Below are 70,972 nucleotides of genomic sequence, written 5' to 3'. Positions count from 1 at the left end.
CACCTTTTCAGATCCAGTTACAGGTGGTGGTCGGTATGTGCCAGGTTCTCCAAGTATGGCCACTGCTGTGACTGGAATTGATCCATTTACAGGGAATAGTGCCTACCAGTCAGCTGGATCTAAAACAGTGAATATTTATTTCCCTAAAAAAGAGGCTATCACTTTTGACCAAGCAAATCCTACACAAATATTAGGAAAACTGAAGGAACTTAATGGAACTGCACCTGAAGAGAAGTTAACTGAGGATGACTTGGTGCTTCTTGAAAAGATACTTTATCTAATATGTGACAGTTCTTCAGAAAAACCCACAGCCCAGCTGCCGCAGACCAGCTGCAGTCGATGCAGGGTAGGAAGGGGAGAGGTCTTGGGCCGGCGAGTGAGAAAAGAACCTTCGCAAACAATGTGCCGGTTCCCTCTGAGAAGCCTCAGGGTCTGATTTATTTTTATATCTTTAAGCAATAGCTAAGAGACATTGGGCGGAACATGTTTACAATTTAGGTTGTCTTAGCAACATCTAGTGAGGTAAGGTTATTTTTACTAAACAATATATTTTTCTAAGCTGATTCATATCATTGAACATCATGAATACATTTCTTAAAAATCACAATTGTCCCCTTATTTCCCCATACCTAGGTAGAACAAAATGTAACTTAATCAAAATCTCCAGAGGGTAACTTAATTAGAATCTCCATAGCAGCGGGGGTACAAGCAAGATTTAATTAATTAAATGTCAAACTTGTGGTCCCCAGCTAGCCCTTGAGAAACTGCACAACAGTTAATATAGTTTGCTATTAACTCTCTACTTTCCTATACCTCTATTTATCTTACGTAAGTGTCATTTGGGCTCATAGTTCATGAGCAGGAGATATTTCCAGCACTGTGAGAAATACTGAATAACTTGTCTCCATAATGCATTTACCTGTCCCATCTTTCTCTCTATTTCTTATTTCCCACTATTTCCTACATCTAAAGTCGGTCCTATCAACCTCTTCATAAGACCCCTTTAGTAATAAGAAGGTCAGCAATAAGAGGGGGGAGTTATAGTAGTGGGAAAACAGAGGGAGTTTCAGGAAAGGTTTGATGTGGCAATAGAACTAAGAGAAACTGGAATTTGGGACTTTTGAGCCAGATCACATTTCAATACATCATTGCCAATTTGCCTCATGGTGAGTTTGTTGTTAGTCACAAACACGATGACTCCTGTGACCAGAGTAACAATTTTAAACATTATGGCATGAAAAAAATAAAACATGAGGGTACGATGTGTTCCACCCTTCTTTTCCCCAAGCTGGAACTTTGTCAAGCAGCCTTGGAGGTCGGTTGGGCTTCGCCACCCAGCAACTGCAGATATTGTGGAAAGCTATTAACTGGCCTGAAGACATTGTGTTTCCTGCACTTGACATTCTTCGATTGTCAATTAAGCATCCCAGTGTGAATGAGAATTTCTGCAATGAAAAGGAAGGGGCTCACTTCAGCAGTCATCTTATCAGTCTTCTAAATCCTAAAGGAAAGCCAGCAAACCAGCTGCTTGCTCTCAGGACTTTTGCAATTGCTTTGTTGGCCAGGCAGGACAAAAGCTCATGATGTCCCAGAGGGAATCATTAATTTCCCATGCAGTAGAACTGAAATCAGGGAACAATAAGAACATTCATATTGGTCTGGCTACACTGACCTTGAACTATTCCATTTGTTTTCATAAAGACCATAACATTGAAGGAAAAGCTCAATGCTTGTCAGTAATTAGCACTATCTTGGAAGTTGTACAAGACCTGGAAGCCACTTTTAGACTTCTTGTGGCTCTTGGGAAACTGATCAGTGATGATTCAAATGATGTACAGTTAGCCAAATCTTTAGGTGTCGATTCACAAACAAAAAAGTATGCCTCAGTATCAGAACCAGCTAAAGTAAGTGAGTGCTGTAGATTTATCCTAAATTTGCTGTAGCAATGGGGAGAGAGACTGAGATTAGTTTAGTGGTCTTTTTTTCTTATATTTTACATGACTGGTTACAGGTAATAAAGGGAAAAGGAATACTGCGGATTACATACAATTTCAGAACTTGTAAAGTGGTGGGGAGGAGGGAAAACGGAGAAATAAAATTTTTGCACTGATGAACTGTGCGATTTTCCTGTATATGGGTAGGTTTTCAAGGGCTTGGAAACAAATTAAGAACTATAGTCAACAACACAACTCCAAGGGCATTTTCCACCTTCCTGTAGCCACTCAAGAGAGCATAGTGCTGTCTTTCTATAACCTGCTTTTACTGCTTCTGTGCACCAAATTCTAATTGTTGGTGACTTTTATTTAACTTTTATGCTTTCATTGTTGAATTTTTTAACAGCCTGGACATATTTCCAGGTCTTATTTTTAGGATTTACTTTAAATTTTTAAAAATTAATTTTGTTGCAAATTATTTATATATTGAAAAGATATAGAATACTTTGGTTTAAGTCATCTGTAAATAGAAAATATATTTGTTTGATGACATTTTTGGATGAAAAAACAAATTAGTAAGCTGTGTTACATCACACATCAATTCAGACAACCCCTCAAATTAATCACAGGTTAAATCTAGTTTGTTTTCTCCTTGGCTATTGGAGATAATTTCATTTTTCACTTTAGTTTTGATATTTAGTCATTTATTTTTGGTCATTTTAATTATTTCAAAGGGAATCTGGGCCATGTTCAGTTTTATTAGGAAACTGTGAAAGCAAGCATACATCAAACTATATTTAAACATCTAGAGCCTCTCATGTAAAATTAGTATTTTTGAGCCCCCAGTACTGTCCCAGCAGTATACTGTACAATTTGACATTTAATTTTCAAACTGCTTTAAATGAGAGGTGGTATTATCTCTGTTTTGAAAAGTAAAAACACTACAATGAATTGATAAGAGTAAAAAAGAAAAATGACACCAAGAATGTGTGTTCACCGCTGAAAGGTTATATAGCTTGCCTTGCTACAGCTTCCTAGAGAGGAGGTCGCAGTTAAGAAGAAACCATCTATTAATACACAATTTCTTTGCATCCAAGATAACCTCATTTCTTAAACATTGTAAGTATTTCTCCCTCTTGTTTGAGGGGGGAGTGGAAAGTTGGGATTGAACCCAGGGAGTATTGAGCCATATACTCAGCTCTTTTGAGACAGCCTTGCTAAGTTGCCCAGGCTGACCCGAACTGGTAATCCTCCAGCTTCAGTCTCTTGAGTAGCTGAGGTTATAGGCATCCACAGCCATGCCTGGGAAATATTTTTAAAGTGGGAGAAATCTTTTCACAAAGATGATATTGCCTAAAATATTGGGCAATATTCTCAACATTAATGGTATGAAGAAATACATGGGGGTTCCTGCTTAATGCTAAATTACAGTTTAAAAAAGGACAATTGTGCCGGGGATTTAGCTCAGTGGTTTTGCCACTTGCTGCGCAAGTGCAAGGACCCGAGTTCGATTCCCGGTACCAAAAAAAAAAAAAAAAAAAAAAAAGGACAATTGTTTTTCCTAGTAGGGGAAATCAGAAATCATTCTGTTTGTCTATATTGACCCAAGGGAAAGCTTGTGGGATATCAGAAGAGAATGAGTAAAATGTAAATACAGTGGACGTGTACCTTGCTAAATATTAAATTGTAATTTCTGTTGTGTACCTGGACTCTTAAATATTCTGTTTGCTGGTTCACTTAGATATGTATGTTTTACTTTTTGCTGAAATGAGATTAAGATTGTTACATCAACATCGAATGGCCAAACTAAGAATTTAACCCAGGTCATTCTGGTTCAGTTACAATACACTGCTTTCCGGTTAATATGTGCATTCTAGCTTGCAACTGAAAGTACAATTTACCTGCAATATTTCAGAAAACTAGATACCTTTGAAAAATGTTTAGGCATAGTGTTGTTTAAAGAATATTAGTTCACTCTTCAAAATGTAAAGGGTGGCCAATTGTAAACATTTTTTGCTTTTTATCACTGTTTAAATTTTTATACCAACTTTTATCCTTTCGTGTTTGTACAGTTTAGCAAAACTGAAGTCTACTACTTGAAGTCTGATTGTTAAATAGGGGTTGGATATTTCAAAGATTTTTTAATTTATATTTTTCTACGATTCTCTGAATATATTTTTTTCTGAATGTAAAAGAAATAAACATTCTTTGAATGAAGCATACACACATGTACACCCCCCCACACCAAATAAAAATTGACTATAATCTCAAAAAAACCCAAACCTTCTACACAGCAAAAGAATTCACCAACAGAGTGAAGAGACAACCCACAATGTGGGAAAACAATTTTCCAGCTGTTCCTCAGACAAAGGATTAATATATAGAATATATAAAGAACTAAAAAAAAATCAGACCCCCCAAATTTAAAGTCCAGTCCAAAAATGGGCATCTGAAATGAATGGACACTTCTCAGATGAAGAAGTAGAAACAGCCAATAGATAGGTGAAAAAATGTTCAACATCACTGGTCATTTGAGAGACGAAAATTAAAACAACACTAAAATTCCATCTCACTCCAGAAAGAATGTCTATTTTCAAGAAGTCAGAAAATAACATGCTGATGGGGCTGTGGGAAAAAAGGAACCCTTCTCCACTGTTGGTGGGAGTGTAGACTGTTCTAACCACTGTGAAAATCAGTGTGGAAGTTCCTCAAGAAAGTAAAACTAGAGGTTCCATTTGACCCAGCTATTCCCCTTGTTTGTATCTTTCCAAAAGTATTAAAAGCATCATACTCCAGCAATGTTTATAGTGGCACAGTTTGTAATAGCTAAATCTTGGAAGTAACCCAAATGCCCATCAACTGATGAGTGGATAAAGAAGATGTGGGTTTTTTTTTTAATACAATGGAGTACTACTCCGCCATAAAGAAGGGTAAGCTTGAAACATTTCTAGTTAAATGGATGCACCTTGATACCATACTCTTAAGTGAAATAAATTGGACACACATGTTTAAATACTGAATTATTTCTCTGGTGTGAGAAACCGAAAGTGGAAATATGGCCTGAAATATATAACAGATATTGGGAAATGGGAAGAAAATATACAAATGAGAAGGGGAACAAGGGAGGGGCAGGGGGAAAGGAAAAAAGGGATAAGGAATAAAAATAACAGAAAGAAAAATGGAAACAATCCCTTTGTAAATAAAGAGGGGACGAGGGGTGGCAGGGAATGGGGGAATGGGGAAAAAGGAAGATACATCATGCACAGGTATAAATTCCCTATGATGAATATTATCATTATGTACATCTAAAATGTACCAATAAATGTTTTGCTTAAAAAAAAGTCAATGACGGCATCCAGAATAGTCTGGCCAACATCTTTACCTGGAAACATGAAGACTCAGGGCACAGTTACACTAGGTGAGTTAGCGACAGCCTCTCCTGGACCAGTCTTCAGGCCCCATTGTATTGGGGACCTGGCTGTTGGGAGGCCCAAATAACCTTGTTATGCTTCTAACCCAAACCAACAACAGAGGGCAAGGTGGGGACAGGAGAGATAGGAATGATTACCCAACATCACCTTTGTATCACCAGGTCAGCTGAATAGAGATAAACTGAATCACCTCACATAAGGGGTAGCCCAAGGGTTGAGCATGAGCCACAGGTCCCAAAGTGATGTGGAGGATCAGCATCAAATAACCAGTTGGGTCAACTGCAGAGATCGTGCTGCACTGGGCATCCTGCAAGAGGACAGGCCTCCTACTGAGACACCCAGAAAGCATTTATAAAAAGTGACCATGGCTAAGAAAGAAATCAGCACTTTTCTCATAACTGAAACTGAAGAGACTTCTCTAACTACCAAGTGATAAGCCAGAAATTAAAATAAAAATATAAATAAGACCAAAACCAAACCACAGGGAACTTTTGAAACCCCCATTCAATTCCATTTGAGAACAAAAGGAAGTCAAAATCATGAAGTTCAACACCTACTGAAAACAAAACAAAACACAAAACTATGTATCAAAAGTGATGAGATATACCAAAGACCACACTGAAAGAAAAATGTAAGCTTAAACACTTAAATTTCTGAAAAAGAAAAACAAAGATAAATGGAATCAAGCACTCAGCTCAGGAAGATATAAAATGAGGACCAAAATAAATCTAGGAAAAGGACAAGATGAAGCCAAGCAGAAAGAAATGAATCAGAAAAGAAAACAAAGATAGAATTGATAAATTGAACAGCTGATTCATTATGGAGAAGAAAAAAATTCATAGTAGGATAGACAAGCCACTAGCTAGGTTAATCAAGAAAAACACACAGGGAAAGCACAATTAAAGATGAGAATGAAAAACTAAGTATGATAAGAGGACATTTTAATATGTATTTTTAATTACATACATAACGCATGGATACATATACGTTAGGAACAAAAGTCAAATACAAAGAAAAACTAGAGTATAATGTTAAGTCTTCTGCATTAGTTACTGGGGCTGACATAACATGATACTGTACACTAGTGCCTTAAGCAAGAGAAATCTACTGTTTAAATAAATTTTATTTTCTTTTATCCCATTCCCCCTCTCAAGCCCCCTCCCCTCCCTATGTACAAAAGCTTTGTTTCCATTTCTTTCCTTCTAGAGAAATCTATTTTCTGAGACTAATGTAGATTAGAAGTCCCAGTTCACAGTCTGGACAGGTTTGGTTTCTTCTGAAGACTCTCTCCTTAACATGTAGATAGTTATCCTCTTTTTGTCTCCTCACATGGTCGCCCCTTTCTTCAAAAGCACCCTGATGTCTCTGTGTCCAGATTTCCTCTTCTTATAAGGACATTAGTTAGATTGGATTAGGTAGGGGAAAGGTTCTGTCCATAACACCTTCTCTTGCCTGTGTCCTTGTTTTCCTGCAAATCCTACCCTCTCCCCAGAGGTCACATGACTCACCAGGCCTAGGGTGACATGAGAGGCCAGGGTGAGAGAAACACCAAGGCTGGTTAGGTCCATCTTAATTAAGGTCTACACATTGTTTGCAAATGCAGCTAACAAACACGTGAGTGAAAATGTCCTATCCTCCTATTTGGGCAAACATGTTTTCCTCATGACCTCAAAAGGCAGATTTAGATTTAGATTTCCTGGACTCTCCAGAGTTCCTTTCTGGAATGTGCCGTGAGGCTCACTACCCTTCCCATGCCTGGCTTCGTGCACAGGTGGAGGGAGATTCCAGCCCATAGGTCCGAGGTCCTCCACACCCTTCTCCTGCAGCTGCCCTTGGCCACTGACTGGGCCTGCCAGTCGTCTCAACAGTGGTGTACTTTGCCCTCCAGGGACACTCTTGGACTGAGGCCCTCACAGGCCCTGGAAGGAATTCGGAGTCCCTGGACCATGAAGCTGGGAGGAGAGATCAGGCTGTAGAGGGCCATGTCCCCTTGTCACATCTGTAGGGTGAGGTGCACTGGGGAGAAGCTGGGGCACAAGGTCCACAGCAGGCATCCTCCAAGCTCAAGACTAAGAAATGCTATCGCTGTCCAGTAGATATTAATGGGGATCTTTGCAGACTTTTTTTTGCATCTAATTCATATATAAAATGAGAATCTAGTTCCAACAGAAAAGAAAGGATTTGCTATTTTTCTGGAACTTGCTATTTTTTACATTGTCTTGTAGATTGTTTTTAGCATGTACAGATCTCCTTTGTTCTCTCTAATTGTTGCAATTGTATAGCATAAAGACAAAAGGAAGAAAAAGAAGTATAAAAGCCTATTTAACACAATTCAATGTTAAGTTCCTTGAAAAGTAGGGTGTTTAACCAAAATAAGTTTGAAAAATACAAATTTAACAAAGTTAACTCAAGAAGAAATGGAAAACTGAAACAGATTAATAACTCTGAATTAGCTAGAAACTGTTGGAGTTAGCTGAGGGATTCATCCAAGAGGACTTCATAGATTCTTTCAATACTGTAAAGTATTTCCCAAGTTCATTAAACTTTTCAAGAGCATAAAGAAACAAGGGAGGACTGGGCAATGTAGCTCAGTGATAGAGTGCTTGCCTAAGATTGCAAAAAGCCCTGGGTTCAATTCCCAACACAGTTAAAAAAGTGAAACAGTCCAGTTATTTATTTATTTGAAAGCACTAGCATCAAAGCCTCATGAGGCAGCAAAAGAAATTCACAGATTAATTTTACATATGGATTTTTAAAGCAAAGCTTCTCTATAAAAGATTAGCAAATAGAATCCAGTAATATACATAGTTTTAAAATAGCCAATTCTAGTATCATTGCAGGAAGTCAAATAAAAAATCAGTCATATTTCTATGAACTAGCAATTAGAAACTAATATTAATAACACAACACCACTTATAATAGCCCCCAAATTGCAAGACTTAGGTATAAATCTAACAAAACATATATAGGATCTATTTGCTGAAAACTGTGAAGTGCTATGAAACCACAGACCTAAATAAATAGAGAAATAGATTGTAGTCACAGATCACATGATTCAACATAACAAGGATGGCAGTTCTCCCCTAAATTTATTCATAGAGTCAACATGATTCCTGTCAAAATTGCACCCAAATTTTTGTAAATACAGACAAGCTGATAAAGGCAAAGGAGCTAGAGTAGTTAAAACAATTCTGAAAATGAACCATAACCCCTAATTTTCAGAGGTAGTATAATAGTTACAGTAATTAAGACAGTGGCATTGGCATGGGGAGAGACACATAGATTAAAAGAAGAGAACAGAGTCCAGAAATAGAGCCACATGAAATGATCAATTGATTCTTGACAAAGATACAAAAGAGAAAGGCTATCCTTTCAACAAATAGTATTGGCACAATTGGACACATCTAGGCCAAAAAATAAAACTTGACCACAGAATAAATAACAGATTTAAGCATAAAATACAAAACTATAAAAATGTTTAGAGGAAAACATAGGCAAAAAATCTTTAAGGCTGAGAGCTTCGTGAAGATTGTTTGGACATTATAACAAAATCATAAGCTTTTTAAAAGATAAGCAATTGATAAATTAGATGTCATCAAAATTAAAAACTTTTGACCTGTGAAAGACTGTTAAGAGAATGAAAAGACAAGTCACAAACTGGAAGAAAATATTTGCAAATCAACGTAACTGGCAGACTTGTATTCGTATGTGTGTGTGTCCTCTAAATTTGATGTTAAAATAATAAACAATCTAGTTAGAAGATGTGTTAAAGTCTCAATCAGCTACTTCACCAAAGAAGATATTAGGATGGCAAATGAGCATGCAAAGTACGTTCAGCATCATTAGCTGTTAGGGAAATGCAAATTAAAGCCATAATGAGACACCATTACACACCTATTAGAATGGTTAAAATTAAAAATACTGGTAATTCCAAGTGCTAATGAGTATAACTCTTTGTACAGCCCTGACTCGTAGAGTCATAGCAATGTTTCACATACCCAATAAACAATAAATAAAATCAACCAGGATATATGGAAGAAACCCAACAGGGCATTTGAGTGGTAGCAAATAAAGCTGTGTTACAAATTAGCAAGCTAACCCCACTGAAAGGTGTGGAATAAAAGAACTCACTTAAATAACTGTAGAAAACAGCATTGTGACTGGATGGTAGAAGGCTACAGACAAAAAGAATTGCACACCAATATCATGCACTGCTTACTAAATCTGCATATACTTGAATTGAACAATGAAATAAATACATCATGGATAATGAGAGGCAGGTTTCTCTTTGACAGGAAAAAAGTTAGAAATAAGAGCTAGAATGAGCCCTGTATGGTGTTGGATTGGAATAAAAAAACATTGGTACAAACCCAAGGTGTATGTATGTATGTACATATATATATATATATATATATAGAGAGAGAGAGAGAGAGAGAGAGAGAGAGAGAGAGAGAGAGAGAGAGAGGGAGAGAGAGAGAGAGAGAATGACAGAGAAACAGGAGACATGGCAAGAGATACATAGACATAAATAGGGACGTGTGTATGCTTACTAATCTATCCATGTGATTTCTTAGCTCTGGCTTGTCAGATGCCCCAGAGGGGATGACACCCCATAAACAATGGGCATACCTAGACATGTAGTGCCCAGATCTTGCTTTCTAAATACCATTTTTCAATAAAAAGAATTTCAGTTCCTCAGTGAAATGGTTGATTCCAAGGCTTGGCTAGGGTAACTAGAGAAAGCCTGGCTTGTATTATGGTGCTGGGCAGTAAGGAAGTGCTCAGAAAGTGGTGGGACCCAGGGCCAAAGGAGAACAGCAGCATCCTGAAGACATTCGTCATGACTAGGGCTGAAACTATTTGAGTAACAAAGATTAGATTATGATTGTCTTCTATTTTCTCCCATAGCCATTATTGTCTCTTCACCTGCCATCTAATTAAATTCTGTTTACATTTGCTGTCTGTCTCTCCTCCCACCACCGTACAAGCGTTACAAGGGTGGGGAGTTTTGTTCACTGATCTTTCCCAGTATATAAGGCTGCATCAGCACCCACAAAGTACCTGGGATATAGTGCACACTCAGTAACAATTTGTGGAATCAGAGAATTTTCTCCTCTCCCCAGCCACACATAGATTGGGGAAACTGAATGTTCTAATGGAAACAGAATGTTCTAATGTCCAGACCATTGAGCACTAAGCCACCATGCGATTCTCTGCCTCAGTGTATCTGAGCCTTGCACAGGCGGGCAGGGCTAGCCTGGGAGGTGCAAGCAGTCTGCAACATTCCCCAAGATCAGTGCATAGCATTCTGGGAGCCATTGCCCAGGCAGTACTTCTGATGGTTTCCCAAGCTCTCAACAGGATACTGTTGAGCAGCTGTTTATTTTGGAAACGCTGCAAGAAGCTGACTCTTGCAGGGCTATCTGAAAGCCCTCTGGCACCTTTACCTCAGCTGAAACCTCTCACTATAGTGTGATTACTTAATGGGAAAGACAGAGGGAGGCTAGAGAGGGACAGTGGATCTGTGTTCTAGGGCTGTTTTACAAAGTAGCTTAAAACAACACAACAGTGGTGTACTGTCTCAGAGTTCTGGGGGCCAGAAGTCAGGAACCAAGGTGTCCATGGGTCACACTCCCTGAGGCCCTGGATACAATCCCTCCTTCCCTCTACCTGGGGGCCTCGGGTATCTCTTGGCTTGCACCTATATCCTGTTCTTGTCTCCATCGTGATGTCACATCGCCACCCCTCAGTGAATCTGTGTCTGTGTACAAATGTCTCCTTATATAAGGACACCAGTCATGTTGGATTAAGGGCTGTCTTTATGGCTTCACTATATCCTTAATACCTCTATTGTGACCCTATTTCCAAATCTAGTCACATTCTGAAGACTTCAGCATATCTTTTTGGGAGGGCAGTATCAAGCCTATCAGAGTAACTAACTACCAATTATAGAATGTGGCAGTTCAAATAGACTTTTCCTCCCATCGGAACCACCCCATTGTATCCTTGCTCTCTGCATGACCTGCCCAGCCTCTCCCAAAAGGAGACGTTGTCAGAGAAATTCACCAAAATGTTAACTATGATACAGGTGACCTCCGCCTGCCAGGCCTTGCATCCTTTGATTGCCCTCCAAAGTGTAGGCCCTTCAAGTCCTCTCATTTCCTGTGACCCTCTTGTTCACCCTCCTGACATAAGACTTCATGGCTCTTCTACTTCCCAGTGCTCCTAGGCAGTGTTATTGGAAAGAGTGAACAGAGGGTGCTATGTCCTTGGTTGGGGGGGCTCTGTGATTTGAACAGGAGTGAAATAAGATGAAATGCAGGGGCAACAGAGCATGTGTGGCACAAGCAGAGGCAAGGATATGAGGTAATTAACAGCTAGCTATAAAATAGAGGAGCTATGTGATAAGGCCCTTGGGTAGCCTATTATTGGGGGAAAGATTGGAGCATTTGGTTAAGTGACAAGAGACTCCAAATCACCAGATGCATATTAAGTGCCCGACTCAGTCCTGCAATGAGCCGTGGGTGATACAAAGACATAATATCTGTTTCCTGTCCTCAAGGCAATTATAATCTACTGAAGAAGGTTAGACATAAAATGCAGGAGAAGTTAGATAACAAAATATTTAAATAGCAATTCACAATACCACATGATTGGTTGCCAAATGAACTATAGAGCTAATAACAAGTGTCAGTGGGATTCTGAACAAGGACCGATTACTTGGTTATTTATGGTGTAGATAGGAACCTATTTTCTTGCTGAGGGAAAATAAGAGTAAACTTAATAGGACAAAGGAGGAGGAGTCTGGCAGGGAAGTAGAGGAGAAACCTGATGTGTTTGTAATAATACTAGCTCCCATTTATTGAGCATTTACTATAGATCCAGCAATTTATATACTTTAATATGCTTGCTTCTAAGTCTTTTGGAGTCTCGTAGTTTGCTATTGGTAGCTTCTATATCAATTAAACTAACACTTACCTCTCAGAAAAAAATTATCCCCATATCTCAGTAATTAAATATGACAAAAAATGTATTTCTTCTCTTATAAAGTTCAAATGATAACTGGGAATGGGTGGAGCTCTGTTCCCCACAAATTCACAGACCCAGACTGCTGGAGGCTTTGCTATCTTCAATACAGTCATCCCAAGTCGCCTTGGGTATTGACATCCATCTGACAGACAGGGGACAAGAAGGAAACAGGAGGATCAGAGTGAAAGAGAGAGGATGGAAGAGAAGAGAGAAGATCCTGTGCTGCTGGCTTTGAAGACAGAGGAGGTGGCCACAAGCCAATGAATACAGGCTACCTCTGGAAGCTGGAAAAAGCACAGGAACAATTCTCTACCCCCTAGAGCTTCCAGAACCAGATGATAATAAATTTGCATCTTGGGAGGCTGAGGCAAGAGATTGAGACCATCCTAGGCAACTTAGTGAGACCCTGTCTCAAAAAATAGGTTATGGAGCTCAGTGCAAAGCCCCTGGGTTCAATCTCCAGTGCCATGCATGCATGCATACATACACATACACATACAAATTCATGTTTTAAGTTACAAGTTTGTGGTTGTATGTTACAGCAGCAGTAGGAAATTAACATGTCAACTTTTTATTAATATTTACTGGGGTAAAAAAATTCAAATAACACAATGGTACCACAAAGAAAGTAAAAATTTCTTTACCAACCCATTGGTTCCATTCTCCAGTAGCAATCTTGGCTTCCAGTATCTTGAGTAAGCTAGAAGTTTCTTGTACATATTTAAGCATTCATATATGTGTCTGTACAATACTATTCCTGCTGTTCTAGAGTTTACTGTTTCTGCCTAACAGTAGCTTGACATCTTTCCATGTCTGTACACACAAATGCGCTTCACTCTTTTCTGTGGATGCACAGTTTTCCTTTCATACCTATGAAGGCCCACCCAAGTTGACTTTAGTGTATTAAAGTATGTCAATAGTTTTGTTGTGTCTTGTTATTATTTTGGTATCATGAGCAATGCCATAATGAGTAACATATACAAGGTTTATATCTTGATATATTTGGATGAATAACTCTAAAAATTTTGTTTGCTGAGAGCCTAAGTCATCACAGCAACTATAAGGAGTCTCAAATACAGGTGTATTTTTCCTCAAATGCTTTTTTGTTGGTTTTTTTGGTACCGGGGATCAAACTGGGGATCTTGCGTTTGTGAGGCAGGCGGCAGAACCACTGAGCTAGGTCCCTGGCCCTCAAATGCTTTTAAGACATATGACATAAATGTAGAAGAGTATACAGACAGGCAGATGTTCCCAAAGTGAGCTCATTCTGTAAGTAGCACACGGATTCAAGGCAGAACATTGCTGCAATCCCAGGAGCCCTGTGCATCCTTTCCCATTACTATTCTGCTCAACCCCAAGCCTGACTGCTCTCCTGATTTTGGCTTTCACAAATACGTTTTGTGTGTTTTTGAATTTTGTACCTGTTCCGGTTTATATTGAGAATGTCCCCCATGTACCTCATGTGCTCTTAGGGATTTTGGAAGCAGACTGGGCCATGTGAGTGCTTTAGCTGACTTGCTTTTAAGAGCTGCAGCCTCATGGGGAGGAGGATCACTGGGGGCAGGACTTGGAAACGTTTACCTCTCTGCACTCCTGGCCACCAGCTGTCCTCCACCAGATCCTCCCACCATGCCTTCCCACCTTGCAGCTGGCCAATGAAGAACTAAAAATGTGAGGCAAAATAAACCTTTCCTCCTTTAAGTTGTGGATGTTGAGTATTGTGTCGCAGTGACAAGAAAGTGACTAAGACAGTACCAATGGGATCACACAGCAGTGACCCTTCCATGCCAAGCTCCTCTCACCCAGCCTTCTGTCTATGAGAGTCATTGCACAGTGTAGTTCATCAATGCTTACTGCTGTTTAATATCCCATTGGGTAGATATTACCAAGGTGATGGTGCTTGGGTTATTTCCAGTGTGGGGCTTGTGAAAAGTGCTTTATGAACATACCAGCATGTGTTCTTTGTTAAAGTATGTAGTTGTTTCTTTTGTGTTCTCTACTAGGAGTGAAATTGCTAGGTCATGGGCACATGCCTGTTCAGCGTTAGCAGATACTTCCAGATAGCCTTCCCATGGCTGCGCCAGTTTACCCAGTGCTTTGCTGTAGACTAAATGTTTGCCCCAACACCACCACCCTCACCATATTCACATGTTGAAACCTTGACATCCAGTGTGATGGCATTTGGAGATGGGGCCTTTAACAGCTAATTAGATCATGAGGGTGGAGTCCTTGTGATGGGATTAGTGGCCTTAGAAGAACTGACACAAGACAACTGGGTTCCACCTCTCTGCTCTCTGCCATGTGAGGATACTACAGTAAGTTGGCCATCTGTAGACCAGGAAATAGGCCCTCACCAGACTCTGGGTCTTCCTGGACTTGGATCTTGGACTCCCCAGCCTCTTGAACTGAGAGAAATACACCTGGTCTATGGTAATTTGTTAGAGGACCCCAAAGCCACTGAAGCCGCAGTACCACTAGCAGTGGGCAACTTTGCCTTTACTATTTTCTTTCTGTCTTCTTTTTCTTTTTGGCTGTACTAAGGATTGAACTCAGACCTTTGCAGTAGCTATATTCCCTGCCCCTTTTATTTTTAAATTTTGAGATAGGGCCTCACTAAGTTGCTAAGGTGCCCAGGCTGGGCTTGAATTTATGATCCTCCTGCCTCAGCCTCCCGGAGTGCTGGGATTACAGATATGTGCCACCATGCCCTCTTACTCCATATTCTTGCCAACACTTTCATTTTGTCTGAGCTTTTTATTCCAGCCATTGTACACTGACTCATAAAAGGACACTGAGCAGGGATGGGTCTCAGATAATGACTCTACTGAGCTGCAGGTCCTAGAAAGCTAGCTGGCGGTGTTGGGATTGGACTGGAAGAAAGCTGGGCTTCACTGGGTCTGGGGGATTCAGGTGATGGCTCTGGACCTACCCCGCTCCCCAGGATGAGGTGGTAGCAGGGGAGAGTATTCTTTTGGAACAGCCCAGCTGTCCCTGGGATTTCTGCTGCTGTGTCAAAGCTAATGGCCCCATGAGATCACTTGAGGCGGGAGGAAAACCTTCTCCAAGGAAAAGCAGAGAACTGAGGCTTGGATTCTTTAGTGGCCCCAGGTGGGAAATAATTTTTTTCTGGCCCATAAAGCAGCCATCTGTTCTGCTGTGTTTTACTCCCAGCATTCCTCTGTGGGTGGGGAGGACCGGCCCAGGTGGATGTGCTGCAGGGAATTTATGGTCCAGGCTTCAGGAGAATCCTCGGGATGCCTTTACCTTTCCCCCAGCACACCAGCCAGTGCAGCCCCCAAATCCATTAGCCTGAGGGATGTCAAGTCTGCATCCTGGGCACAGGTTGACACCTCAGAACCTCTTTTCTCAGGCTGGACTGGAAATGTATTGAAACCAGGGACCGCCTTCAAAGCCCTGGAGGCAGACACCCCTTGGGAGGGTGGCAGAGAAAGAGAAGAGGGCCCAGGTCCAGGCCCAGGCAGCAGAGGCGGCCTTCACACCCCTGCATCAGGAGCAGAGAGAAGTCGGGAGAAGCCAGGAGCACGGAAGGGCTCTGGGGACCAGCTCTGGTGTTATTTTTATTGTGTGAGGAATCTGAGTTGTGGATATTTCTCTGAAGGGGAATTTTATTTTTAAAAAATTCTTTTATTGGTACATTGTAGGTATACAACACATTTACATTTCTCATTGGGAATTGTACCTTTACATGATGCATCTTGGTTCTTATTTTTTCCCCATTCGTAGCCCTCCCTTCACCCACTCCACCCTTCCCTATTTACAAAGACTTTGTTTCCATTTTTTCCATTTCTCATCATTTTTCCTTCCTCTTCTTTCCTTTCCCTGCCCCTCCCACTACCCCTACCCCTTGGGACCTTTTCTTCCTATTTTGCATTATCGATTATTCATTCTAATCATTGGTCCATTTAGGTATACAATATAATGACATTCATCATTGGAAATTTACACCTTTACATAGTCTCTCTTGGTTCTTATTTTTCACACTGTCTGCAGGAGAATTTTAATTCTCCAGTCACAGCATCCTGATAGTTCACATTAACTACTGAGGAGCGTCACTGCCCAGGAACACAGCAGACAAGTGAGAGAGCTCTGTTCCCATTCAGGCAGGAAGCACTCAGGCAGAAACCCAGACTTCCCCCTGCAGCTGGGATAAAGAGTGTTTCGAAGGGTGCTTGGAGTTGATTCTGTTGATTCCTGAATTGAAAGTAACCCCAACTGTCTCATATGCTGCTATGGGGTGGAAAAATTTTTCCAAATTTTTTTTTTTTTTTGATACCGGGGATCTAACTTGGGTCCTTGCACTTGCAGGGCAGGCAGTTGAACCACTGAGCTAAATCCCCAGCCCTTTTCCAAATTTTATTTTTTTCCATTAAGTTTATTGGTACATTTTAGGTATAAAATACAGTTACATTCATCATTGGGATCTTGTACCTTTACATGACGTATCTTGGTTCTTATTTTTTCTCTTCCCCTGCCCTCCCTTCACCCCTTCCACCCTTCCCTATTTGCAAAGACTTTGTTTCCATTTTTTTTCCTTTTCTCATATTTTTTCTTTTCCTTTCTTTCCTTTCCCCTACCCCTCCCACTTCCCCTACTCCTTTACGCCTTTTCTTCCTATTACATAATATCAATTATACATTGTTTTAATTACAATATCAAAATTTAGAGGATATTACCACAGATTTTACAGAATTTAAAAGGATATAGAAAGCATATTACAAAAATATTTTTTGAAATAAATTTGACAATTTCTAAGAAGTACCTTGGAAGACAAATTAATGAAACTGACTCTGGAGGACATATAAAATTTGAATAGCACCTATTTTTTTTTTTTTTTTTTTTGGGTACCGGGGATTGAACTCGGGACCTTCCGCTTGCAAGGCAGGCGGCGAAACTGAGCTAAATCCCCGGCTCTGAACAGCACCTATTAAAGAAAGTACATTCTTAGCTTGAAAACCTACCTATATGACAGCAACAGACTGATATACATTTTAACTAATGAATTATATCAAACATTTAAAGCAGAAGAAAGGAATACTTCTCCCCTCATTTTAGGAAATCAACATTGTGCTAATACTAAAACTGGATAAAGATAATAGAAGAAAAAAGTATGAAGATAGATAGAAATTTGTTTAACAAAACAAACTATTAGAAGTCAGATCTGGCAGTATGTAGAAAGTGGTTTTATTAATAGGGATGGCAGTGTTGGTTCAGCATTGGAAGATCCACCCCCATAAGTCATCATTTTAACAGAGGAAAGGAAAAAGCCATATGATCCTGTCATTAGTTGCAGAAAAAGTATTGGATTAAATTCTATAGGTGTTCATGGTAAAAGCTATCAGGAGACTAGAAATAGAACAGAATCTTCTCAACAGATAAGACATGTACTCCATACTTCCAGCAAAAATGCCTTATAGGAACGAAAGAGATACAATGTTTTCTCCCTAAGGTGGGGAACAAGGGCAGATATCCCTACTCTTCATCTGTCCATTAAACTTTGAAACATAGGCCCAAACCAAAATAGTCTGGCAATAAAAAGAAACAGAGAGCATAGGATTGCCCAGCAGAAGCAAAATCTTTATAGGTAGATGAAATGATCATCTACAGAGAAAATACTAATAAATCTCTAGGAGCCCCTAGAACTTGTATCTGAATTTAGCAGGATTAGAAAACACAAGATATATATAAAAATTCAGGTCTATGTATACTTGCTATAAATGGAGAATTCGATATTGAAATTTGAAAATTATGTAGGAGTACAAAGGACCTAGGAAAGTAAAAAGAAAAAAAAACAGTGTTGGAAGACATTTATTACCTAATTTTAAGACTTCCTCTAAAGCTACAGTAATCAAGGCAGTGTTGGTGTAAGGAAAGACATATAGATCATTGGAATAAAACAGAGACTCTAGAAATAGAACCACACATACATGGTCCACTGAGTTGTGAAAGATTATTTAACATTAACATTTTTTTTTGGTACCGGGGATCGAACTCTGTAACATTAACATTTTATAGAACATAAAATCAACTTAAGAGCAGAGGAAAAGATAGTGTTTTCAGCAAATGGCACTAGAACACCTGTTATCTGTTTGTAAAAAATTAACATCAACTCTTTATTTCTATACATAAAAATAACTTGAAAGGAACTATGAACCTAAATACAGAAGACTAAAACTATAAAACTTTAAGAAGAAATTATAAGGGAAAATGTTCATGAATTTAGGGTAGGCAAGAATTTCCTAGGATATAAAAAACATGATGTACAAAAGAAAAAAATTGATAAATGAGATTCCATCAAAATTTAGAACTTTAAAAGACATCATTAAGAAAACGAAAAGTAGTCCTTAAACAGACCATATTTATAATGCATATAACCTATGACCAGAATATATAAAGAACTCTTACAGCTCATTAACAGACAACCCAATTAAAAAGTAGACATAAGAAGATGATAAATAGCCAGTATAGCACAAGGAAATGTGTACAACACTAGAATCAGAAAAATACTAATCAATACAATAACAAGATCGTATTATACATTCATTAGGGAGATGAAGTTAAAAGTTTTAAAAGAACAAATGTCAGCTTAGGTGTGAACTAGTTAGAACTTTCTAATACTGCTAATGTGAATGTAAAATGATAAAAACCATTTTGGAAAAGAATATAGAAATTTCTCATATTACTGTTAAGTACCAACAGTTCTGTTCTTAAGTTTTTACTTAAGAGGAATGAAAAGACATGTTCACAATAGATTTGTACATACAAGTTGAGTATCCCTTATCTGAAATTCTTGGGACCAGAAGTGTTTCAGATTTTGGGTTGAAATCCACTTGATCTGCAGAGAGGATAGCTACTCCTGCTTTTTTTCATCATGACTTTTTCTTTTTGTTGGATTTTCCCCTCTAGTGTTTAATTTCTTGTCGCACCCGACAGATTCATTCTGCTGGGCTTTCTGGGGTTGTGATCCTCATCTTTTCCTAGCATATTGTCTAAAATTTTTTGGAGTGCTGGTTTGGTATTCATGAAGTCCCTAAGGTGCTCTTTGTCATGAAAGTATCTCATCAATTTTGAAAGATAGTTTTGCAGGGTATATCAATCTGGGTTGGAGGCTGTTTTCCTTTAGGGCTTGAAATACATCCCTCTAAGCTCTTCTTGCCTTGAGGGTTTGTGTTGAGAAGTCTGCTGTGATTCTGATGGGCTTTCCTTTGTACGTGATTTGTTTCTTTTCTCTAACAGCTTAATAGAACTTTGTTCTTCTGTTGGGTTTCTGGAATCTTAACAATTATATGCCTATGTGTAAATTTTTTTTGATCAAGGCTAGTTGGAGTCCTATATGCCTCACTTATCTGTATGTCAAGTTCTTTTCCCCTGCTTGGGAAGTTTTCTGCCATCACTTCTGTGAGCAGTTTGTTGTTTTTTTTTTTTATATGTCATCTGCACTCTCTCCTGTTTCTGCAATGACTCCCATCAGTCTTATGCTATTCTTCTTTGCATCGCCTAGCAGCTGCTGGATTGATTTCTCATGGTCCCTTACAATTTTAAAGAAATTTTTTTTTTCCTGCAATCTTATCTTCTATATCTGAAATTCTGTTCTCACATTGGTTCATTCTGCTGCGCAGACTTTCGATGGAGTTTTTAATCTCTTGGAAATCTGTTTGCATCTGTTTTATGGATTCCATTTGTTTCCTATGTTGGGATTCCATCATGTTCCTCAGCTCCTCTATTTTTTTATCTGTGTTATCTCTAGATTTATTAATCATGTCTTGCCCTATGGGCACAATCTCTGCTGTTATGTGAGAAATTATTTCTGATTTCATTTTTTCCAGATCCTCTTCTGTTGCCAGTTCAGGAAGTCCATGTGGTTGAGTATCAGAGTGTTCCATCTCGTTGCCCTTTGGGGTTGCTTTAGGTAATCTGGAAGTCTGGTTCTGAGACATGTTTACATGCCTTCTCATTTTGACTGGGGTGGGAGTGGGGTGTTGCTAGTGCCTGCGCTGCTCCCCTTCTCTGTGCTGGGAGGTGGTACTGCAGCCCAGAAGCCTACCCCTTCTCCAAGTTTTAAACATTTAAATGTTTAATTTTAAAATAATCTTAGATTTACAAAAAAGATTTAATAGTTTTAGATTTTAAAAAACTAAAACGTAGTTTTATATTTCTTTGCAAAGTTTTTTAATAGTTTTAGATTTGCAAAGACAATGTAGAGTTTCTATATATTCTGTCTCCACTTTCCCCTATTGGCATCATATATCAATATTACATTTATTACAACTAATGACTCAATATTGATACATTATTATTAACTAGCCTTATTTTATTATTTTTCTCCCTGGTGTCCTTTTTTCCCCCCAGGTCCCATCCAGGATATCACTTTAGATTTAAGTTCTTGTATCTCCTTTAGGTTCCTCTGGGTTGTGACAGTTTCTCACACTGTCCTTGTTTTTGGTGACCTTGACAGTTTTTTTGTTTTTTGTTTTTGTTAAATTCTTTCTTTGGTACATTTTAGGTATACAACACAATTACATTTCTCATTGGGAATTGTACCTTTACATGATGCATCTTGGTTCTTATTTTTTCCCCATTCCTAGCCCTCCCTTCACCCCCTCCACCCGACCTTGACAGTTTTGAGGAGAGCTGGACAGGTGTTTCTGTAGAACTCCACTTCATTTGGGTTTATCTGGTGTTTTTCTCTATGGGCTTGGGGAAAGAAGACCCCAAACTGTCTGTCATCTCAGCATAGCAAGGAGACAGAGACATACTATTAAAGGATCAGATGTTTCTCTCCCCAAAATATCATGTGTTAAGGACCAGGGATTTCCTAAGTTCAATCCCTGGTACCAAAAAACCCCCAAACCAAAAAACCCCAAAAATATCATGCATTGAAACCTAATCCCCAACATGATGATGTTAGGAGATGAGACCTGTGGAAAGTGATCAGGTTATGAGGGTAGAGCCCTTGCTATAGTATTAGTGCCCTTATAAGAAGGAATGTGAGAGAGGGGGTTCCCTGTTTCTACTCTCCTCCATTTGAGTCTTCTGTGGGAAATCAACAGCCTGTATCCTGGAAGAGGGCCCTCCCCCAACCCTGACCATGCTGGCATCTTGATCTTAGATCTAGAAAGCCTCCAAGACTGAGAAAAATAAACGTCTGTTGTTTGATCCACCCAGTCTATGGTAATTTGTCATAGTAGCATGCACTAAGACACATACGTTCAATGACTTATTGCCGAAAATGTGAGCCTTGGTCACCTGGCTGATGGAGTGTTTGTCAGGTTTCTTTGTGTAATTCACTCCCTGCCTCCTTCCATTACTCTACTGTTCGGAAGCAAATCACTCAGCACAGCCCACACCCAAGAGGTAGGGAGTCATGCTTCCCAGCTACTCCACAGGATATTGTTTAGAATTCTTCTGGATAGGAAGTGTGTCTTCTCCCTACAATCAGGGATTTTTCATTTTGACCCCAATCCGGCAACACTGCAAAAACTGGCCAGTGTGTTGCAACAGTCTGAGTTACTTCATGTTTCTACTTGGCTTTTGGGGACTTGTCAATAAATTTTCCCTCCTGGGAATGCTCACATGAACCAGATAAAAGAGAGGAGTTGGGCCACTGACTGATCTATGGGCCAAATCCATTTATGTGACAAATATTTACTGTGCATCTACTATGTACCAGGCACTGTGCTAGGGGATTACAGAGTGCTAAGAACATTCTTACTGCTATGGAATTTATTATTATTGGGTTCAATTTCTGGACATTTATTCTATGATGTATCTGTACATATACAAAATGGCATAGGGATAAGGCTCCTTTTTTAATAAAACAAAAGTTTAGAAATGGCTTAAGGACCCATCAGTAGGATTGGTTAAATAAACTGATCTATCCTCACCAGCAGCGCCTGTGCACCCTTAAATATGAATGAGGATGTTCTGTTCTACGTACATAAGTTTGGGATATTGTGTAGCTGTTTTAAGTTTTGTGAAAGCAATGCAGAACTTTGCATGCTAATATGATAACATTTATTGGAATTTTCCAGGGATAAAAGCAAAGTGTATTGGCACTACTGGTCACTGCCTGACTCCCTGTGGCCCAGTGTGACACCTGTGTTTTTAGTTTGCTTTGTTTCTTAAAGAACCCTTTCTGGGTTTTTTTGGTACTGGGTATTGAACTCTGGACCTTGCACTTGCAAGGCAGGTGGCAGAACCACTGAGCTAAATCCCCAGCCCTGGTTTGCTTTGTTTCTTCTCCTGCCTTCTTCGTGCTCTTAGACACCCTGATTCCCCTCCTTGCCCCTCCCCTTGGTCCTATACCCATCAGTATTCTCCTTTCCTTGTCTCAGGTTTGCAGCTGACTCTGACCTTGCTGCTTACGTTGCTGGGACTCTTCTGAGCTGCCCTCATTTGCAGTACCATACTGACCATCCTGGTATGCTGGTGCCCCCTCTCCTAACAGCCTCCCAGGATCCTTCAAAAGAAGAAATGCAGGTCTGGGGACTGAGTGGGTTCTGAGCCCTTGAATCTCATCAGAAACATCATGGATTCCATTTTCCAGGCTGTTCCTGTGCCTCAGACCATCAGGCCATCACCATGGCGGTGGTGATGGAGAGTGAAGACTTCCCCAGCTGTGGGCTGTCTACCACTTCTCCTATGGTTATTTGCTACCAAAGCCCAGGACCCGGGCTTCAGTCGGGAAAGGAGGTTGGGAGGTGAGAGGGTTCTGTTGAAGGGGTAGACTGTGCTTAGGTGTGGACCATGAAAGCATAGTGTTGTTGGAAGTCTTGAGCTGGTCATAAAGGGCAGTGCAGCAGGAGCAGAGGGGAGGAGCACATCATAGCCAAGAGGATGCTCTCTAAGGTGATGTTGTTTCCTGTGAGGATGAGATCTACAGAGTCCAAAGACTGTGGTCTCTCCATGGTTCTTTGATTGCCTAGCATTCCGGTTACTGGCATCAGAACTCCCTGTGCCAAGGCCAGTCCTCCCACACAGGTTGGATCTGTCCAGGATGCTTAGGTGCCTACCTGGACTTTAGGGTGTTGGCTTACTAGGGCATTCGAGGGCCAGCAGTGCTGTCCTGATCTATTCCAGCAGGATGTGATGAATCTGTTAAGTTGATGCTGCAACAAGGTGGTTATGTTTAGAGTCATGGGTAGAACTGGCTGACGCACACTCTGCATGGTGCTGGGAGTTTCCCAGGGGTGAGGCTCTGGTCACTATGGTGGTGACTGACTTGCTCCTCACCAGGTCCATGCTGTCTTCTCTTCTCTAGTTCACTGCCCACACCCATTGGACTTCCTGGGGTCTTCCAAATAGACTACTCCAACTCTTGTCTTTGTCTCAAGGTCTGCTTTTGGGGAGCCCAAAATAAAACTGGTGATCATTGTATCAGCCATTCACTAGGACCTGGTTTATTCCCTGCACACACACAGAATCTTGGCATGAACCTTTTAGGTCTCTCATCACCCTGCCTGGGAATGAGCTATTCCCAGCTACATTCTCTGAGGCTTAGAGATGCTTGACCAGCGGCCCAAAGCAGATAAGGTGGAATCAAGTCTGGCTCTTGTCACCATACCTGAGGCAGTGCTCTTAACAGCAAGGACTGGAGTGGGGTCTATACTGCCTCTGCTTCTCCTCTTCCGGAGTAAGCACTCCCTTCCAATTAACCCTGAGTCCTCACTATAGCTAAATAAAGCCATTGACCTGTACTACCTGACAGAATCACTACAACAGCCCTAGGATGTGGCTACAATCACCATCATCCTTCTTTGATAGACAAGGTTCTTGAGGGGGAAGTGGCCTGCCTAAGGCCACATGGCTAGTACTGGAGGGAGCCTGAGCCCTTCCCCCTCTACCAAAAGGATGGAGGATGGTGGTGGACAAGTGAATAGAAGAGGAGAGAGACAGTGAGCTCACAGCTTACCCTGCCACCAACTGGGTGACAACATAGTCTCATCTTGGACCCCATCTCCACCACACACAGGGTTAATGGGTCTATACCCTGTGAATGATCTGCTAGCAGCAGCTTTATCCATCTGCTCATTAACGCAATAAAAAAAATAATCAACAGAGCCTTCTGACTCCCAGCCCCTGGGGGCTGATAGAGTTCTCTGCTAGAAAAAATGCCTCTGGCAGCTCTACCTCCTAAATGCCTCTTCCTGGCAGATAATAAATCACCCAGGGAAACAACCTAACTTTCCCTCCTCAAAGCTCTCCCGCTTATAGTCCTTCCCACCGAGAAGTTCAAACTTGCCAATGTTTTTAAACCTTACCCTGGCTGCAGCCAAACATCTACCTCCACTATGTCCCTCCCCCGTTATGCCCCTTGCCCATGTAAGAGGTCACTTAGCCAGCCCCTGGCCACTGCTCTCACCATTGTTCGAGACAGCCAGGCACCCCATTCCCTAATAAAGGCCTAGTCTCGGGTGTTCATGTTTTCGACTCACTCTCATCCTCTCAGGGGCCTAACTACATAACTTGAAAATGACTCTTTATTAAGTCTGATCAAATGTTCATTGTTCAGTAATTAGAAATCATAGCCTTTCTTTCTAGCCATGGGGCTCAAAAGCAACAGTTGGATAAGCTTTTTATTTGGGTCAGACCAAAATCCTTCTTGGATCCATTTCCAAATAACTGACACCAGCTTCAATGCTTTCATGAGGAAAGAGCAGGAGACTGTTTTGCATTTGGCTCCTAAGTCTGCAGCAAGTAAAATGTGATGAAGTGAGCAGATGTCAAAGCAGGCCTCTGATCTGAGACAGGACTATGGACATCGGCACCCGGGGTTAAAGCTGAGTAGTGTGCAGAGTTCCCATAGCAGTGGCTGACAACAGAAGAGAAGTGTGATCAAGGTCCAGCCCTGAAGACCACAGTTGGATCGGACCAGCCAAAGACCCTCAAAGCCCAAAGAAGGGGAGCTCTAAGGAGGTTCAGCTAGCACACCAGTGATTCCTTCACCAAGTCATTCCACAAATATTTATTGAGGACCTACTAAGTGCTAGCACTTGGCTAGACATGGAGATCAGATAGTGAATAAAAACTACAGGTCAGCTGGGGGAGGTGGTCCATGCTGAAGTAGAGTGTAAAGTGTAAGGTCTGGGGTCTGAGAGAGCTGGGTGCACCTGGTAAAGAGGAGTGTGGAGCAGAAGCCAGGCAGATCTTGCCCCCAGAGCTGTCCTTCGAGAATGTCCAGAGATGAGCAGTACATCTGGAATGTACAGATCAGCTGTGGCCTCTAAGACCCCTCTTTCTTCTTTCCCTCAAACTCTCATGTACTGGATGTTGGCACCCAAGAACAGGAAGTCCTAGGAAAAACAAGACAATTCAGGATTCTACTTCAGAAAGATGCTCCTGGGATGGAAAGGGAGGCTGTGTCCTGGTAAATGCAAGCTCTGCCAGAAACCAGGTCAGTGCATAAATCGCCATTGTGCCCATTCCCAAGGTCTCCCTAAAGCACAGCTCATGCCAGCTACCTTCTCCGAGACGGCAATCTGTCACTGCCCAAGCTGAGGCTTTCTAGCAGGCCTCATAAATGTTCTTTGTGTCACCTGAGTTTTTTTCTCCTTGGTGAAGAACACAAAATTGTGAGCTACTGGGTTTACTCTCCCACACTTAAGCTTCCATCACGCAGAGGGGCAGGAACTTGGAACTCTGGAAAAGTCCAGTTCTTTCTACAGCAACTGATCCAACCCTTGCCTTTGGTGATCAGACAGATGGATGGAGTTGACCTTAAAATTCTAATGAATGTGACAATATGTAATAAATCTAATTGCTTCCTACATGCCAAACGTTGAGCTACAAGCTTTCATTATTGGCCTCTTGCCTTCACCAAAACCCAGGAAAGTTTGGGCTTCACTCCATTTTACAAAGGAGAAAACTGAGCCAACTGTGTGAATTGTCACTCAATCTTTGCTTTGAATAATGCTTTGTCTGACTCCACTTGTAAGCACTCAACAGTAGCTGACTCTTAAGTATCCTGAGGCCCCACAGAGCATCAAACACTTGTTTTTCAAACATAATAGGGGTTACTGGTTAATTAAGACCCAGTCTTGGTCTGCCTTTGTTCCTTCTGCAGGAATGTCTTGTCCCTCTTTTTATGAGCTTTGCTTGCATTAACTGCTGTTGTCAGATGCCTCACACACTGTCGCCAGATATTTCGCATACACCTTGCCCTATTTCTTTTCATGCTTGTGTGTTCAATAAATTCTGGAGGTCTTGTGCCTGGTACCTTTTGCTGCCAACTCAGCTCACACTTCCCAGATCCCCATTTTCTGTTTAAGTCTTATTTCAGTGTCTTTCTTTTGCCTTGCTTCATATTGCCGGCTCAAGGCCAGGGTCCCCAATACAGACATGTATTCCTTTTAACAGCTATGATTTCCTGGGTATTGGCCAGGCACAGTGCAGCATGTGCTGTGATGCTCACACCTCTGTGGCCCAGTCATCTCACCTGGAAGATGCTGCTCAGGAAAGCTAAGCTGAAAGTGGGGGCACAGATGGACCACAGAGCACTTGGTCAGAAGGTGGTTAGGATAGTGAAGAATCAGGCACATTTCTTGGTGTCAAAATACTTAAGTCAGTTGTGGTCCACAGCTATTTATTGTTGGGAAGTGGAAACTAGGTCACACAAGTGAACAAACCAAGGATGATGCTTACGTGTGTGTGTGTGTGTGTGTGTGTTTGTGTAGGGGAAACAGCACAAGCAATGGAAGTGTTCAAAAACCAAACCAAAACAAAACAAAAAAATTAAGAAAAGCTTAGGGAGAAAAAAGACTGGAAAGAAGGACCTCAAAATGCAAATTGTACTTAATTTTCAAAAGTGTGTAGGGGTCATAGTACCTGTTTAAAATGAGGGGTGATAAACACATAATATAGCTCTTCCACTTCATAATTGCTAGGGACCACAATATTGATTATGCCCAAAGCATGCTGTAAACAGTGCAGGCTGTAGGAGTTAAATCCTACATTTGGTTTATTTTAAGAAGTGAATCTGACTGATGTTTCGTGACTCACGGAAGTACCTCATGAGCACCACAGTGACGTGCAGGTTAGCATGACCTTCCTGCTATCAGCCATAGCCAAGACCAGAGAAATGGCCTATGATGCTATGGGGCTCAATCTGAGATAACAGAGTAGCTGAGGTCAGAGTAGCTCGCACCCAAATTCCATTCCCACATTCCAGTTAAAACCTTCTTACTAGAAGGACAATATTCTAATTATGACCATATATTTTATCTATTATGTTCCTAATTTGAGGGTGCTTTGTTTTTTTCTTTTGCAAGCCTTGCTTGCATTAGTTTCCATAGAAACTGCATGAATGTGCATCTTCACATTTAGTCCTGCCCTTGCACATAGCTTGCTTTACCCCAATTTGATTACTAATAAAAATGAATGGCTCAGATTGACCAATGCCTTTGCTAATTAAGCAGCACTGGCTGTCCTAGCTCCCCAGTTTATCCGTCTCTTTCAGTTTTGTCTTTTAGGTTTTTTTCCTCCAGCCTTGCATCATACACTGAGCAGGAGACTGGAACCTACTGCAGAGGTTTCCAGTACATAATTAAGATATAATTATTAAAACTTAACAATGTCAGGCTGGGGATTTAGCTCAGTGGTGCCGCCGCCTGCCTGGCAAGCACAAGGTCCCGAGTCCAATCCTCAGTACCAAAAACAAAAACAAAAACAAAAACTTAACAATCGCTTTCAGAACCTAACCTGTTGGCAAGTTAGGACCTATTCTGAAAATGAGCTGGTCTTGTGGTCTCCACAGGTCCCCTGTGGTGGGGATCCAGCACTTCACCAAATTCCTCCTGTCCCAGTAGAGGTGCCACTTCCACAGGACGTGATGGCTTGGTAGGTATTGCAACTCCTGGAGCAGGCTGCCATGTCCAGCCGCCACAGCTGCAGCTGTCCTAGGTCCTACCCATTGAGTTACAGCCTCCAAACCTGGCAGACTAACCTACTCCCAACCCTCAAATGCTCCAAGCTCCCCAAACCCACTGACCTTGTGGATCTGAAGAACAAGGTCATAGAGCTGAATATGCTTTAGCAGAGGGAGGGGGAAGCCTTGGGCCAGTTTCTCTGCAGGTAGACAACATTGAGAGAGATGTGTTAATAAACAATTATAGACAAATTTTTACCAAAGAATTTTGGTCTTTACAAACTCTATACACAGCATATTCCCACTAAAGACTATGATTATTATTACATTTTTTGGATTAGGAAACTGAAGCACATAGTGGTCAAGTAACTTGTCCTGGATCACACAGCTAGAATGTGGCAGAACTGGGATTTGAGCCTAGGAAGGCTGGCAAGGGAGTCTAAGCCATGAGCCATGGTGCCCTACAGAGGAAATAGCAGACATGGTGCAGGACACACATGGTGAGGAACAAGTGGGTTCTGTTCTCTGCCCTCTGCCCCACATTGTTTTTTGTTGAAGCAAAATAAAGCAGCACATCCTGGAAACAGGGTTTGGGGCTTCATGCTTATTTTGTGCCTAAGTAGTCAGGCAGTTGACTGGGAAATGTGAATTCACGGTGGCTTCCCTGTGCTCTCAGTAGTAACCCCGTCCTCAGTCTTTCCCCTGAGCTTCAGGGTGTGAGGGGCACTTGTACGATTCTCTCTTTTCCCTTATGAGGAGGTCACTGTGCCCCAAACACTATCTCAGCTTCCTGACCCACTAGAGCCCCAGAGGACCAAGATGTCAACTTTAGGATCTCATCTCATGGAGAGGCCACTGGAGCTCAGAGCTGTGTGCCCAAGGCCACAGAGCCATCAAAAGAGACCTGGTTCCCGACTCTAAGTCAAACTCTCTTTTTCCCATACAGCAGCATCCACTTTTGACTTGCAAAATCCACGGTGATTCTTACCATTGATCTCCGGGTAGAGAGTGTTGAGCATGAAGTAATTGAGGAAGCCTGCCAGCAGCTCCACCTGGTGGAGAACAAGAGAGGTACACTGTGACCATGCAGACCACCTTGCCCACCTGGTGGCACAGCCGCACAACCACCTGGGGAGAGTGGTTCTGTCCCCGCTGGCTTAGCAAAGTCTTGAAAAGAGCAGATTGCAGATAGATACCGATATCTTGCTATTATTTATAAATTAAAAGTAATTTAAGGTGCACATTAATATGTATGCAAATGAATAGAATGTTTTGGAAAGTCTACATGCCCAATTGTTTTCCTTTAGGAAGAACATCAAGGTTAAACGTAGCCTTTAGCCTTATCTTTAGCATTTAATTTTTTTAAACAGTGAGATGTTTTTCTGATTACCTGTGTAATTTTTAAAAAGTTAAATGAACAAAATGAGCATCTCTACAAAAACTGTGAAACACAACTTTTAAAGCCCACTATATGCCAGGCAAAGGACTCAGAGTGTTTTCTTTCTTTCTTTCTTTTCTCTTTCTTTCTTTCTTTTCTTTTTCTTTCTTTCTTTCTTTCTTTCTTTCTTTCTTTCTTTCTTTCTTTCTCTCTCTCTCTTTCTTTCTTCTCTCTCTCTCTCTCTCTCTCTCTCTCTCTCTCTCTCTCTCTCTCTCTTTCTTTCTTCATTCTTTCTTTCTTTCTGTTCTGGAAATTGAACCCAGGATTTTGTGTGTGCTGGGCAAGCACACTAGCACTGAGCTACATCTCCAGCCCTTTTCAAAATTTTTGTTTTGAGGCAGGGTCTTGCTATATAGCCCCTGGCTAGCCTTGAACTTTCAATCTTCCTGTCTCAGCCTGCCTAGTAGCTGAGACTATAGGTGGGTGCCACCACACCTGGCTATGGAGTTCATATTAATGTCCTCCTTACACAAAGGAAACTGAGGCCCACAGAATAAAAGTGACTTAGAAGCTGGATACCAGGGTCAGGATTTGAATCTGATATTTTCTGAGTTGACAGCTGCTGTTTTTCCCATTTCCTATGGATAACTTTGTAAATCTAGCTGTGATTGTTTCATTTGACAGGACATTTTTACATGACATGCCCAGATATGATATTAGGGTGTCATTATTCACCTCACTGCAAGGTGTTATTCTTGGGGACCTGTGGGTGATGTCCCTCCACACTGAAGGTGTGAGGAAGCACTCAGAGGAGGACATCATTATGAATGGTGAAGGGGAAGACAATGACCACCAAAATCCATTATCTTTTCCTGGGCGGAGCAGCTCCCATCACCCCACCTTCCCCCTTGCCAGAAAGGTCTTCACGGGTCACCCTGATCTTCCCATTTTTTTCCTCCTTTCATAGGGAGCCATGAACTTCACCACTTTTCCCTCCTTGTGGGAATCACTCCATGGTTTTGCCTCTTGTTTCAGTTACACAGACCCTCAGGGCCAGGGATTTAGCTCAGCAGCATGGCGCCTGTCTCAAAAGTGCAAGGTTGTGAGTTTGATCCCCAGTACAAAAAAAAAAGAAGGGCAAAGTATCTGAGCACTGTTTCCTTCACTCAAAATAACACAGAGCCTCTCTCCCCTGGAACCCTCCTTTCCAACCTTAGAGCCTGTGTTTTGAGTAGCTGACTCCAAATCCTGGCTCCACAAGTGTAAATGAGATGCATGGTTGGTTAGTGGTCTTATTCAACTTCCCGTCACAGTTTGTGACTTAAGAATGGGCACCTAGCAGGGTGTGGTGGCACATGCCTGTAATGCCAGCACTCTGGGGATCTGAGGCAGAGGAACTGCAAGTTCAAGCCCAGCCTGGGAAATTTGAATGACCCTGTCTCAAAAGGAAAAAAGGGCTGGGGATGCAGCTCAGGATCAAGGCCCTGGGATCAATTCAGTTCCCAGTACTGCAATAAACAAACAAACAAACAGGTACCCAACCGAGAGTGAGAGCTAGCACAGGGAATTTTTTCGTTTTGCACTTTTTTCTTCAAAAAGCGAAACTGCAAGAAACTCTGGGGTTTGCCACAGAGCCTTCCCGAGGATGAAGGATGAAGCCAAAACACATGAAGGTGAAATGGAGAGAGATTCTGGGTATACTAATTTGAGCACCTGGATCTAGCTATGCTTGAAATTTTTAACCTTAGCTTTTTTCTGTGGTTTTTTAGTTATATGACTCTATGAATTCTTCCTCTGTGCTTAAGGCAATTGCGTTGGCTGTCTTTTCTTGCAGTTAAAAGAATTATGGGTAATAGACAAGTTACTCATATATTAATTTATGTTGGGATATAACTATTCTAGGCCCTATTCCCTGTGTCCTTGAGCAGTTCTATACTTCCTTGGGGCAGAGATGAGATCTGCTCTTTTCTTTCTTTTTCTATTTCCTATTATTGCCAGAGCCATTGCTTAGGAAATACTCTAAATTAATTAGTATCTTAATCACATCATAAATAAAAACAAGCAAAACTTACATTGAATACCCCTACTTTGGATTCTTTCAGTTCCACATGTAACCTATAAAGAACCAGAGAAGATTCAAAGCTGTGAGCATTATACCCCTGGAAAGGGTGAGCAAAGAGGGGCTCCCTAGGAAGGAGAAGGCCCTGGTATGAGAAGGAGGGGTAGGGCTGAGGTTAAAAAGATGATTAAATAACACAGCTACATTGGGAAGACTGACAAAGGAGAGGCAAGGGGTATGAAAGAGCTCAATCTTCATCATTTCAGGTAGTTAATATTGATGTTCAAAATTCATAGATCAAGGAAAAGTAGTACTAATAAATTATTTAGAAATTTGAAACTTGTTCAGGGGGGCAGTCCAATGGGGCAATAGGATTGGGTCAATTGAAGTGACATTCCCAGATAGCGGGTCCTAACATTGACAGGATCGCATCAAACCTTCTCCTCAACCCCAGCTTCAGAAAAGCAGCTATGGTGTCCTGATAGGGCCCAGCAGGCACTCCATTGTGGGCAGGAAGCTGACTTACTTTCCAGGGTCCAAGATCCCAGTGATCCTGCTGGTGTTGAGGTTCAGCGTGGCAGATACGTTAGTGACCTGGAAAAGCCGGTGGTAGGAAAGGTATAAATGACGGAGATTGTCAGGACAGGGAGGAGCTGTCTGCTCTCAACAAATGACTCAGTGAGTTGAAGCAGAAAATTCACCCAGTAGACTGTAGACTCCCAGAGGGCTCATTGTAGGTACTCAATAAATGTCTAAACTTGGACTTGAATATTTTTATTTGAAATTGCTGACTCTGATAGCAGTTAAACTTTGAACAGACTACCAAGAAAAGACATAGAGTACCCATCCTCAGAGAACTCTAAAAAAGTCATTAGTAGCTATCTCAGGGCCAAGATTCAGCTTTAGTCAAAATAATAATAAAATATATTTTATTTAAAAATACATGAACAATAAAAACAATTTTTATAACAATAACACCACTATCAAATTTAAATATATCCTCTGAGAAGAACGGCCATCTTTCAGAGATTTGACTTGCTGAGTTTCAAGCGTAAAACAAAAAACCAAATTTCTTTATCCACTAAGCAGGGACCCTGAGGTCCTGCTTAGAATCCTTTTTCTATTAGATGGAGTCCATCAAGAAAGAAAAAAACCACTCATTACTGAATGTGGAGATAATTTCATCCAAGAAATTGGTTATACAAGTGACAGAAATGTGAGAAAAAAAATTTGGTGAAACCCCACCCCAGACTATAGGAACAGAGAGTGGGGTTAGGATAGTGAGAGCTACCTTGGAGGATACAAAGTCCTTGCAGTCTCTAGCCCAAGAAAAAGCAAGAGGAAAAATACTCTGGGCTCTTGACTTCCTCCCAACCTCCATTCTCCTGACTTTGCTCCCCTAAGGTGGACGCAGCTGGAAATCAGAGTGCAAGGGAGCCTGGGAAATGTAGTCTTTAGGGGTCAGCTATAGATACAGAGCAGAGAGAACACAACAAAGACCCATATATCCTCCTCCCCACAATAGCCCTGATTCAGAGGGAGACACATACATTAAATAAATAAATCTGCATATAGCTACATATTAAATACCTTGGTAATAACCCCTATGAAGAAAAATAATGGGGAGCTGCAACAACAACAACAAAATGTCAAAAGTAAGATAAATTGGGGATAAGGACAATTAAGAAGGGCCTCTTTGGGGAAGTAATATGTCAGTTGCGATCCAAAGGAATTAGTGAGTTAGTGAGTGGGGAGAAAAGTACACAGGGAAAGGAATAGCCTTTGCAAAGGCCCTGAACCTTACCACATCAAGTCGGAAGATAGGCTTTCTGACAGAGCTGGGAAGGAGTACAAAGCCCTCAATCTCTATCTGGGACGTCACAGACAGATTCCCAGGACTCAGTTGCAGGAGTGGGGCAGAGACCACTCCTCCCTGGAGCTCCAAGTTCATGTTGGGGTACAGCCTGGCTATCTAGGGACCAAAGTAAGAGATTATGTTAAGACAAGAAAATAAGTAAGTCTGCAGCATCTTGAAGAAGTCACATAAAGCTGGGAAGACTTGTTGGTTGATTTTATTCCCCACAAAATGCTCTGTCCCTTTTTTTCTTAACAGCACACTCGACATCCATCTGTGTAGACAGAGTCACCACCATGTGGTTCATGGTTGCCTGGCATTCTATTGTACATAGTCCTTCAACTGATCCAGCCCTACAGGGCATGAAGTTGTCTCCATTAGGTTTGCCCACTACTTTGACCACTACCCTGAGTGTCCTTGGCTATTATTTTCTGGAGAGCATTTCTAGGGGTGGAGTTTCTGGGTCAAAGGGCAGAGCTTTAAGGAATCCTTTGGCAGGTTTTTGTTTTGTTTTGTTTCAGTACCAAGGATCAAACTCAGGACCTTGCACTTGCAAGGCAGGCACGGCACCACTGAGCTAAATCCCTGCCCCAATTTTGTTTTGTTTTTGAAATAGGATCTCCCTATGTAGTTCAGGCTGTCCTTGAGCTCATTATTGTGTTAGAGACACAGAGCGGAGGGAGACCGTGCGGAGACCTTGCGGCAGGCTTTGTGTAAGCAAATGAGGGTGTTTGAGGGTGTTTATTCACTCTGTTGAGAGTAGGCTGAATCTGAAAGGGTATTCAGCATAGAGTGGAGGGAGAGCAAGACTCAAAAGGGGAAGTGGTTGCCAGGCATTGTTTGAGGAATGGCTGTCTTGAAGAATCCGGGGGGCACAGATAGTGTGGCCTGTGCTCCTCTGACCGGGAGGCAGTGCAGATGTTTTCTGGACCCAAGGGTGATGTAGCCCTACTCAGACTTCCTGGAACTGAGGACTGGGGCATGGTGCTCTGCAAAAGCCTTTCCTGCCAGGCGTGACAACTATGTAGCCCTGGCTGGCTCCTACCTCAGCTCCTGAGTGCTGGGATTACAGGCATGCACCACCACACCTGACTTTTGGCAGGTATTGCCAAACCATTCACCAAAAAGGTCAAGCTGTTTTCCCCTCACAACCCTTCTACAGGCAATGCTGGGCTCCATCGTGTCTCCATGCCCTCATCACACTTGGGTGACAGTGTGTGCTAACACCACTGGCAGTGTTTTCAAAATAGCACACAATCAGATCCCTACTTCAAAAGTGTTCAATTTTTTGTGGGCACAGAATTTAATTTGGGACAAGGCTGCTTCTTTTGGGTGGTTGTGTAACTGTGAAATCTACACACTACTCTAGATGAGAGAAGTTTGGAAGGTTGAGGAGGCTAAGTACTCTACTGAGAACTGCTTCTTCACAGGTGATTATGATGAGGGTAGGAAGAGGGAGGAGGAGCTTCTTTTGCTGGGGTGAAAGGGATATTGGAGGCAGGATGTGGTCAAGGGACACTCCTAAGAAGCTGGCTGGGACAGTATGGCAGGCGCTAGGGAGAGAAAAGGCCTGTAGGTGGCGCCATATGGAAAGACGTGACTAGCCACTGAAGTTTAAATCTTTCCCACCGTTCTAATTCCCTTCAGCCATCACCAAACCTTCAGCAATGCATTTTAAACACTACTCCTGCCTGAGCTGCATGTGGGGGTTTGGGGAGAGGACTAGCCAATTTCTGTGGGATTAAGTGAGGGAGTGTGCATGAAGAGTTTAGCCCAGCAATGTTGGAACTACCAGGCTGTTTAGTGTAAAATGGATGTAGTAAAAGGCTGGGAAACAACTACATGTCCCTCCACGGAGGACTGGCTAGACAGCCATGGTAAACTCGCTCCAGGCAGGTTGGATCCCATGGGAAAGGAGTAAGTTCTTTATTTGTCTATATGGAAGGGTCCCCAGGTATGGGGGGGGGGAGATATGCAAAATGGTATATAATATGCCTCCATTAGTGTAAAAAATGGGGAAAGGTGTAGCACATTTGCTATATACTATGTCTATTTCTATTTCTATCTAGACTGTCAAAGAAGGATGCACACAATCTGATACTACTGGGAGACTCCAGATGGAAACTGGGTGTCAGGGAACTGAAGTGGTTAGGAGACTTCCCATTCTATAAGCTTTTAAAATTATTTGAATATTGAGCTATGAGAATTTCTTTTCCATTCAAAAAATATTTTTTTAAAGCACCTTCAACATGCCTAGTCCCTAGTAAGCCTCCTATGACTGTTAGATGTTATTAACTGGGGTGTTCTTTATTGAACATTCTTTAGGATTCTTAGCACCAAAACATTTTTAAAACCCTGGACAACCTGGATGGCTCCATAAGACATGGCGCTCAGGTCTCTGCTGCTTGGGCTTTGATGGGAACCTGAGGCCTGCGGCTCCCTGACCTCCCTCCTGGCCTTCAGCCTCTCAGTCAAGCAGAGAGGCACATAGAGGCATTGGAGAAAGTTTGGAAGTCTGCAGGGCTCAGTCTGTGCCCATGGAGAGTTGAGGGCACCTTACCCGGGGGGCGAAGGCTCGAAAGGAACCGGTGGTCAGTCGGAAGGGAGAGTCGGACGGAATCTGCAACAGAGACACAAAGACCTTTTAGGGAGCAGAAGTTGGAAGAGAGTGGGGCAGGCTGGGGATTCCTAGTTGAGGATGGTAATTTCTCACTGAGAGCAGGCACTTTGGTGCTGGGGAGATGCCTGCCCTGGATTCACCCCAGGCTGAGCACACAAGTCTCCTGAGGCTTGGTTGGGGTGACATGTGCGCCACTTGAGGGTCTCTGAGTGAGAACTGGTATAGGCTCCTGGCTGTGTCACTGTGTGATGTTAAGCCCATTTTCATCTCCCGAGCCTCTGCTTAATTGGATTATAATAGTCCCCACTTTCAGGCAAAGCCGGGCACGGTGCAGCAGGTGGGTGTGTGAGAGTGCATCAACACAGCAGGTAAAAGTGCGGCAGGGGCCCTCCCAGAGGCATGCAGTGAGGGCCTTCTCAGAAAAAGGACAGCATGACACAGTTAGTTCCTAGGTATGCATGTATAGCTCTTGCATGGCTCTGTAGTGTGGATTGTACTCAATCAGGTAATATCTGTGATTGTACCCAATCATACAGTATGTTAGTGTGTCATCATTTAAGGGAAACAAAGGCACAAAAATTACATAAAGGGAAACACTTCTCCATGATTGGGGCTCAGCATTTCTGGTATTAGCCCACTGAGCCAGTGTGGACACAAATGAAGTTGCTTCCTAAAAAAAAAAAATCTTGGTGTCCCATCTCTCTATGTGAAAATCCCACTATAAAAGGTGAGTGTGAGAGTGTGTGTGTGTGTGTGTGTGAGAGAGAGAGAGCAAGCGAGCAAGAGAGAGAGAGAGAGAGAGAGAGAGAGAAATCATCTGCAGGACAAAAAGAACCCCCATCCATCCATGGCCTCTGGTTAATACGTGGATCACACTGTTGTCCCCCGTCATCCTGACATTGTTCATGAAACCCCGATTTTTATGAAGTACTATAAGAAGCAGCCTTTTGAATCCCAGAAATACTAAAGAAATTGGACATACACTAAAGATGCAAATGTCCCGTGCACAAAGCCCCATAGCAGACAGTTTTAGAGGCAAGTGTTAGGAAGACTTTGTCTCTTCCTTTCACTATGAAGGACTAAGTCACATATTCTTTCACTTTGGCTACAAGGAAGCTCCCAGACAGTTTTGTGGTATTAAAAAAAGCCATTTATGGGCCCAGTGTCTTCATAATTGCACTTTCCTTTTCGCTTAGCCTTAATTTCCTTTTCTTTATAAATTTTATACATCTATTATCTTGCTTCATTCACTAAAATACTTTTAATAAACCTCCACAAATCAAGATAAGAGGAAATACAATTTAGAAAAATGGATCTAAACTAAGAGAAAAGTAAAACACAGACAAGCAAACTGCAAAGTCTTCTATAGTTGTTATGCAGGAAAAAAGAACTTTGGCTTTAAGCTTGTTTGCAGTAATAAAGAGAAGTTGTGCCAACTTATTTCTTTCTTTGTTTCTTTTTCTTTTTCTTTTTTTTTGGTTAATGGGGATTGAATTCAGGACCTTGAGCTTGCAAGGCAGGCGGCCGCACCACTGAGGTAAATCCTTGGCCCTAATCTATCTCTTTTCTTGATGCTGATTTTTTTCTTAGTTTAAGTTACATTTTTACTGATGTAAATAAGGGTGAGAAGGAACAATGGAGGATCAGTTAAGCTGTCGCTGGAGAGCCCTACTTTGCCCATCCTCACCATGTCGTCTGTGAAGGAGAAGTTCATGTACCCGGCCTGGTAGTAAACCAGGCTGGCTGTGTTGAAGACATAGTCAGAGATAGCAAAATAGACCATTTGGGTGTGATCTTCCGGAAGGCTCAAGACTGGAGGAAGAAGAGCAACTGGGGAGCGGTGATTATGATAAAAAATTTCACCCTGGAGAGAGAGAAATAGGATTCAGTTGAACTTTTCAAAGTTTGTTGCAGGGCTGGACATCTGAGCTGGGGTGGCCCCTGGAGCAGCTGGTAGAGTGCACTAGGTGGAGACATGGCCTGCAATGCTCCCTCGAGAGGTTTCTGTGGGCCGGAGTGTCTCTCTCTGCAAAGCCCCAGAAGCTTTGGCTCATGAACCCACAGGATGCACTGGCCAGCCCATCTATCCCCCAGGGCTAGCGGCAACTGACCTCCCTACAGGGCACACAGCTGGAGGAGGAGAGGCAATTTTAAGACCTGAAGGTGGTGAGACACCTGCCCCATCTAGAGTTTCTGGGAATGCTCCTTCCACTGCTCCATATCTCCTGCCTTTGACAGAGTGGGAACCACTGGGGAGATGAGGACAGATTTCAAGTTCTGGAACAGAAGGCCCAGAAGTGCACTAATCCTGGGGCAATGCTGCCCTGGCACCAGATCCCCCAGGCCACGCTCCAGAGCCCTCACCTTGAACAGCACATCCAGCATCTGGGCTGTTGCCTGAGGGGCTTCCGTTAAACTGTAGTCAACATCCAAGAAGCTATCGATCTTTGCTGTGACTGGGAACCAGGAAAGGGGCAAGATCAGGGGCTAGACATGGTGTCCAGCTGATGGAGAAAGAGCAAGAGCTCTGGCTGACTCACACAGAGCCCCCCAGCTTCTGTCTAAGGATCCCCCACCCAGCCCAGGCCCAGGAAAACTGCTTCTCCTGTCCCACTGGGAGATTAGCAGTGGTGGGGGTGCTAGGCTCAGCCTGGGGCCTCAGCAGCTTTCTCACACACACACACACACACACACACACACACACACACACCCAGGAGGAGCCAGGTCTGGCAGCCTGGGGCTTCACACCTCCAGCCCCTCTTGGAGCTTCATGCTGAGCCAAATAACCAGAATGGCCAGGCAAGTCCCAGAGCCTGGATACTGCTCTCCAATGCCATAGGCTGGCAAATGTGCAGGTCCTCACACACTGGGCCAGCTGGGCCAGCTTGGCCTAAGATGAATGGGCTGTTTATACTGCATGGAGGCCTGGGGACCACCATACAATGTCTCAGACAGGTGCTATCCCTCCAGACTATATGTGCACCCTGGATCCAAGGACACTACTTGTGAATCATCACTCTGCAGACCCATTCATACATATAGGCAAAGGAGGAAATACAAGTTGCTTCCTGCAGCCCTGCGGGCAATAACAAAGGATGCAAGACCTGAATTTCCCCTTTGCTGGGGCTATTTAATGAGGACACACCCACAGGATGGAATACTACACAGCTATAGACCAATGGGATTTGTGACCAACACCATTCCAGACAACTCTTTGACAGGACCTACAACACATCACATGTGCCTACTGTTTCACTCCTAGGCCTAAATCCAAAGACATGCACCATTGGTACTGGAACATTCACAGTGGCACAACTCAGAATGGTGCAAAGTGGAGACAACTCAAACGGCCTTCCACGGTAGAGTGATGCTGGGTGGAGGGACATCCGCTCGGTGCACAGCACAGCAAGGAGAATGAATGAACAATGTGATTGGCCTCGAGTTTTAAAGATGAACAAGTTGCCCTTGAGGCCAGGTTGTGACTGAAGGGGACCCAAAGAGGTTCTGGAAGCCGATCATATTCTGCTTTGATCTGGGAGCTGGTTCCATTCACTGGCTCAGTACGCAAAAATTCTTTAAGCTGCACTTATGCGTGTACTTATTTGAGTACATTTTTCTATGAATGCACTTCAATAAAAAGTTTTCTAAAATGACTTCACTTTATGAGTGCTGATCTAGAAGGCTCTCCAAGATCTATAAATTTAAAAAGAACTGTCTAGGATGGTGGTGCACACCTGTAATCCCAGCACTCAGGAGGCTGAGGCAGGAGGATCACTGTGAGTTTGAGGCCAGCCTGGACAACATAGTAAGTTCAAGGCCAGCCTGAACTACAAAGTGAGACCCTATCTCAAAAAAAACCCCAAACAAAACAAAACAAAAAGATAAAAAATAAATAAATAAATAAAAAGAATCACAGGCAAAACAATATGTGTACTGTGTGTACTAATAGATATATATTTATGATTATGGATATATTCATAAATAAAAATAGTACATATAAGAATGGATAGACTGGGGATTTAGCTCAGTGGTTTCATTGCCTGCTGCGCAAGCGCAAGGACCCAAGTTTGATCCCCGGTATCAAAAAAAAAAAAAAGAATGGATAGCCATGTGCTTATGTAGATTTATATTTGTACATGCAAAGAAAATATACACCTCAAACAGAGCTTACTTCCTGGAGAGTTGGGGAGAAAAGAGATAATTGTGCTGGAGATTGAACCTAGAACCTCATATATGCCAGGCAATTGTTCTATCGTTAAACTACATCCCCAGCCTAGAAAAATGGATTTTCAAATTGTTACTTTCTATACATCTGTCCCACTTAATGTTTTACAAGGTATATATATATATATATACGCTGCCATAAAAATTAATGGAACTGGGTCAGAGATTTAGCTCAGTGGTTCTGCTGCCTGCTTCGTAAGCACAAGGTCCCGAGTTCAATCTCCAGTACCAAAAAAAAAAAAAAAATTAATGGAACTAAAGTGTCCCTGGGTGGGTGGGCACCTTACCTGGCAGGGTTTGGAGATAAGGTTGTAGGTCAGAGGTCACTGATTTCTGGACCATTTCACAAATCTAGGGAAAAAAATGGGAAAAGAAAGGCTGAGTGAGCTTCTCAGCTTCTTCCTGGCACTCTGATGATCACTTTAGGAACATTTCACTTGTTATCTCAGTGATCATTGATCCCAGAAGAAACAGAAATGACTTTTTAAAAAGGCCCCTGTGTGGACTCCAATAGACTTTCAAAGTCTATGCCAACACTGGGCAACTGAGCTAGGTGAAGGACCACAGCCTGGAGACAACACAGGAAACCACACCAACAAAGACATTTTCTTTGGGAAGCTCTGGCCTCTCAGAAGTCACGGATCAACAGCAGAACTAAATAGTAACTAGAAATACCCACACACATGACTTCTTATGCTTCATAGTGGACACTGAACAGGTTAGCTGGATTCACAATGTGCCCCCTTCCCTCTGGTGCCCACGGAGGACAGAATGGTCACATCTGTAGGCTACTTACCCACTAATTATTGCCACCAGGTGAGCTGTATGCTTCTTGACAGAAAGAAATATATGTTTCCAAACCAGTTTGCTCTATTTGCTATTGTGATCACTTGGATTATTTATTATGTAAACCAATGAATATGACTGAGAAAAGAGGTGTTTCTAAGAAAATCAAAGATAAATACCTTAGAAAGGTGAGATGCTGAAAAACATGGTTAAATTTGGACAAGACAACAGGAAAGCTTAGGGGAAAAATATTATAAAACTCTAGAAGTCTTCTGCACTGGGATGGCTTTGCAAGTGGCATTAAATTCTCATCATGGCTAAGGAATTTGTGGCAGCTCAGTGCTATAGGTAAGAAAGCCAAGTGCAATGCCAAAGGGCTGTTTCTGAAGAGTAGTTCTGTATCCTGGCCCTAAAGATGGAAAATGATTTTGCATTTACTTTATCTCAAAACACTTGGGTTAGCATCTAAGTATTTTCTTTGTTCATGTGTATATGAGAGAGCCCTCAGTTTATCTTTTCAATTAATCAGGTATCGCTGATTGCAACAACTCCATGTGCACAATGGAGCTGGGGGCACTGGCCTAGGCAGGATGGCCTCTGTCTTCTCAGAAGAGGCAACATTTCAAGGGCAATCTGAAGGGTGTGTAGGCATTAGTCAGGCACCAGGAGGTGGAAAGGGTGCTGCCAGGACCAGGCAGGTGAGGGCCTGGATCTTTACCTCCTTCTGCAGCTGCCCCATGTTCTGGGAGAGGAGGTTGGCAGCAAGGAGCTGACAGAGAGCAAAGAAAGGGCTGGGAAGGGAGCCTTCTCGGAGGATTGCCAGGAAACCCCTCTCAGGCTCACCTAGAACCATTCCCTTCTTGCTCTTCCTTCAGACCACCCCAAAGTCCCTGAACTCCTTCAGGGACTGAAGGAGTTCAGGGACTTGGTCCCAGATACACAGCAGGGTCTCCTGGGGAGGCAGGGGGAGGGTTTGTTAGGGTGCAGAGTTGAACAAGGATAAGGTCAAGTCCTGGTCAGTCCCCTACTGTGACCTTTGCAGAAGCTCTGCTTTGTGGTCCTCTTTCACAGGGTACAATGGCAAGGCCAAGTGCTTCCCAGGGACTTGGTGGGAGGAGGAAAACCACAGCGAGTATTTATCCCCAGAGAATAGATATGCTTAGGCCTCTGGGCCAGAAACCACAGCTCACCCGAGTGAGGATTAGCAAGGTCCGGTACCAGGCTTTTGGGAGGGAGCCTAGGAGAAGGAGACCCTGGAGACCCACAGGGACTGCCATAGGAGATTAGGGGGGTAGCAAAGCTAGCTGGGGAAGTAGGCATAACCTGTTAATCACAAGATCCTGGAACACAGGCCCAGAACACTTCCCAAAGCCCTGCAGCTGGATTTTTCTCAAGAACTCGAGCAGGTTTTCAATAGGATGGCCTAGACCTGACGTCAGCCTGAGGTGTGGGATCCCAGCACTCCATCTCAGGACCCACATATAGAAATCTGTGTAGGTTTCCTCGAGATTTGGACACCATAAAAAGACATAGACAGCATGTTATGGCTTGTGTTTAGATGGCTCCCCAAAGCCTCATGCAGATGAGGTGGGGCTTTCTTTTTCAGAGGTAGTTGAATCTGGAATGTGTGATGCTGAGGTTAAGGGCATGTGATTACTAAACCACTACATGTGAGCGATTAGTTTGGCTCTGCCCTAATCCTGGTAGTCTGAATAAGATAAAAGGGACAGAAAGATGCTGGTAACCCCGTTGTTACCTTTGTGTCCTTGTGCGTGCCATGTTGTTTCTCCTCTGCAATGCCTGTTTGTCATCTCTGCCTTGGAGTTGGCTGATTATGGACTGAAACCTCTGTGAACTGTAAGCCAAACAAACACCTTTCTCTCTAACTCTGGGCATTGGGTATTTTGTCTCAGCAGTGAGAGAAAAGTAACTAACACACAGCAAGAGGAGCTCGCTATCATGGCTTTCCTCATGAAAGCCTGCCCTGCTTTCTCCAGGGTGTTCTTTTATCTTGCTTTATCCTATTACTCAGTCCAAGCTCGCTCTGCAGAGCCAGTTTCTCCCTCACTCTTCACTTTTACTTTTTCACTGATTTTTGCTTATTTCATACAATTCTTTCTTTGAGACTAAAAGAACCTCGAATCTTACTCCAGAAGGAGATAAAAGCAACCCAGAACCTGGTAACATTTAATTTGCAAGCCACTTTTAGAAGGAGCTACCCAATAACATTTTGGCATAGGCCGGAGATTCCAATAATAGAACCAGGGACAGGCAAGATCTCTGACTCTCCCAAGATATCTGGCCCTTCCAAGGCCTTTGGCATAAAAGGCTCTGCATCCTCTTGAGAAGGGCTTAATCTTGGCTGGCCTCTCACAGCCAGGTGACTGGGCAGGTTACCCTGCTCCTCAGAGCCTCCTCTGTCAGATGTGGAGCATGGCACCTGCTTCAAAGGTTGAAGTCTAAGTTCAGCAGGGCTGTGACTGCAAAGGGCTTAGCTCCCTGATCCTGGCCAAAGCACAGACTAGAAGAATAACAGCCATTATTTTATAAATGAGAATGTTTATGCAGTGATATGTTCTTCATAATTATATTAATTCACCAAAGCAATAATTCTTTTTTATTTTCTTTCTTTCTTTTTTTTTTTTCGAGACAAGGTCTCACTATGTAGCTCAGGCTGGCCTCGAACTCATGGCAATCCTCCTGCCTCAGCCTCCTGAGTGCTGGGACTATAGGTGTGCGCCATAACACCCAGCTACCAGAGCAAATAATTCTTACAGTACTACTGTGATGATGAATTGTAATGTTTTACTGTTGTTATATAATACTAACCATTGTTATCACCATCACCAAAATAGGAGTGTAAATCAACACAACAATATGGCAATAGGGTGTCTAAGTAGGAGGCTAGCATATTTCTCAAATTCTATTAGGTCTCAGAACCAGTAAAGGATGCAGCGGGCTAGTGTGTGGCGTCTGCATGCTAATCCTGCTTCCACCACAAGGGGACCAGTAAAGCCAGACTAGAGGTTGGGGGAAGACAGATGGGGTGTGTGTGTCTGTGTGTGTGTGTGTGTGTGTGTGTGTGTGTTTCCCCTTTTCTTCTTCCCTCACTGTTTCCCTTCCCACATAGACTGATTATAGCACAGCTCTGTAGTATTCTAGAAATGGGATTTGGGGGTGAAAGAATGTTGGGAGAAATTGGAAGTTAGCGTGAGATAGTTTTGTTTCAATTAGAGCTATATATGGCTATATATAGTTTCTGCCTCCCCATGGGGGTCAAGTGCTCACCAGCTTGCTCTGCTCCCACTGGATCTGACACTTGCGGAAGTGACCTGCCTGGCTTCTGCAGTGCTTGGGTGGTGACTTCCTTGTATGTTTTGGGAATGCAGGTGAGTGTGGGGTTAGGGTTAGGGTTAGGATTAGGGTTAGGGTTAGCGAGGCCTAGCAAGGAAGTGGGTGGAGTCTGTCTTGCCCTCAACATTGTTTTACCATTGGCAAAATATCTAGCTGTTTTATCTCTAGTTGGATGGACTTGAAGTTTGATTTGTCCTCCTGGGGCTGTGGCCTAAGTTCATCCAAACCAGGCCCCAAGGCCCCTTGGCAGGAGGGCTGTAAGGACTTCCCCCAGGCCTTGCCTCACCCAGCAGGTGCCAGGCCATCTGAACCTTCTTACCTTGCTCTCCAACACTCTTCGGAACCTGGACTGAATCTGGTCACGTAAGAGTTTCAGCAGCCACCTGGGTAGGAAGATGGTCGGCTGTCTACCACTGGACATGGGGACAGCACGGGGAGGCAGGCCCATTCCAGTCCCCAGAGTCCTGCACACCCACCCACTCTGGCTCATACATCTGCTTCCCAGTCACTTGGTAAACACTGATTAATTCAGTGGACTTGGGGGAAGGTGCTCAGTAATCTAGAATTTTCTAATAAAAGGAACTGAGACTCAAAGAAATGAAATAACTTGACCATGGACTTACATATTTTTTACAAACTCTCCTACAGCCAAAAGCCTTTCTTTATGTTTCTCTAAAAGCCAACTTTTATTTGCCCAACAAAGGTAGATTCCTAGTTTACTTATTTATTTTCTATAGGATGACATACTCATACCCTAGCTTGAATCTGCATGTGTCCCTTCCAGCAGGGCCACAGGGAATGATCTCCAAGTGCCTGTGGAGGGCTCGTGCATCCAGCCTGGATCCTTACCCTTAGCAGAGCTAGGCTGAGGCCTGGATGGGCCCAGGATGGACCCAGTGGTCCAGTGGCAGTGTCCCCACGGTGGCTTACCCTAAACCCCCAGACAGGTCCACCTCCACTCTCCGGATGTAGCTGTTGCAGCTGGAGGCAGTGACTGTGGGCCTCCCCGAGGGCTCGCTGCCCAACAGGAGGTTGATGGCAATGGTGATGTCCTCCACCTGCAGGTCAAAGGAGCCTTGTGGTTTCCTGGAGAAGATTAGAAAGTTCAATGCTTACCTCAAAATAAGTGGGACTAGCAAAAACTTGAGACTTAATGACAAGTAAAAAAGATTTAATAACAAACAAAAGCTCTAGGAAGCCTGGGGCGAGTGTTTAAAGTCAGGGCTGGGCAGAGGCATTTCTAGCAAGATCCAGGCCTCATGAATCATAAAGGAAATGGCTGATAAACTTGCAAGCAAAGAAAATTAAAATTTTCAGGAACAAAAAATGCAGTATGCAAAGTACAAAAAGTGTACCATGAGACAGCCAGAGAGCTAATTTTCTTTCTATACAAAGAGCAAATAATAATGAAAAGATAAAATTCAAAAGAAACTTAAAAAAAAACAAAGCTATGGGCAGCAAGTTCAATGGCATATAAGCATATGAAAATAGCCTAACAATCCTGCCAGTTTTCACCTACAAGACTGACCAAACTTCTGAAGTCTTAGTCCTCAGTGTTGGTGAAGATACAGGAAACAGACACTCCAGGTGCTGTGGTTGGGAGACCATACTGGTACTGCTTTTCTGAAACATAGACCAGTGGCATCTGTTCTCATTGCAACACATGTCTCTTTGGCCTGGCAATTTGACTTCTAAGCCTTTATCTGGGCTCTTTTTGCCCAGATATATGTGTGGGGACAGCTCACTAACGCATCATGGCTAATCTGAAAAAGTGAAAAATCAACCCAAAGGTCTACTAGTAGTGGCAGGTTGTGGACATCTCTGCTATGCAGCCTTTAAAAAACAGCAAGGCAGAACATGATGTATTCATACAAGATCAAACTCATCCAACTAAGAAACAAAGCCTGCCTTTGTTTACATACAGTGCTCTGATGCACACTGTAATGCGGATGAACCTTGGAAGTACGCTAAGTGAAAGAAGACAACATGTCACATATTGCATGACTCAAGTGAAATATCTGGAGCAGGTAGATCATGGAGACAGAGCACAGGTTAGAAATCGCCTTGGGGCTGAGGGCAGGGAAATGGGAATAACTGCCTAATGGGCATGAAGTTTTTTCCTGGGGTGATGAAATGTTTTTGCACTAGTTATAGGTGGTAGTTGCACAACAGTGTGAATGGGCCGAGTTGTACATTTTAAAATTGCCAATATTATGTCAGGTGAATTGCATCTCAATAAAAATGCACCTAAGAAAGTAAAAGAAAAAAAGAGGCAGGTCTTCATATGCTCATATAAAGAGATCATTAAAATGATTCAGTGACAAAAGCCAGTGCAGAAGAGTGTGGGCGTGATTCTTTCATGGCAATAGAATAAATGGGCACAGAGGTGACATCCTCCTGAGTGTTTCCCAAAGCAGCAGTAGTTACAGAACGTGAGCCACATAGGTCATTTAAAACTTTCCAGTAGCCACTTAAAAAGACAAAAAGAAAGAGGTGAAACTAATTTTAATAATATCATCTCAGCAGATAATCAATGAGATTTGTGTTCTGTTTTATAATACACTTTCAAGTCTGGTGTTTCCTGCTTACAACAGAGCGCAGTTTGTGCGGGGTACTTCTCAATACCTGTGGCAGGAGGCTACGATGCTGGGCAATGTGATCTACAGCACAAAAAACATGCTGTGGTCACCCAGCTTGGATCGGCTGGCCCTTCTGTCCTGGGCTCAATTGTGTCCCCCCCCGCCACATCCGTGTGTTGAAAGCCTTAACCCCAGAACGTCGATCTGACTGTATTTAGAGGTGATGAAATTAGAAGAGTTCATCGGGTGGGGCCCTAATCCACTCTGACTGGTGTCCTCATAGGAGGATATTAGGACACAGGAAGAGACACGGGCATTAAGAGCTCAGGAGACCTTGAGGACACAGCAAGCAGCTGCCGTCTGTAAGCCACAGAGAGGCCTCAGAAGAAACCAGGCCTTTGGACACCTTGCTCATGGATTTTCAGTGTGATAGGCAACCTGACTCCGTTTGTGTAGAGTCCAGTAATTCTGGGTGGTCGCCTTCCCCTTCCCCCTTGGGAGTCCCCTCAGTTAATGTATGACAGACCAACCACATCCTATGTGAGTCTGCAACTATGTTATCTCCACTACCTTGTAAACAGAAGACTCGCACGTGTGTGATATTTTGTTTTAACTAAACTGTGTGAAACTTCCCCGACCCCCACTAGCTTAGCAAAGTTCTGCTCCTGTGAAGTTCCACTTGTGCTCCCCCTCTCCCTGAGCCCTCCTCAAATAGAAGAGCCCTTAAAAGGACCCTGCAAACTGCCTTTCCTTCCTCTAGTCTTTTTGGTGTGAGCCACTCTGGAATGCTGGCTATGACAATAATAAAGACTCTATTTAATTCAGAGTGTGGCGCATCTCTATAGTTCCAACTTGCCTGGCCCTATAACACCAGCTCCAGAACTGGGAGAATCGTACATTTCTGTTCCTGCCCCAGGCCTGTTCCATGTAGGGGTCCCAGCAAGGTAATACTCCTTCCGAGTTCCCAAGGGCCAAGAACTATCCCAGTGCTGGTGGGCAGTGCCCTGAGGCTGCCCTGACTGGTAGCAGAGGAAGAAGGTGTCACAGGGCTGAGCCAAGGTGACTCAGAGGGGTGTCCCCTTCTGTCCCCCAGCATCTCCTTGGGGGTCGAAGCTCCAGCTGCTCACCAAGCTGCCCTCCTTTTCTTCCTGCCTCCCTGCTCCTGCCCCTAGGGCACTTCCCAGATGAAGGTCCTGCCCTGGGATTCTTGCTTGGGGTCTGCTTCTGCGGGAAGCCACACTGCTCCCCAGGGAAGCAAGTGTGTCCCCATGGGAGATGTGGAACCAGAGACCCAGGGCCTCCTCCACCAGCCAGGGCTCAGATCCTGGCCCACCTGGGCTGGGGCCCCCTCTGTCCATCATGTGCCTTTGTGATGAGCTAGGAGAGACCCGAGAAGGATGGATGAGGGCCAAGGCGAGGACCTGAGGGCCTGGGAGCAGAGCCAACTTACATGAACCTGTTCAGCTTCACCTTCCACCTGCCCTGCATGTGGATGGAGGAGTCCGAGATGGAGAGACTCAGGCCATGGCTGGGCAGTGGCTTCAGCACAGAGCCGCGCAGCTCACAGCTTCGGATGTCCAGGCTTCGAGGAGAGACATGCAGAGGGAGGAGTCCGGCCAGGGCCTGGACCTCACTCCTGGCTTTGCACCCTTCCCCTGCAAGGGAGGACTGGACCAGCAGGAAGAGGCAGCCCCAAGTCCCCCCCTTATCCACACCTGTCCCGTGCCAGGTATGGGTCACAGGACCTCACTGAGCATGTCACACCTCTTATGTCACTCAGACTTCACCCAGGGGTCAGTGCTGTCCTTATTTCCTTGCCACAGAGGGGAAGCAGACCCCGAGGAAGGGACACAGTTGCTCACAGCCATACAGGCAAGGTGAGACACCAGAAGTCCTGGGTCCTGGCTGGCATGGGAGGGCGCAGGCTCAAGCCTTTGCCTTTGCAGCTCCTTCTGGAAGCCTCAGTACCCGAGGAGAGGTATTAGATTCAAAGGAGACTGAGGCAGCCTCAGAGAGACAGGAAGGGCAGGTGAGGGGTGCCATCCATGGGAAAGTAAGGCCCAGTTCCATTGCATTTGCCTGGCACATAACAGGTGCTCAATTAGATGTTTGCTGGCAAACTGAGTAAAAGAGGAAGAAATGAATGAAGCAAGCAGTGAGGAGGAAGGGCGTAACAAGCTGTGGGTCTGATTGCCCTCCCTCCACTGTCCAGCCTTCAATAAACAATTCATTCATTTTTTAAAAAAGCATGAGCTGCTTCTGTCTAGTGATCCCTTAAGGACTCAGCTCAAATGCCATCTCCCCAGTCACCCCAGGCCCCAGAAAAGGCAGAGTGCCACCTGTGGAACTCATAGCTCCCATGGCCGACATGTTTTATCTTGAAGTCCCCGTTGAAGTTAGGCAGCTTGATCTTCTGCAGCTCTCTCTGCAGACCCAACAGCCCCTCCTGAGCCCCTGTGGACCAGAAAAGTTGGGGGTCAGTTTGGTCTGCCTGCCTCCCTCCCCTCCTCTGATGCCTTCCATGGCTCCCACCTGCTCTGGGGAGAGAGGTCAACTTCCTTATTAGCACTAATTACAGTTCCAGTTATTGAGCTTCTCTGGGTGCCAGGTGGCATGAGAAACCACCAGGGCTGCCCCTGCATTCCGTGAGGTTTTCCTTTTGTGCCCAGTTTACACATGAAGGAAGACTCGGCCACCTTTGCCAACACCTCTCCAGGGAAAGAGTGTTGTGCCCTTGGGTGCACGGTCTTCTTTTCTGTCCCCCTGGCATCTGGCCTGCCTCGAAGGAACTGGAAGGATTTTAAGGCCATCTTTCCAGCTGAGTGACTTTAAATCAGTCTCCAGACTTCACTTTCTCTGCTTGTCAAAAAGCAAGGATGATTCTTTCCTCTTTGGGGCAGCAGATGGGTCAAAGGGCATCACAACTGCCAAGCAAAACGGCACCCAGGAGAATAGCAACTGCTTGTAGCTTGAGCTTGGCATGCAGCAAGCACTCAACAAGTGCCCACTACAGCACAGCAGGGCTTGTATTATTAAAGATACAAAGGACAGCAATGTCCAGCTTTAGAAGACTGGTTAATCATGGTACACTTGCACAGTGGAAAGCAACGAAAGACAAACCCTCCCGATTCAGGATTTCCATACAAACAGCAGTTCGTGTGCCCCACTGTTCTGAGGTATGAGGACCCAGGGTTCTGTCCCCAGCGGGGCTGAGTACACAGATGACCAAGCCCTCCCCTTCCACCTCTCCCCACTTGTTACCTTCAGTCTAGCAAATGCACATGCTGGGGCCCTGGCCTGGGCCACTGCCCGGTTCCTGGCCAATTACTACCCTCTTGTTCACCTTTTCTTCTCCTAGAAGCGTTCCCTGAGTTCCTTTTGTCCCTAACCACCCTGGGTTCCTAATAACCCTACCTGGCCAAGGGAATGACCCTCCTACTCCCCATCTAACAGCTAACACAATCGAGGCTCCAGCCATGGGACTTGTTTGGGGTGTGTGGATACCCCAGCTCCCTCATCCCTTGGACAGGACAGTGCTAAGGCTTTGTTTTAGCATCTTTTAAAATGATAACCCTAGGGCCGGGGATTTAGCTCAGTGGTTCTGGCATGTGGCTCGCAAGCCCAAGGTTCAATCCCTGGTACCAAAAAATAAATAAAATGGTAGCCTTACTTTTATCTGTTCTTTTAAGCTGGGGAATAACGTACAATAAATCTAACTGTAAAGGTTTTCCTCTGCTCTGGCTCATGTACCCTGTCCCAGAAGCCTTTCCTGGATTCATCTTCCACATCAACTACTGAGCCTGAAGCTTTGTCCCCATCCGCTGGTGGGAACGCAGCTAACACAAGTGTAATGTGCCTGAGTCACACAGCTGGGGGTGACCAGGCCAGAATTCCAGCCAGAGCCGCCAGACCCAGAAGGCTGCCCCATGGGGGTGAGTGGCCGTCCCTGTCCCCACTGTGCCCCAAGTAGCTGATGCCAACAGCATGGCTTCTTACCATAGGCCAGGCCCTTGTCAGTGATCCTGGCAACCAGGCCTGGGTTGGTGCCCAGAACCCCTAGGGCGGATATGAGCAGCAAGCCCAGCAGTAGGGACAACAGGGACCCAGGCGAGGCCCCCATCCTGGGTTCTCGGTGGGTGGCAGGACTGTCACACACAGGCTGGCCTGGCTCCCTTAAGTAGTCAAGGCCGAGGGCTGGGGGTGGCTCCGGAGGGAGGCCGGGCACCTGGGAGCGGGAAGGGGAGGCAACAGACGGAAACTGCTTGCGACATTGTTGTGGTCGGGCACAGGTCACACTCAGAAGCCTGTTACTGCTGCTCAGGCAAGAAAGGGGGTGGGGTGCGCTGGTCCCAAGTGATAATCCCTGCTCACCCTGCCACAAAACCCACATTAGTAGAGGTGCTGCCTCCTGTCAGCCAGGTCCTAAAGCTGGGCTGGGAAGGCCTGGTGTCACAGATGGGGAAACTGAGGCTTCCAGCGGTCACAGCACTCACTCAGGATCACATACCCAGCAAGAAGCAGGCTGAGGGAAGAGCAGGTCTTTGGCCATCGGACTCTTCCTGCTCTGTACTTGGTTCTCAGTCTCTGTTTACTTAAAAGGACCTGTGCTTCTTCTGTGGGAAAACAGGTTCTCACCCACCTTGCTGGTGGTATGATTTTCTGCAAAGTAACTTGGCAAATCTTTAAACTTTAATTCCCTGAACAAGAAAACCAACCAACCAACCAACCAAACAAATCACCCAACCAACCAGCCAAAGCCAACACTAAGAAAAAAATCTCTTTAAACAGTTTTGGATCCTGTGACCCAGCAATTCTCCTTCTGCACCTTGCCCCTCTGTACATCTTTAAATCCATGTGTAAATATGTTACCACCCTAAGAAGGCTCTGTGCTGTGTGACATAGGCAGGTGGACCGGCCCAACCTGGAATGTCCCAGGGTGGCATTGGTGGCATGAATTATGACACAGCCATTGAAGTGAGGAGGCAGGATTAATGCATCTCTAGATAAAGAAGGATGCTCATGTGGTAACGTTCTAGGTCTTTGACCAGAAGTCAGTTAGGAAAGTACTTAACAAGTCTGTTGTCTGGTAGTTCCTTTGGAAAGGGCTTGCCAATTAAACATATTCCAGTTCCTTTTTGTCTTGAACAAATAATTGAATAACCAGCCAAAAATGGTGTCAAAAGTTAATTGAAAAGTGAGATATGAAGGAGTAAGAAAAATTGGCTCTGCAGAGCAAACTTGGGCCAAACAAAAGAGACAAAGAGCAAAAATAAAACTACATCTTGGCCTGGGAGACACAGGGTGGGCTACTGTGAGGAGTCACAACAGCAGGCTCCTTGCGGCATCTCATCTTTTTTATGCCATCCGCATCTTGTGGGAGCCCAGGAGAAATTCTACATACGAGGTCCTAGGAACTTGGCATTGTCCTAGGACTTTTGGTTTTTTGCTGGCCCCAAACATTTGGTGATCCTCCTGCCTCAGCCTCCTGCATGTTGGGATTACAGGCATGCACCACCACACCCAGCTGTCCTAGGATCTGGTAGTTAACAGGACCCACTTACTTCCCCAGCCAGCTTTGCCACACCCTACTTCCTATCTCAAGGCATGAGGAAGCCTTGTCTCTGTTGGGTGGGCCTGCTCATGGGTGTTTAAAAGATCTTTTTGTAGTTGTGTGTGGTAGCACACATCTGTAAATTCCAGGATTTGGAAGGCTGAGGCAGGAGGATTGTGAGCTGAAGGCCAATTTGGACTGCATAGTGAGTTCAAAGCCACCCTGGACTACATAGCGAGACCCTGTCTCAAGCAATAACAACAACAAAACAAAGCTGTTTCTGCTTATTGGTATTTAAATTTTTCATTTTCTTGGGCTGTGGTTTTGGCATATATTGTATCTGCAGTAAGTACACATGATAACATTTCTTTTGGGGAAACAAAGTTTGAGTTTGGGGAGTTTTGTCCCAGTACTCCCTATGTTTGTGAGCTTTGTTCTGCCCTCCCTCCCAGGGAGCCTTCCCCAATTACTCCATGTCTCCCTGGGCTAGAGAAAGGTCCTCTCTGGGGTCCCAGTGTCACTTGCTCTTTCTCCAGCACAGCATTGATCACTTCTGCTTTTTGATGATTGTGGTTCTTTAGAAATACGCCCACAGGTGCTCTTGTCCTCCTCCTGTCACTTGGGAATTGGGAGAGCATTCACACCTGCCTCAGACTGAACATGGCAGAGTAACAAACAGACTTCAAGGTGGCACACAGAAAGCACCCAAAGATGCTGGGTTAAGATGAAAACTTCCTGCTGGGTGTGGTGGCACATGCCTGTAATCCCAGCACTTGGGAGGCTGAGGCAAGAGAATTGAAGTGAGTTCGAGGCCAGCCTGGGCCCCACAGTGAGTTGAGGACCAGCCTAAACTACAAAGGGAGACCCTGCCTCAAAAAACAAACAAACAAACAAACAACAAACAGATGAAAGCTTCCCACATTCAGCACGGAGAGCCCCACAGGGTCCTCCTGTCCCTGGGGCTGAGGTCTGGAGATCTCCAACTGTCTTCTTTCCCCTGCCCTCCCAGCCTGGTCTCTCCTAGATGGCAGATTGAGCCTCCTGCATTCTGTGCAGTATTAGCAGGAACTAGAGGGAAACCAATACTTGTTGGGCACCTACTGCATGCCTGGAAGTGTGCTGGTGAAGCTGCGGTGCCTCTCTTCCCTGCTGCCACTCTCTGAGGTTGTATTCTAGTCTCATCTTCAGATGAAGAAATGGGGGCTCTGAGAGGTGAAGCGATACAGGTTGCAGTCCCCCAGTAAGGCTGAGCCCAGGGATCGAGGATGCATTTCAAAACAATGCCCAGGCAAGGCCTTTCCGGGGAGGGGACATGCTGGGCTGGGAACCCAACAGTGAGAGGAGTTGGCCTGGGAAAAGCCACTCCAGGCTAGGCAGGGGAGAGGTCAGAGGCAGAAGGCCTCATGGGAGTTTCCTAGGGTGCCCAGGGGCTCTGCTCCCTGCCTTCAGGGAAGGCTGGTCCTGTCTCCTCCCCTAGGCTTCAGCTGCCCGTCTAAAGTGAGAGGGCAGAGTGGGTGACTCCCGTGGACCTTCCAGCTTGGAGAACAGGAGAGAACAGTCTGGAGGGTGGGTAATTCATGGAACATGGATGTCACTCTGCCTCTGGTGGCAGGGACATTTGCTGCAGTGGGGCTTTCCCGCAGCAGAGGGATCTTGGTGCTGCCCAGGCAGGGTGTCATGTGGCCCCAGGCCAGGCCTCTACCCCCACGGTGGCTGCTCCCAGGTACAGTTTCTGCTGACAACTCAGGACCTGGCAGAGGCTGTGCTGGAGCAGCACAGCCCAGTGCTGGCTCTTCCTTCCTTGTTCCAGGCTGCCCATCCCCACCTACAAAAGCCACAGCTGTGACACTTGGTCCCACTGGCAGGACAAAGGACTCTGTCTTCTAACAAGGACTGTGCTTACTGTGTTCTGACTGCAAATGCCTTGGCTGAGAAGTCCAGAATGTGGCATCCACCACGCCTGAATGACTGAGCAGCACAGAGTAAATAACTGTTGAGGGCATAAATGAACTCTGCATTTCACTATGGACCCTGGGTCTGATGGCCTAGGTTAGAATCCTAAGTCCCCACTGGGTGACTCAGTTTCCTCTTCTGTTGGGCTCAGCCAGAAGGCAGCATGACAAGAGGGCAGAGGTTGGGACACCTTTCCCTGCTCCCTCCTAGCTGTGTCCTTCCCAATAACCCCTTCTCCACAGCCCATCTGCCCTGGGTTTGGATACTTGGGTCTTGGCTAACAGGGCCAGGGGACCACTGAGGATGGAACTAAAAATACACAGCAAGCTGTGCAGGGGCAGAAGCGTTGGGGGCTGCCAAGCAAGACTTGGTGAGGGAGGTGGCATCCTGCTGGATCTGGGTCACATGGACATTTGGCTTGGGAAGATGGGAAGAACAGTCCAGTAGAGGGATCAGCATAGCTGAAACGTAAACACAGAGCCATTACAAGCAAAGGACCAGGAGGCTGAGTCCTGGGTCATGGGTATGCTCCTGCTGGGCTTTGGCATGGAGGGAACTGAGCTCCTCATATGGTGCCCAACACAGCCCAGTGCAGGGGACAAGGCCAGGGGCTTGGAGCTCATGATGTGTGGACATACCACCCAGCAATCTGATTTAAATGTGAATTCTAATTCATCAGACTAGCAGGCCTGACGCTGCTGTGGACAGAGAACTAAATGAGCCCCTGCTCCCTCTGAGCACGGCCTGTCCATGACCCCATTCACCCCGCATTTAGGGCAGCTTTCTGTGATGGCACCCACACTCCCGAGAAGATGATGATGCTATGAAGACTTGCAGATCTGGGTCTCTGTAGGGTATGTGGGGTTAGGGGTTTGATATCAGTGGCAACACCTCCCCCAGCCCCATCACTTGCAGATCCACCCACAGACACACACACGTGTGCAAGAGCTCAATGTGTGCAGGTCTACAAAATGAACAGTAACACCAGGGGCGATCTGGTGTGGTGTGGAGATTGTGTGTCTTCTGTGTGGGATGCTGGGAGGCCACCCGGAGCAGGGATGGCCATGTGGACACAGCCTCTCCCACCAGGAGGGATCTAAGGACCTGAAGGACCCAGCTCTCTTCTAGCCCTCTCTTCCCCTGTGATTGGCAGCATCTATGCCTGCATGGCCTTGGGCCCCTGAAGGAGCTTCTGGGAGAATGGAAATTTCCCAGCAAGGAAGGATGCTTTGGTGGTTGCCAGAGCCCATATTACTGACTTTTTTTCCTGAATTCTAGACAGCTATGGCCTTCACAGCCTGGGACACTGAGCCTGGAGAGGGGGAAACCCGGCCCCATCTCACTGTGAACTCATCACCGACCTGGGGAGGACAAGCCCAGAGTCTGGCCAGCTGGAGCTCTAATTCCTGGCCACGCCCACCCTGGCAGGCAGCCTGGATCATTTCTTGGAATCCCTACAGTGGCTCTGGGATCAACTCCTGAGCCATTCGAAAAGTAAATACTGATTGGGCACCTACTATGCACAGGCTTTGGGAGCACCGCCGTGACCTGCCTACACTGTCGTGGCCGTGTGTGAGAAGAGCTGGGTCTTGAGTATTAGAGCCACCTGGGATCATCCCCATCATCTTCTGCCCTCCAGAGTTCACACAAATCTGGGTCCTCAGAATAGCTTGAGGAGCAGGTGCTGCTATGGTACCCACTTCACAGCCGAGGGAAGCAAGGACCAGAGAATCCAATGAGCTGCCCAAGGTCACACAGCTGTCATCAGCAGCCCTGGGATTTGAACCTAAGGTATCTGAGACCACCCACTTCAAGTGTGCAGTCCAGGGGCCTTCATACACTCATGGAGTTGAGCAGCCAATTCTACAATCTAAATTCAGTACATTTTCAACATCTGGAAGGAAACTGTGTGCACAGTGGTGGTCCTTGGGAGCAGGCGACTGTTTCACCAGGAGGAGAAACTGCTCAAATAGTGGGTTTGCAGTCAGCACGCACATCACCTGGAGAGCATGGGGACCGTGCTGCTGTCCGCCCCACTATTAAAGAGAGCTCCGGGGCAGTGGCAGAGCCCAGCATACAAGCATTTGTTAGCTTCCTAGGGAGTAGGTGGGAGCTGCGCAGTCCTGTTGGGTAGCAGAGGGCAGATGCAGGAGGGTGAATGACAGGGTGGAAGTGAGGGCGGGCAAGGCACGTGTGTCTCCACCTTAGCAGTTCTTCTCCCACAGCAGCCAGGGAGCCTTCCAAAATTTCATCTGGATTGTGTCACCCTCTGCTCAGAGCTCTCCAGCGGTTTCCCTTGTAGCTTGGAACAAAACCCAGTCTTCACCGCCGCCTCCCGGCCTCATCCCACACTGTGCTTCCTTTTGCTTTCTTCCTGTCAGCCTCACTGGCTGCTGCCCTTACTGGTCCTGGCTGCACTAACTTCTGAAAAAGAGAATTAGGGGGACCTTCTTGGTGGATACTATAAAGATTTTTGTTTCCTGAGCCTGGCGTGCCTTTTTACAGTGCACGACCTATGCAACCAAACACAGCAGTCCTCCCTTAAACATGCCGAGTTTCAAGCTGACGTGATTTTGCCATTTGGGAGTGGAAAGAACATGGGCTCTGATGGCACAAGGGCACGGGCCAGCTATGTGAAGGGAGAATGACTCGGTCTAAAAGGACTGAGAAATTCCCACCTTGGGAGAGGGACAGCATTTTAAGGACTAAAGGAGACCATCATGTGCTGTGCTGGCCTCCCATTCTGACCCCTCCTTCCCCTGTGGCCCCAGAATCTCAACCTCCATTTAACAGAGAATCACTGATGTTCACCGAAGTGTGCATTTTTCTACAAAAATGCCTTTTAGATGTTTTCCCTCCTCCATCAGCATCCTGGCTGGCCCACCCTAGTCTGTACCCACCCTTTCTGCTCCTGCCCTTTCAAGCCCCCAGAGGCCACAATGGTGTCCCTTTAAAAACTAAACTTGGTCGTGGCAGCCCCACCCGCTGCCTGCTCCAGCCCTCCGGGGATGTTGTTGTTCATCCTGGGCTCAGACCCAGCGTCCACACTCAGGGAGCCTCGAAGTACCTCAATGTGACAGCCCCATCTGCCCCAGGGCGGGAAATGGCCCAGAGCTCCCATGGGGATCCACCGCAAGCCCGATAGTCTGGGCTGGAGATCTGCCTCCGCCCAGAGCTCGGAAAACATGGGGAAGCACTAACTGCACCCCAGGGAGTCCTCTGTTACCTAGCCTGGTGTTCTGCCACAGGCCCAATGGTTGGCCAGGGTGAAGCCCTCAGCCTGCAGCCCTGTGGGGCAGACGCTGAGCAGGAGACTTGCTCAACGGCGACACCGTGTATCAGCGTTTGGAGCAACAGTTCCAGTGTTGACTCCCTCCACAGGGAGACAAGAGGCTGTGCAGGATCATCTTTAACAGCGACACCTTGTGGCAGTGGGCAGAACAACAGCCCAGTGGACCGCTTGCTTTCCACCTTTCCTGCCCTACACCAACACAGGACTCAGGCGCTTTGGACCCAGAGACGGCCGAAGGAACTTGCAGCTAATGGAGGTGTGGGACACCCAAGGTGAATCACAGAAATTAAAAGAGGTGACTGTAGTGTACTGTGCATTGGCACCGAGGCCAGGCTGGTTACAACCAAGGATGGAAGGAATGAATAGATATAAAATAAGAAAAAAAAAAACCCCACACACAGAATTCACAGGAAAAGAAAGTGGTTTATTTGTTTTGTTTTTTTGGTTTTTTTTAAACGATGCCCAAAAAGAAATACTATGATCACAATTGAAATGCGATTCCTGGAGGACATGTCGTGGACTGCTTTGAGAGCAGCACAGAATCCCTGAAATGTACATCATGAACTTTTCCAATGAACTCTCCGTGTTCAGATCATTTCCAGATGAGAGCTCAGAGAGGTTTGCAAGGTCTAGTAAGGACTCCCTGGAGAAGGGGAGCCTGTCCCACAGCGCCTCAGGAACAGGTGCCATGGTCCCCACTCCAGGTGCAGCCCCAGTCACCTCAGCCAAGGTGAACATTTGCTCCAAGCAGCAGGAAATTCTAGCCAGAGATGAAATATGGTCATCAGTTGGAGGTGGACCCTCACTGGGGGAGGGGTTTGCCTTTTTTTTTTCAGTAGTGGGGATTGAACCCAGGCCCTTCACCCTGAGCTACCTCTCCAGCCCTTTTTATTCCTTATTTTGGGACAGGATCCTGCTAAGTTGATAAATTACCTAGGCTAGGTTTCAAGTCTGAGGCAGGAGTCTTAAAAACGAGCCACATTTTTAAGAAGGAAGCTTTGGGAGCCTGCCTGTCAGGGAGGGGTGAGCAAAGTGGGGCCTGTGGGCTGCCAGAAAGGCAGAAGCCCATGGGGATACTCGCACAGGGCCTTGCTGGTGAGTCCACACATCAGTGGCTGCTGATGCCCAGGCATCTGTAGGCAGCTTTTTTTTTTTCTTTTTTCTTGGGCAGCTGTTTCCTCTTCTGGTGTGATGTGCAGCCCCCACCCCTGGCTGTGGTGGTGGAGGCTTCATGTGTCATACAGCCTCACAATGGCTCAAGGGAGCCCCTGTTCCAATCAGGGCTGCGAAACACTTCCCTTTGCCCTTCTGCACCCTTCAGAATATTCCGAAGTGAAGAAATGGAATTGTTCCGTGGGGCCCAACCTGGAACTTGGTGAAAGGGGGAGCGTGGTGGCTGTTGGCTCTGCTTGGCTTTTTCTCCAGTCTCTCAGCCCCCTCAGCACAGTGGTCTAAAGAATTAGGGGCTGACTATTGGTGTTGGGGGCCAGGGAGAGGGAGGACCTGGCTGATGGGTGTCGCATGAGAGCCACAGGTCGTCAGGAAAGCTGAGGACCAAGGGAAAGGACTGGTGTAATGGCTTTTTGGTGGGGGTAACAACTTCGTGGGATGTGCTGAGTTGAAGGGGTAGAGCAACTGCAGAGGCTTAGAAAGACTCAGGAACCTGGAAGTGGCACCAAGGTGTCACCAAGGTGGGGACTGGGAAGCTGGTGAGTGATGGGGGATAAGAGGGAAAGAGACGAGGCCATGGAAGGAGTCCAGACTTCTCCAATAACTAAGGAAGGGACAGGAGAGCCCTGGGGGAGAAGCGAGGAATGGGGCAGAGGAGCCACAGAAACTTCCGGAAGAAGGCGGCCCACTGAGGGATGTTAGTGTCAGATGCTGCCAGAGGGCAGGCTGGGCAGACGAAGAGCGGCTCCTGATCTGTGTGTAAATCTGAGTGACACTGACTCCGTTCTCCACCCCGAAGTGCCCAGCAAGGTGCTGGATGCAAGGGAGGTGTGCAGCATGCACGGGCCAGGTCAATAAAGAGGCACTCTGGTCACTCAGCAGGCTCCGTGTGTGCCGAGTGGTGTGTGGGAAGAAGGCACAATGGTTAAATGCAGGGAACCCCAGCCTGGAGTCTGGACTTGGTGCAGTGCAGCGTGACTTTTCTGAGCCCTCACTGTCCCCGTTTACTGACAGCACTGCAGCCCAGAGTTGTTGCGAGGGTAGAAGGTGCCTAATGCACAGCCGGGCACAGAGGAAGCATTGCAAGATAGGTAAGCACTGCATGGGACATTTGGTGACAGGGACCTTGGGGACTCACCTGGTAAGAGCGAAGCACCAGGTTGCGGAGCTGGATCCCATTGGTCACTGGGAGAGGAAAGCCTTTCTGCAGCCTCTCTGTGACAGAGACAGTGAGAAGTGAGCAGGAGAAGTGCAGAGGTGGCAGAGAGCCTAGGTGGGCACCTTCTGGAGGTGCTTACACACCCAGATAGGGCTGCCAGGGCACACGTGCTCGAGAGGAAGGTGACCTTAGAGCCTGCACCCCCACTCTATGTCCCTTGTTGTCCCCAAGCCCACTTCCAGGATTCATGCAGGCCCCCTCCCCATGACTGCCCTCCCCAGGGCGTGGCTGTGCTGGCCGTGGTATAGACAGAGGGTCTGCATGTGAGCACCAACTCCCTCAATGCTGAGGGTGAAGCCAGAGGTGGCAGTGGCCAGGGGCCAGCCCCCCCCCCGCCCCCTTGTGGTGTGAAGCTCGGAGAATTCTGTCCTGTCTCCCAGGTCATTATGGAGCCACACTTGCCCAGGAAGGAGGCTAGTTCATAGTCTACATAATAATTTGCTGGCTTAATTTATAATTTCTAAATGTCCAAGTCACGCATCTATATGTCTACACCTCTGTTGGTCCCCTTGCCCCTGGTGCTCAAAGGTTAGGGGTGGGCCTGCCTGAGGCTCCACTAGTGTGGTGACTGTGAGTGCTCAGCCAAGGGTGCCCACTGCCATCCTTCTCCCAGAGTTGGAAAAGGACTCCAGAGCCACGATCGGACCCCAGCTGCCTGCTCTGTAAATCACTTAACCATTTGCATCTTTCATTTCCTCCCATCAAAATGAGAGGTACTCATAATCCCCCATCTTGTGGGATTGTCGTAAGGACTGCCTGAAATAATGGATGACTTCTACCCAGGTGAGTTCCCTTTCTGTTCCATCCTCTTTCTAGGTCATATGGCACCTGAGGTTTAACTGAGGCAGGTACTCAGTGCCTGGAGGCAGTCACCCCATCCCCTGACCCCATTGTTGAAAATCATGATTTCACAGAGCTCCTTACCATTGACCTTGGGAACCGCCACCAGGGGCACTATGTAGTTCATGGCATCCTGCAGCAGCTCCACCTGGAGGACAGGAAGGGGACAGAGTCATGAGGGATTGTGGGTCGGCTCTGGGACATCCTCCCTGCCCCCCTCACCCTGAGCAACCTCCCAGGCAGGAGAACAGCTGTGGTGGGCCCTGTGATGATGGAAACTCAGCAGCCTGGCCCAGGCCATCCGGTGACCTCTGCTGAGCTAAGGTTCCCCGTGCAGTTGCATGCTGGATTGTGTTACCCTCTACAGGGATGATGGGGAAGGTCATGGGGCAGGGTTTAAATCTGAAAACCTTTGTTTAAAAAATACACTCTCTCAGCACTGTAGAGATGGAATCAGCCTATTTTATGGCAATTCAGGCACACTCTTCAAAGGCCTTAAAATGTGTGTCATTTGGGCCAGCAAGCATGGCTCTGAGTGTTTGTCGTATGGAAATTATGTGGGGTGGAGGCAAATTGAGATGTTTGGAGGATACTTGTCCGTGTTATCACTTTAATGTGAACAATAAACTAAGGGCAACCTACATGTCCAACAATAGGGAAGTCATTGAGGGGGATAGTGGAACTTTGATACTAGGAGATAATACGCAACTGTTAAGAATGACACTGTAGAAATATAATTATCAACAAGAGATATGCTTGATATATATTTAAATGAGGAACACGAGGCTGTTTAAAATCACCTAATCCCACTTTTAAAATTAGATGGGCATATCAAAAGGTCAGGAGGATATATTCGAAATTATGAACTAAGTGGTGAAAATATGAACGGTTTTTATTTTCTTTGTTCGGCAAATCTGTAGGTTCTTCGTGCTCAATGGTACATATGCTTTGCTTTGGCAATAATATATTTTTTTCAAAATAATGTGGAACTGTGAAGATTATTGCCCATAGTGGTGACATTTACAACTTGTAAATATGTATGTTCTGTTTCTGGAACAATTGAGTTTCCTTCCCCGGGCTATAATTCCCTGGGTTCACCACTGTGTGCCCTTCTTCCTCTGAGTCCTAGGAAATGCATATGTTTATTTTCTGCAGAAGCAGAAGTTAGTTACTGACTTAGGCAGGGCCCTGAGGAAGCCAGGACACCAAGAAACCCATGACAACACTGTGAGGTGGCTTCTGGCCTTCTGTGTCCTGTGATCTCACCAGATGGAGAGAGGTGGGCTGGATTCTTATCAGACTTTGCTGGGAGGTTGGACAGCCTGACTCCATGCTGGGTGAGTTCAAGTCACTCCCTTGGGGGGAACTTGGGAGCATCTCAGGGATCTAGGGAGATGGCCTCCAGGGAAGCAGAAAGTGGGGTTCAAACAGAACCCAAGGAGAGTCAGGTACATGGAATGAGACTCTGGACAGATCAATGGGGTGGCTTTGGATGTAAGTCACAGGGTAGGCGCCCTTAACAGTAGGTGACTAAGAACATTTGAGTGGCTAATTATGAGGATGGCTGCCTCTCAGCGCCTGGGCAGCACTAATGACGGCAGGAATTCCCAGGGAGGGGAGCTGTCTACTTGGACCGGGGGGACATCTGCTCCTGTCCCTCCAGCTGCCCTTCCTCATCCTGGTGTGTGGCTCTGCCATTCACCCGGCTGCTCAGCCTAAACTCTCGATGCCATTGTTCTTTTTCTTTTTTGCTAGGCAAGCACTCTTCCACTGAACTACACCCCAGTCCTTAGGTGTCATCTTGCTGTTCCTTCCTCTCATGACCCATATCCAATCTTCACCAAGTTTTGTCTAAAGCAGCTCCCAAAATCCATCCCCAAGCCACTGTCTTTTCTCCTTCCTGGTGAGTCCCAGCCCCACCCCACGCTCCTCAGGCCTGATTCTTGTGCTTGTCATCAGTCCCCTACCCCTACAGGATCTTTTCCAAAGGTAGAAATCAGAGTGTGTTGCTCCTCGCAGGATCCAGGTCTCTGGCTGCTCACTGCCCTTGGAACACAGGCTCAAAGGCCCTGCTGACCAGCCCAGCCCACCCCCAACATGTCCCTTCCTGTGCCCCCACTCCAGCCACTCTGGCTTCTTCTGTCCCTGAAGCACAACGAGCCTGTTCCCACCATAGGGTTTTTGCCTCTGCGGGTCCCTCTGTGGGCTCCTTCTCACCTGTCAACCCAAACATCACCTCCTCAGAGACCAGAGCATCTCACACTTACTTCTTCCCTCACTTTCCCCCGTCCCCATTGTTTTCCATAGCTTTGATCATGACGGGATTGCTCTTCATTTTCTACCATCCTGTCTCCCCACTACCATGTAAAGCTCAGCGTTACCCACACCTGGAAGAACCCAGCACAAAATATTCGCTCAATAGTCATAAACTTGTTCATTCATCAAGCATTGGCTGAGCAGACTTTCTGTACCAGAGTGTGCATACCTAGTCCCACTGAGAAACCGCACCCTGCTGACTTGAAGGCCAGGCAAGCCTGAAGTTCAGAGAAGGCAAGTGATCACCCAAGGCCTTACCGTCAGTGAGCCCAGAGCAGGGGTCCCACCTCTGATCTCTCTGTCCACAAAGCTCCTCTCACCACTAATTCACAAACAAATTACATTCAAATGAGCCAGTGGCTCCTGGGTGATGCCAGGAGCCTGTGACAGATCCTGCAAGGTCAGGGCAAGGATGAAGCTGCCAGGGGCTGGGACTCACCGGGAAGGTGCCAACATTGGAGTGTTTCAGTTTCAGGAGCAGCCTGTGACAGGAAAAGCGAGACTGAGACCACAGCAGCCAGGCCGGTACACACGTCCACGGCCTGGTTCCCGTGGTGTCCTCCCCATGTCCCTTCCTCCGGCCACCCGCGCTCTGGGTGCTTCAAAGCCCACGCTGAGCCCTGGGTGCAGTCCGCCCCTAATGTCACTCTTTAGGCTTGGGCTGTGACCGTGCTGCCCAGCAAGAGTGTCCCCCGGTCTTGTGCTGGAAACACTGGGGTTGTGGCCCTCAGGTTCTCCAGGAAAACAGGAGGCCACCACTCGGTGACAACCTGCTGGGGGTTGAAGCCAGCACAGAGGACAGCAGAGCCAAGAAATGGAGTCAGACCCTGAGGACATCACTCGGGCACCTGAGCCACTCTTGCCTGAATGCTTCGGACTTTTCAGTCACCTGAGCCACCCCTCCACCCCTCCATGGCCTTGACGGTATTTTAGCAGTAATCTCAGAGAAAAGGGGAAATGTAGCCTACAGCACTCCAAGAGCCAAAGACCACTGTGTCCCATTTTACATTTGAGGAAACTGACACTCAGAGAGATCAAGTGACCTGCCCAAGACCACACAGCTAACGACTAGCAAAGCAGGATTTCACACAGGTCTCCTGGACAGCAAAGCCCTGTTGTCTCCAATTATTCTTGGAGTTTAAAAACTTGCTGTTGTTTAGCAAGAGTCAGTGGCCCCTGGATCCTGGCCCCATGCATTCCCAGACCCTGTCCTCAGCCCCTGCCCACCTCAGAGTCTGTGCTCAGCCAGAGCCCAGCTGTCTCCTCCCCGGCCCCTCCATTTGAGGCCTGTGGGTGTTTCAAGGCAAATTAAACCGAAGCAGTAACACTTGTCACAACGGTGCCAGGAGAAGTGAACAGCATGTAAACCTCAGGGGCTGATCTCAAGGTTAAGGACAGCTCTGCACCGGGGAGAAGGTGGAAAGGGGCAGGGATGCGGGTCAGGATGCATTTCAGACAGCAGAACGTGATGAGGAGGCAGACACCAGGTCTGACTGTCGGGGTCATCACACCGCTTTCTGTCTCTCCCCACCTCGCTCTCTTTGCCTGTTTCCCTGTTAACTCCTCTCGCCTCGCCATCTGACTCAATCTCTCTTGCTCTTTCCTGCTCCCCTTCCTCTGTGACTCTCCATCCCTTTCTGAGCGTCTCCCTCTTTCTATGTCCCTGCATTTCTCTTTCTGTATGTGTCCCTCTTTCCCTTTTGTTTATGGAGCACTTGTTATAGCCCGTGAAGTGTTCCAAGCATCCCACACGTATTAATAGCTCACTTAATCCTCAAGATGGTACTGTTGGTGGAGAATACTTACTGGGCTCATTTCACAGTTGAGGAAACTGAGGTTTGGGGTTTGTCACTTGCTTTTCAAATGCAGGTAGCCTGCTATCAGAGACCACCCTCCTGACCACACCCTCCAGTGCTGGGATTCAAACCTGGGTGACATGGGTCCCAAGTCTCCCGGCAGGGGACAGGGCCTGAAGTCCCAGGGAGGGGCCAGAAGCTGACTTGGGATTTCCTGGTGCCAAGAAAGGCCAGGGACACAGGGCACGGTCCACTGTTGTACTCAGTGGGGATGGGTTCTCAGCAGGCTTTTCCCTACCAGGAGTCCACTTGGGACAGACAGGTGTCCCAGAACACAGGACTTTCAACGCTAAAGCTGGGACACTCCTGGGCAAACTGAGATGGCAGGTCACAAGGTCACAAGCCACTTCATCTCTGAGCTTCAGTTTCACTGTCTGAAAACCCAAGCTAAAACAGGACAGGTGAACCAAAGGACATAGTGCTTGGTACATAGGAAGGCTCCTATTCCCCTGTGGCCCCCTGGAGCACATAGGCAGTCCTCATTCTGTCCCCACAGGCCACTTACCTGTCCACCGTAAGATTTCCCACGAGCCTGTCAGAGTTGGCACTGACCTTCAGATGTGCGTTCATGCTCTGCAAAGTGACAGCTCGGGTGACCGCCCTGACCAGGTGATTGGCCTGGCCAGCTTCTCAGAGCCTGGGAGGGTGGCCCACAGAACCCAAGGAGCAGGGAGACTTTGCTTTGTGGCTGCTGAGGAGTCCTGGACTGTCACCAGGATTCTGGGAGACCTCTGAGTTCCTGAGCCACTCGGGAGGGTGACATGGGGCAGATCTGCAGTTAAGAGAAGCCTTATTCCTGGTCATTCACTCACTGATCCATTCAGAAAATACCCACTGAGGGAGAATTGAAGGTGCTCACCTCAGCTTTCTGACAGTCTGACTTTAAGTGACCCACTCAGAACCCATTTGATCTGCAAAGTGGGGATAACAGGTCTCGCTTGAAATTGGGCCCCTGAGCACCTCTCACGGGGAGAGAGTCGGGCCCATTCCCAGCGGCCACCGTAGGTGCCAACAAATGTCTGGCAGTGATGGGATGATCAAATGAATGAGCAAGTAAGTCAACAATGGAATGAGAATTTGAATAAGTAAAGGATTAAACAAATCCACAAATGGAGGAATAAGTAAAGATATGCACAGATGAATAAATGAGCAAATTCACAAATGAAGGGCCAATACAGCAAGAGTATAAGTAAAAGAATGCATGAATAATTGAATAAATGAATGCATGTAGGATCCAGAAAAAGTATAGCATATTTCAAGTCAGCAATCTAATGAATAATTGAACGAATTAATAATTAGATGAATAAATGAATGAATGAGGAAATATGCAAATGCATAACGGACTGACCAAAGATCTGAGTGAATGAATTGGAGACAGTACACATATTTCAAGCCAACGAAGGAATGAATAATTGAGTGAATGAAAAAGTGATTGAATGAATAATTGAATCATAAATAAACAGGTACATGGGGGTGGCTGTGTGCCTGTGGGACTCTGGCCGCTTCGGTCTTGGGCTCCGAATCCCCCTCTCTAGGCTTGAATCCCCTGAGTTCAAGGACAGTGCTCCCACCAGCCCACACCCAGGAGCAGTTTACCATGCCAAGCAGGAAGAGGGAGGCCAGGGAGGAGTTGGGGAGGACAGCAAAGGCCTGGACCTCCAGGTTAGGGGTGAAGGTGAGGCCAGTGGGCTCCATGACCAGGTGTGGTGGCGAGGAGGTGGAGAAGACAAGCTGCACATCCATGCTGGGGAACATCTGGGAGACCTACACACAGTGGACACAGCCAACAAAAGAGGTTGTCTAATTAAAAATGGTTTCCAGTCTTGTCTTGCCCTTCCCTTGCAGAAATACCTCCAATGTCTCCCTAAGCCTCTCGGAATAAAGCCAAATGACTTCATGGCTGCCATCTGGGACCCTGCTGACCTCATTCCATTCGCCTCTAGCCCTTGTCCTCCATCGCTGGGCACAGAGGACTCTTGCTGCTCCTCAAATGTGACAAGCTCTCTTGCCATCTGAAACCCTTTGCATTCTCTGTTCCTTCTAACCAAATGCTTTTCCCTCCATTCCTTCCTAGCCTGGCTCTTTCCCTTTCTCGAAGCTCATATTTCACCTCCTCAGAGAGCAGTAGTAGCTTCCAGGGGAACAAAGGAGGGCCTTGGTGACTTCTCTCTTCTCTCCCAGCCTTTCATCCTCCCCAGGTAAACCCAGCCTGAGTAAAAATAATGTGACTATAATGCAAATGCTGCTCCTCTCCCCACCCCAGCCAGACCTTCCCTCTGAAGACATTTTTTAGAGCTGCCACCATGAGAGAAACTGTCATAAATGGAATGTTTGTGTCTCCTCCCCTTAAATCCACACATTAAAGCCCTAGCCTGCCATGTGGCTGTCTGTGGAGGTGGGCTCTAGGGCAGTGAGGCTAAATGAAGCCAAGGGGGTGGGGCCCTGAGCCGACACAGTCAGCATCCTTTTAGGAAGAGACACCAGAGCTTCCGGCCTCTGCCCACCCCCCACACTGAGGAAAGGCCCTATAAGGACACAGAGAAAGGGTGGCTGCCTACGAGGCCAGAAGACAGCCCTCACCGGAACCTCAATCTTGGTCTTCCAGTCTCCAGAACCGGGAGGAATAAATGGCTGGTGTTTCAGCCACACAGCCGAGAGGACTATGGTCCAGGCCTTCCCTGTGCCCTTTGTCTAAAGCAGCGGCACCCAGCTGTTGGTGTCACTTGTCATAGATAGTGCTGTTTTTGTCATTGTCTCATGTACCCGAGGCAGGCATACGGTCTCTTTTGCCGAGTCCCCAGCACAGGGCTCCAGGCACATAGTGGACATGTGTGGAAGGGATGAGGCCCTGGTGACCACCTTCGCCCTCAGTCAGCCCAGGGTCTCTGCTTGCCCCTTCCCTTTGACACAGCCCAGTCCTCTCCAGGAGCCCAGGATGACAGAAGGAGTGAAAGCTCGTTCCCACCTGGGGTAGGAATTTTCCAAAGAAACTGGTGGTCAAGTGGAATTTGGATCTCTTTGGCAGCTGTAGAAAGAGGAAAGAGTTTTGTAGATCAGGAGGTGGAGGCAAATGCTGCTTGGGGTGAGAGACTGAACGTGCCACCGAACTGTACATGACAACAGCCTGCATCCCTTCAACCTCTGCAGCCCTATACCAGGGGGCGAGGGCGTGGTGAATGAAGCCTCCCCTTCATTTGAAGCACCATCTCCTGCAAACCAATCACAGGACATCCCACCTCAGTTAGCCCACCTCCACACCCACAGCCCCCAATCAGGGCCTCTCCAGGCCTCCTACTCATCACTCCGAGCTCGGGCCCCTGCCTCTGAACGCTGGAGGGCAGCTCCCTGTCTGGACAGGCGGCCTCTGCAGGCACACACCCGTGGTCCACACAGGAGAATCTACACAGGGCGGGAGCCGGGCTGGGATCCGGTGGTACGGTACCCAGATTCTGGGGAGGAGGGTTGTTTCTTCATTGTACAGATGGGTAAACTGAGGCCCAGGGTAGCAGCCATGAACATGTGAAAGATAATGAGTTGGCCGAGGAGGACAGAGAGGCGAGGCTGAGGCTGTGTCACAGCCCGGCACGTGAGTGCATGCTCCTGTCCTCCCACATGCGGGCACAGCTCTGCATCGCCTCGTGGGCACTGCTACTTCACTTCATCCTTCTGGCGCCCTCTGAGGGGCAAATGAGGAAATTGCAGTTTCCAGAGGCTAACTGGCCCAGGCTCACCGGCCCAGAAAGGGATGGGACCAGCGTTCAAACTCAGGCCAGCCTGAGTCTTGGCTCTAGAGTCAACATCTTAGATAAAGCTTCAAATCCACAAGGTCTGCTAGACTCCAACCCGGTGCTCTTCCTGGGGGTTTGCCCCTGGCTGGGCCTTACAGTGCTGTTCGTGAGGGTCCATTTCAAAACCCCAGCCTGTTGGAACACAAGCCCAGCTGTGTTGAAGAAGTAGTCGGACATGCCCAGGTACACCATCCGGTCGTGCCCAGGGGGAATCGCCATCACCGGAGGGTCAAAGGGAGGTGAGCTGCGGTTGGCCTGTCTGAAAAACTCCCCCTAGGGGAAGAGACAGTAGAGTGAGCCAGGGGGATCCTTCAGGAATCATAATTCAACATCCCTGTCTCAGGAGAAGCCAGCTGGGGACACCTGTCTGACAGAGGAAAAATTGATGACCCTAAAATGATAATAGCATCACTAGCCTTCTGGGTGATGTTGCCAAGTGTGTTTCTCTGCCTACCCCTCGCTGTACAGCAGGGGACACTGAGGCACTGGGAGATGAAGTGACCCACCTAAGGTCACACAGCTGGTAAGTGGCAGAGCCAGGCCTTGAACCCAAGCATGCAGAGTCCAGGGCACATTCCTAGCCGCACCGTCGGCTTAGCCTGCAGCTGCTGACAGTGTGGGGCCTATAAAGAGCAGCCAGACTCTGCATGTTGTTTCCTCTGCCCAGGTAGCAGAATGGAAAGGAGCTAAAGTTTTATGAGTGCTGTGTTTGTTTTAAACTGACACTGTGGTGTTTTTTGTTTGTAGGCTGTGTGTGTGTGTGTGATGTTTCTAATGAGAAATCTGGGAACATGCCAAAAAACAATGTTAACCTCACAAAAGCAAAGCAAAGCCATAGGTGGATACGTACAGTAGGATACCACATACGTAAAGTTTGAAGGACCATAAAAAGTATAAAAACACAGGCAAGAAGGACACATGCGAATCCCAGCATGTTGCAGAGGAAGCTGAGGCTTGTTCCTAAGAACAAGCTCAAATTGGGCAACTTAGTGAGAACTTATCTCAAAATGAAAAAGGACTGGGATGTAGCTCAGAGAGAAGGCCCTGAGTTCAATCACCAGCGTAAGAAGAAGGCATGGGGCGGGTGGGGTGGGAGGCAGAGGAAGCATGCCTTGGTCAGCATGGGTGCCTGGTGAGGAGCAGGAAGGTGTGGAAAGAGGGCCCAGGAGTGATCACCACAGTGTTTTACTTTTTGAAAAATCAGAAGCAAATATGACAAAATAGTAACGTTTCTTAAATCTGGGTGGTGGGTACCTGGGTCTGTAAAATTCCCTGCACCTGTGAGGCATATCTTATTTATAATTAACGACCATGACACCCATCCTATGGAATACCATGCAACTCTTAAAAATGATGAGAGGGACCTATTTCCTGGTCTGAAACCACCTTCAATGCACATTATTAGGTGAGAAACACAAGCAGAAGGACAATGCGCATCCATCCACGCACAGAGCCTCAGCAAAATCTTGATGGGTTTCCACCTGTGTGTGTGCGAATGCTTAGAACCTGGGACTTCGGAGACAACACGTCAGTGTCACCCCCAGGCAGGAGCCCAGAGGTGACAGCCCTTCTCATTCGCTGGCATAATTATATTGTTTGAATCTTTCACTCTGCTCTATCCCTGAGCTGCGCATGTGGTGTGTAGTGTGTGGTCTGGGCAGTAGAGACTGGAAGGAAGCAGGGGAGAGCTGTGCGGATGTCTGGCTGCGGGGAGGACCCTGAGCACAGGGAACTGCACATTCAAAGCCCTGGACAAGAGAGGCACAGAGAGTGTCAGAAACGGCAGGGAGGCCAGTGTGACTGGAGGTGGGGAGGGAGGGGAGAGGTGGGGCGGAGAGGGGGCGAGGTCCTGCGAGGT

The 70,972-nt window shown here is 45.9% G+C and overlaps 2 protein-coding genes and 1 pseudogene across 2 annotated transcripts in view; 1 reads left to right on the top strand and 2 right to left on the bottom strand.

Moving 5' to 3' along the window:
* LOC101697348 (phospholipase A-2-activating protein-like) overlaps positions 1-5,052 on the top strand; it is a 6,432-nt pseudogene extending 1,380 nt beyond the window's left edge.
* A 20,309-nt stretch (positions 5,053-25,361) lies between these two features.
* On the bottom strand, positions 25,362-51,313 carry Lbp (lipopolysaccharide binding protein). The gene is made up of 15 exons (XM_004867782.3): positions 51,126-51,313; positions 49,469-49,583; positions 48,580-48,711; positions 45,481-45,636; positions 44,870-44,933; positions 40,698-40,761; positions 38,551-38,642; positions 37,874-38,050; positions 36,127-36,186; positions 33,516-33,683; positions 32,238-32,305; positions 31,725-31,767; positions 29,263-29,326; positions 28,398-28,474; positions 25,362-25,704 (listed from the first exon to the last, which is right to left on the bottom strand). The coding sequence occupies exons 1-15, from the start codon at positions 51,247-51,249 to the stop codon at positions 25,660-25,662; spliced, it is 1,449 nt and encodes a 482-aa protein (XP_004867839.1). The 5' UTR covers positions 51,250-51,313; the 3' UTR covers positions 25,362-25,659.
* A 7,015-nt stretch (positions 51,314-58,328) lies between these two features.
* LOC101698087 (bactericidal permeability increasing protein) overlaps positions 58,329-70,972 on the bottom strand; it is a 23,951-nt gene continuing 11,307 nt past the window's right edge. Inside the window, exons 9-16 of the mRNA XM_004867783.2 lie at positions 69,211-69,387; positions 68,292-68,351; positions 66,923-67,090; positions 65,832-65,899; positions 63,910-63,952; positions 61,239-61,302; positions 60,234-60,310; positions 58,329-58,685 (exon numbers count right to left, since the gene is read on the bottom strand). Coding sequence (XP_004867840.1) covers positions 58,647-58,685; positions 60,234-60,310; positions 61,239-61,302; positions 63,910-63,952; positions 65,832-65,899; positions 66,923-67,090; positions 68,292-68,351; positions 69,211-69,387 — 696 coding nt within the window. The 3' untranslated portion in view covers positions 58,329-58,646. The remainder of the gene's footprint in view (positions 58,686-60,233; positions 60,311-61,238; positions 61,303-63,909; positions 63,953-65,831; positions 65,900-66,922; positions 67,091-68,291; positions 68,352-69,210; positions 69,388-70,972) is intronic.

Source organism: Heterocephalus glaber, unplaced genomic scaffold (assembly GCF_053883595.1).
Source record: "Heterocephalus glaber isolate CG9 unplaced genomic scaffold, H.glaber_assembly_v1.0 deba00001532, whole genome shotgun sequence".
Lineage (NCBI taxonomy): Eukaryota > Metazoa > Chordata > Mammalia > Rodentia > Bathyergidae > Heterocephalus > Heterocephalus glaber.
Note: the sequence above shows the minus strand (reverse complement) of the source record. Positions and strands in the feature narration are given on the sequence as shown.

Coding starts and splice junctions, on each gene's coding strand:
- Lbp (XM_004867782.3), bottom strand. CDS start 51,249: ATGGGGGCCTCGCCTGGGTCCCTGTTGTCCCTACTGCTGGGCTTGCTG. Junction 49,584..51,125: donor TGACAAGGGCCTGGCCTATG/GTAAGAAGCCAT, acceptor TCTGGTCCACAG/GGGCTCAGGAGGGGCTGTTG. Junction 45,637..48,579: donor GTGAAGCTGAACAGGTTCAT/GTAAGTTGGCTC, acceptor AATCTTCTCCAG/GAAACCACAAGGCTCCTTTG.